The sequence below is a fragment of the Colius striatus genome, chromosome 4 (assembly GCF_028858725.1).
Source record: "Colius striatus isolate bColStr4 chromosome 4, bColStr4.1.hap1, whole genome shotgun sequence".
Lineage (NCBI taxonomy): Eukaryota > Metazoa > Chordata > Aves > Coliiformes > Coliidae > Colius > Colius striatus.
In genome coordinates this window covers 17,171,242-17,243,330 of record NC_084762.1, presented here as the reverse complement: position 1 = coordinate 17,243,330, position 72,089 = coordinate 17,171,242, and the positions used below count along the sequence as shown (strand labels likewise).

General features: G+C 40.6%; 1 protein-coding gene across 1 annotated transcript; it reads right to left on the bottom strand.

Moving 5' to 3' along the window:
• Positions 1 to 37,059: 37,059 nt before the first annotated feature.
• On the bottom strand, positions 37,060 to 61,212 carry MYLK4 (myosin light chain kinase family member 4). The gene is made up of 13 exons (XM_061994885.1): positions 60,589 to 61,212; positions 60,444 to 60,491; positions 49,317 to 49,383; positions 48,413 to 48,875; positions 47,544 to 47,563; positions 44,737 to 44,842; positions 43,906 to 43,999; positions 42,709 to 42,818; positions 41,464 to 41,605; positions 39,048 to 39,118; positions 38,177 to 38,305; positions 37,527 to 37,679; positions 37,060 to 37,165 (listed from the first exon to the last, which is right to left on the bottom strand). The coding sequence occupies exons 1-13, from the start codon at positions 61,210 to 61,212 to the stop codon at positions 37,060 to 37,062; spliced, it is 2,133 nt and encodes a 710-aa protein (XP_061850869.1).
• Between the last annotated feature and the right edge of the window lie 10,877 nt (positions 61,213 to 72,089).

Below are 72,089 nucleotides of genomic sequence, written 5' to 3'. Positions count from 1 at the left end.
TGGGGGGCACAGAGGCTCCTCCGAGCCCCCAGGGCCACCAAACAATTGCTGGTTTGTTGCTGGGACCGACTGCCCTGAGCCACTAGGCCCAGCTGGAACAACACTCCCGGCTCCCAGACTGGCCTGGGGAGCTCCTCCACCGGGTAACGCTGGGCAAACCCACAGGAAGCATGAATAATTGAAGGGGCTTAGAAAAAAAAATAGAATAAAAAAGCCTCACAACTCATTTTCTGCTCCACTGCTCATTTGATGCTTTCAGTGCTCGGGTATCCCCGAAAGACATTCACTCCCTGGGACCAAAGTCCCAGCACAAGAGCACAGACCACAAAGTGATTTTTAGGAATCTCTGCTACATAAGAACTTCTCCCTGCTCTGCTCAGCTCCTCATTTGATTTTTTTTAACATCACAACAGGGCAACTACAGTGCCCATGCTGCAAACAAGGGGTTAGCAAACAAGTGTCCCATGATGCAATACAGGCACCATCAGTTTGCCCCATCCTTCCTGAAATTCCATATAGCAGCTGCAAGAGCTCCCAGAGAAATGGCAGGGAAACCTGGAAAAGACATCTTTTATAATGATATTTTCTCATTTCTGCTTTTAAGGATTTGGTTTCTTTCAGTGTGTTCTGGACTCTGTCATCTGGCAAAAGCTGGCTTTATCTCCATCTAATTGTTTTCTCAATTAAGTCCTGAGAAAGAGATTGTCCCTCTTGGATTGCTAGGCTCATTTTAAGATGACAATTTAGTGGCTTAGTTTAGTGACATTAAAATTAAACTTTAACTTCAGTTTTTCCCCTTGTGCTGAGGCTTGTAATGAATACCTCCTGGGAGGAGTAAATATCTCTCCTGTGTTTCCTTAGTGGAGAAGACACTGAGGAGGAAGTAGGAAAGAGGTGAGTGGGGGAAAAAAAATGAATCTTTTAATATTTGCATCCTAATTCAAAGAATTTAAACTAGGCTACGAAAATACAGGTTAATCTTAATCAAGATCAAGAACTTCCTGCTGCCACCAGATCAAGTTGTGAGGAATAAAGTGTGAAGGTATCTTTTATCAGTTTTGGAAACACAGTACCCTGTGTCCCCTTTTAGCATTAAAACGAGTAGATCGAGATAGGAGTAGCACGTTCCCTTCTTTCCTCTCTTCACCTGTGAAGGTCATGCAGCTGCAAAGGGCTACGTGGAGAGGCAGATCTGCTTGTTTCTTACCAAACCAGTGGCCTCCAAATGCAGAGGAATAATATGTTATCTGACTTGGGCTAACCAGCTTTACCTCTCTCTTCGTTATTTCCTGTCTCCTGTTCCTTCCTCTTCCCAAACCCTTCCTCCACCCCTTTCCACTATCCTCAGCACTGCCAGCTCCCCAGAAAGCCTCTGCACAACAGCCAACAGAGAGGTCCTGATCCAACCATCCTCACCAGTGCAGAGGAATCTCATGAGTAACTGGTCATCCTTGCATAAATTCTGCTTCTCCAGACAGTCCTGGTCGGTGGTCATTTGAAACTAATAATTTCACTGGGATTTGTACAGTGTCCTGGAAGTTTCCAGTCTGATGCTGAGTGTCTAAATCTTGTGCTAATCTCTGCTCTGATTGATGGCTTTTGATACTTCTGAAAATCAGAGTTCTGGGGACAGGAAGAGGGGGAGGTAGGGGCACAGGTCTGGAAGACCAAGCAGAGAGCAGCAGAGCCATCCATCCACTGCTTTTTCACAGAAGGACTAGAGCTGTAAGGGGATTGATACTGTTACATGTTATTTTTCTGAATCCTATTCAGATCCCCTTTCTTGTGTTTTGCACAGGCAAATATGTTGTCTGCAACTGAGGTCAGTGTGAACTTTGTTTCACAGGGAGGTTAGGAACATTGCATGGGGCCTTTTGTTCCCATATTCATGTTTGTTTTTCAAAACATAGAGTGACAGTTTGTGAGCAAATGACAATACAGCTTTAGAAAAATCCAATGAAGGATTGAGGTGCCAAAAAATCTGTTAAAGAATGGCAATTACATTAAAAAAAAATAGCACCCGAGAGTTGAAACCAAGTAATGTGGTTTTACTAGTACTGCTGTCAAAGGACTGGAAAATACTCAAGTGGCAGCTATACTATAAAGCACAGCTATTGATCTCCAAATTTGTAAATTAGAAGACTTGAGTTTGCTGGGCAATGATTTTTGGTTTGGTTGGTAATGCAATTCAGAAAGGGTAGATGATAATGTTTTAAAACATTACTACTAACATCTGCCTTACAGAATTAGTCTTTGTAAGAAACTTTACCTTTTAAACATGTACCTCATCAAGTATCCATATATTTCTCTCTCTCCATCATATGCAAAAGTTCCTTTTCACACCTCATCTCTCCCATGTCACACATTGATGTAAAGAACAAGAGAGAAATGGCAAAGCAGGCTTTTTCTTGATGCTGAGAGTAAAATGTATTTGAAAATGTCTTGCTAGGGAATGTAATCATTTCTTTCATTTGAATGTCCTAATATTTTAGATATAAAGGCAGTGAAGTTACTCAAATTTAAACACAAACCTTATTTCACATTTGAGTACTAACTGAAATTATTATTGTTTTCTACAGAACTTTTACTCAAAAGTTGGATAATTCATAACAAAATCTTTCAATAGTTAATAGACTTTTTTTTACTAAGAAAAAAAATTAATCACCTCCAGAAAAACCTTTAGGATTACTTCTCCATAGTTCTATTTGTCGATCTTACTTGATCCTACTAAGGACCAGTTGTCCTTTATTTCTGTGTGTTTCTAGAAATCCTACATAAAAGCTGGACTTTGAAATTGAAAGTCTAATACTCTCAGCTAGTTTCAGACACTGATGCACAGGCTGAATCTGTTTTGTTTTGAGCGCTGCACAGAAAAAAGCAGGTAAAAAAATCCATCTCCAGTGTGACTCTTCAAAGGAGACCCCAAGATGATTTTGCCCCATAAGAACAGTAGTTGAGTCAGTATTCGTGGATTCAGAGGTGCAATGAGGCCTCTGAAATGCTTTTCAAATATTTTTACAAGAAATTGAGAGATTTTTGTCCTGGAGAATTCCATGTGCCTTGCAGAGGGCTCATAAATAAACAGCTTTCAGGATAAAGTTTCACACTTCAGCTAACTCAAGAAATGAGAATAAGCCACTCCAATGATTTCTAAGGGAAAGAGCTCCTTGCAGAGTCTCATAAAATACAGGTGTACTTCTGTCAAGCTTTGCCTCCATGTGACTGTCTCCTTTAGTGTGAATTAATTACCTGTATTCTTCCATCTCTTAAGTAGTCCTAGTCACACATGTGCCCTTGTTCTTATTTCTGAGTTTTCAGTGTTTGTTTGTTCCACCCACATTCCCCTCTGAAAGTGCTTCTCAAAACCCTCAACACTTCTTTTCTGTTTTTTACCAAGTTTGGGCTTTTGTTGTTTTTCTAGAGTTGTGTTTTTTAAAACATTTCCTGTTTCTGTCAGTTGTGAATTGGCAGCTCCATCAGAGTAGCAGAATATGCACGGATCACACATATATCTGTTCTCACTGGGCATCAGGAAGAATATATTGATCAGAAAGGTCTCTTCTGTTTAACTTATAGTTTTTAAGAAGCAGTTACAGGGAACACTACAGAAAATCCCTACTGCAAAAAAACCTGCTGATTGTCTTCTTGGCTTTCATTTTTTTCCAAGCTATTTGATCTGTCATGTTACAAGAGAAAAAAAAAAGGCTTTATGTCTCACCTTGCTGATAATTTAGGAAACCTCTGTGCCGTGCTTGACGGTCTCTTTCAGTGTACTGTGGCTCTCTGCTCAGGGATCTGAGCTACAACTTCTCAGTGACTTCTATCCACTTTATCAGATAATGAATCAGGTTGAAGTTCTGAGCACTGTGTTTTTCTTTGCTGCACACTGCTGCTTCCAGTGAGGTTTCTTGACAGCTTCTCAGCTCCTAATTCAGGCTACCCATGAAACACACAGAAGCGTGCTGTGGGGATCAACTGGCTGCTCTTTTCCCTCAAGATGAAAATTAGCCAAAAACATGAATATTTCTAACCAAAACCCAATGTTGCATCTAAGAATGAGAAAAGTCCACAGTGTGTTGTTTCATCTTGCTCTCTTCTCCTCTGCTGCTTCCAGTTGTGCCTCCTGGAATTTAAAATCTGTTCAAAGTGTGTTGCCCCATTCCTGTGCCTGTGTCATAGGATGATAACCACATATTGCAAGCATCTGCTCATTTCTTTACGTTAAGCTGTAAGTTGTTGATTCATACCTATGTTAGTGCAGATATAGCAGTCCTAATTAACATGTAACCATAAAGCTATTTGATTTTTCAGATCATTGGTAAAAACCCAATATTCCTTTCATCATTTTCACCTTGTCCTGCAAATAATGTTTTCCCACCTTACTGAGATACAAATTTAATTGTGAACCAAATATTTTATGCAAGGCACATAATTTCCTGGATCACCTTGCCAACTGAAATTTCATTTCGGTAACTTATACATTGAAATGCATTTATTATTAGAAGAAAACCTGAGCTGGCTTAGTCTGACAGTGTCAACTCTGTATTGCGAATCTCTTTCACATTTTGTGGATCAGCTTGTTTTGGAGTTGTTTTTTCCCCAGTCAAGATCTTTCACCAAAATCAGGAAACAGACCAAACACCAAGGATGTGGACCATGGCCACAGCTAGTACTTTAAGCTGTGGTTAAACCTTCCTGTAGGATTTTTCTCATTACCCCCTCCCCTATAATTTTTAGCACACGTGAACTAAAAGACAGACATTTGATGGAAAAAGAATGTCTCACATTGAAGAAGAAAATTGACAGAACCAGTGGTATCTCATAGAAACAGAGCAGGGATTCACAGGCATGACTCTGATGACAGAGAACTTCAAAAGAGAAATGGTGCTTTCAGTACCTTCACAGCTCACTTGTCTATTTTCCAAATGATGGTTGTACCCACAAACCATTTTACAGGAGGAATAGGGTTTCTTACAAACACGAGCCTACAGGAAAGTTTGGAAAAGCCGTCTGAACCTCTTTTTCTCCCTTAACCCACAACCAGGCCGCGGAGGAGGGAGGGAGGCTACCGCAGTGGTGGATGCCACCGTCCTTCCACCTAAGGTAGGGCAAAGGATGGCGGGTGCAGCGGTGGCCTCGACTGGCTGGCTGACCTCCCCCTGACTCAGGGCAGGCAGAAACAGAAAGATTTTGTGCTCCGGCTGAGCCGGGCCTTCCCGTGACCCGGGTGAAACCCTCCAGCCGCTTTCCCACAACGCCTCACTGAAGCCTGGCTGCAGCTCTCCGTTTATTTTTTCAGGTGAGTAGGGGCTGTATCAAGTACTGGTTTCTCAGTTGCTTTTAATTAGGCTTCTGGAAGCTGCTCTTTCATCTCGGGCGAAGCCTGCGTCACTTCGCTCCAGCTATTTTCGGTCCTAAAGCCGCGGGTTTGCTTTCATGCGGCTAATTGAAGGCACACGGGAAAGCAGAAAAGGGCTAATCCCAACAATTTGAGATATTTTATGGTTAGGGTAAAACCGCACGTTTTTTAGCTGCAGAGAACCACTTTCTAAATTCTAACCTCACAACCACTTCCCTGAGGGGAGAGGGGTGGCTCAAAACCATCTATAATGACACAAGACCCCCACAGGGTCCAGCACATTGTGTGGGAAAGTCCAGCAGGTGATGGAGACCTGGTGTGGTTTAATAACCTGTCTTTGTTAAACTCCTGCCCTTCGGAGAGCTCCTTCTTATCTCCCAGGTAAGCAGGTGAAGAAGGCCAGGGGAAGTCCAACAAATTGCTGACTAAATGTTCAAGGCACTGTGCAGGAACATTCAAGGCATGTGACTGCCATTAATATCAGCTGGACTCCTGTGATGGGAATTACTCTTGTGTGTTTGAAAACAAAGCAATAAAAGGCAATTCACCAGCCTACAGGAGACACACAGAGTTAGTCTCCAAGTTTTTTGCTGTAACACCTGTGCCATGTGTAGCCTTGGCCTTCATCACTCTGTCCTACTCCTATCTGCTGCATGACCACCTCTCCTTAGTGCTCAGAAGGGCAATGGTAGCTACTGCGAATCAGTGTTGCTGCATACGTTGCTGAGCATTGCTGCAGCTCCCAGGGACTCCTCTGCTGCCCAAGTGCTGTATGTAGCACACCTTATGAACAGTCATCATTAACAAGGTGTCTTACCATCTCTGTGTTTCTCAACACAGGAAGAAATCACTGTAATAACAGCTTTGGCCCTATGCTGATAGACATGTTTTAGAGGCAAATGGGTGAAGGCTTGTGCAAATTTACTTAAGATACATGTACCGGGTATGAATTTATATCTGTTGTGAACCCATCCTGCAGTCTGATACAACTGAAACACTTTCTCACACCAACAGCTGTTTGCAATCAAAGTCTGTCACCCTGTCATGTAGCCTCTCATTTTCTCAGTAGTGCCACTGAAGTTCATAAGGGCTTTTAACAAGTGTTTCTCTTAAAACATCACTGTCTGACACTCAATAGCTGGTATTTCTTATTGATCCTTGAGTCAGATAACCCATGGAAATACTCTTGTATTGATTTTTAAACACATATATATTAATATAAATATACACATATATGATGTATAAATATACATACCAGTTTGCAATCATCTGTTCCTGAACACATAGCAGTGTAGCAGTTAAATGCATAGCACAAGCAGTTAAAAGCAGAAAGCCCACCACCACAAAATGTGATGGTGCTATGAATTGCCAGAGAAGGCCCAAAAAGGTTGAAGTAACAGTCATTTTCTGCCCTGGCTGCTCCACAAGTCTTTGGTAGCTTTTCTCTTTCATGTTGTTAGATTCCTATGTTCTTCTCCTGGCTAGCCAGTGCAGTGCACAACACACCTGTGAGCACCAGTGACAAAGTGTAATGAACTGGAGAGATCAAGGATACCACTGGTATGCTGGGGTATGGGAAAGGCTCCAAGATTAGGCACGTTTTTTTTCCTCTGGCAGTTCAGAGACCTGAAGGAATTCAGGAAACAGCCACGTTTATTTTCATCTTGATTAATCTATCTAGATGAAGGGACAAAGTTTTGCTGCTGTTTAATTTGTCCTCACACACCCTACATACTTTGGGACAAACTTGTCATCTTCAGAACATGGGTGGAACCTCTTGGCTTATGGTGCTGTATGCCTGTACTTGGAGGGAAAACAGTTCTCTACTCAGCCATTGGCGATGGGAATATCCACAGAGCAATGGGTGTGTTCCAGGGTAACACAACTAGTACAACCCCAAAAGCTTGTAGCCCAAAGGATGCAAATGGGTGGATGGTGGAAGGATAGGAAGGTATAAGGAGGCAGAAGGATCAAGAGTAATAGTCAGCAGTAAACAGATAGGAAGATATAAGGAGGCAGAAGGATCAAGAGTAATAGTCAGCAGTAAACACTGTGTGCTACTTTTGGTCTTTTCTTTCTTCCTTTGAATAGCAAATTAACTAAAAAAATGCATGTCTGGGACAAAGCTCTATTTCAATTTTGGAACAAAAAATATTGTGCTTATAGAAAGATTTAAATTTTTTGAAGGAGTTTGTCCTGATAGTCTTATAAAGAATTAAGTTTTGGGAGAAGGCAAACCTTCATGTTTGAAGGCTGAAGTGACATCATGACTTTTCACTCTGAAATGACATTTTTCACTTTACAGGCAATCTACAGCTTCTAAAGCATTTTAAAAGGATTAAGTAATTTTAAACAGAAAATAAATAATTCCTGTCTTTTGCATTTCAAGAAAATCTGAAAAATTCTGCTTTGGTTTAAACTAAATGTTTTTTTCCTCTGATACATCTGCTCTTCGATGGAACTGAAAACCCACTATTCATCCAGTCCTTACTTAGGTAATTGCAGTTTGAAAATGAGAAAGGTTACATAAATTATGCTCAACAGTCCTTGTACTTAATATTTGGTGGCTATTTTCTTGTAGCTTCAAAGCATAAGTGGCTCTCAAAGAAGGATTTGAATGATGTGAAGGTATAGGACTAGCTTACAGTGGTTATGGGTTCATATTTTGCATATGGAGCCATTATTCCAACTAATAGATCACCACCAAGAGAAGCCTTTTAAAATATCTTTATGGCCTATATCCTGACAGGGAAGGAGTTGTAAAAAGGTCATAAACTGTGCCAAGAAGCATAAAAAGAAGTTGGTGTTCTGCATTACAAGAAATGCAAGATAAGGTACTTGCACGTTCCAGGCATGGTGGGTGGGTGGGCAAGGGGCCTAACAATATCCAGATGGGCCCCGGAGCAGAGACTGGAGTAGGCTCTGCAGAGCCGACCTTTTTCCTCTCTCATTTCTTATCCTTGTCACTACTGCCTTACCCCTGAGTGTCAGCCTTTGCCTCAAGCAATGGGTCTGCTCTTTAGACCTTGCTGGACTTGCAGTCTTGTGTCCCTGCAACCTCCCTACTTCAGTCTGAGGTTCTCCTTTGCTGTTCCTAACTAGCCAGGAGGCTGTACCCTCCAGGCCTTTGCTCCTCTGGCCATGCTATGCTATGAAAGATATCCCAAACCCTCTCCTCAGCTCCTGGCAGAGGAAGTGCCTGTTGTCTCAGGGGTTGCTTCAGTGACGACATAGGGGCAGAGGAAGCCAAAAGAGTGGATTCGTTCTGTGGGAATTTCTAGTTGCTGGTCTCATCTCCTGACAGTAGTGAGGTTAGAGTTTCAGTAACTCTGTCTAAATCCCGTGCCTGTGTCCTCTCGCAGTTTTTCCAGGGAGCCTTTACTGAAAACACTGTGGTGGCTGGTGGCTGAGTGGGGTTTGTCTGTTTTTGCACCACTACAGATTTCCAGATAGAGTACATTTATGCATATGCAGGATTTAGCCCTTATACATAATGCCTTGTGCATTTATGCTTTGAAATTTGCCCTCTTGCAAGCAGAATCGTAATTCTGAGTTTCTGAGCTGCCTAATATTTGGATGTTTTGAGAAAGCTTCAGTGCCCTTAAAATGATTTGGGTTTTTTTCCTGAAGGAATATGCTTTTTCCAGTCTTCTTAACTAAATATATCAAAGGAAACTGCAAAGGGACAGATCTCCGTTTGTGCTGTGACTATTTTGCCTTATGCTGACAGTTTAGATGGATCATATGCTGAATAAGTTGGATCCTGGGCTCTTTTGAGATATCGCAACTGCAGAGGAACATTAGTGTAAATAAGAAACAAGCTGTAACAACCAAACATTTGGGTATTAATTCAGTCTTTACTTTGGCAAAATTCTCCCATTGCCTTCAATGAGAATTTCCATACACGAGAACAGAGAAAATGTTATTTGGCCATTTTCATAACCTTTGTACATGCTTGTGAGCGCTTACACAGATGCTTAGTCACACTGGGCTGAATTTGGTGAGTAACCGCTCACCCATCTTGCTGTAGGTTGTTAGTCCTGGCTAAAACCCATGAAGACCTTTGACTCAGAAGGAATAACATGTCCATGCTCAGGACACTCAGGGCTTTCCTGTCGGATTCGAGCTTCTATAGATAGTGAGTGCAGAGCTCTGATTATAGCTATGCTTGCATAACTTCTGCAGCTGAGATTCACTGAACCCAAAGCAGCAGAGTCAGCATTATGCCATGATGTGCTGGTATATTACATCTTAATTCTCTGCTGCGGAGACTCACAAACCCACTGGCCCTAAATAATCACTCCCTTTCAGTCTCTTCCCTTGCATGACTCCTTGCCAGGCTCCAGTAGAGATGACTTAGCCAGCACAGAGCTCTGCAGGAGAGCGTCAGTCTCAATACCTTCATTTGTTTCTGACAGACCTCAGCCAACATGCCCCTTTTTCTCCAGGAAAGAGAAAAACATGTTTTACCATTTCTTGCTCAGCTCCCTGCTATGCCATCTTATGAGCTCTTTGTCTGACCTATATATTATATAGGTATCATACTTATGTAATGCCTCTGCTGAAGCCAGGGGCAGATAAAACTAATTCAGGTATTAAGGTTTGTTATGGTGTGGGATCTTCTGGATCCTCTCCTTCCATTTGCAGTAGAGATGGCTAGAAATCTTCCTCACTCCAGTAAAGGTGGGCACAGTAGCCATTAACATCGTTTCTCCAAACACACAGCATGCACCAAGGGAGCAAGTAGGGGACAGTAGATGAGGGTGGGCTCATTTTGGATACTGCTGGAACTGTAGCTGGCACTGAAGATTTTTCTTTGCATGTTACAGCCCCTGGTGAAGCCCTGGCACTCAGTCTATGAAGGCTCTATCTGAAGAAAACACACTGGCCTCAATTTCAAACAGCTCCGAGGCTTAAATAATCGCAGAGTGCCTAAAGCCCTTGCTGAGATACTTCCTAATTCTGGAGGTGTGTGAAGTCCTCGCCACATATGTTTACAACACTATCATCTTCTAGAAACCTAAACTTCAGGATTTTAGACAGTCTCAGCATTGTTTACCTCTCTCATTTACCATTCAGGGTTGCAGAGCAAGTTCTCCACACATGGGTTTTGCCACGATCAACAAAAAACTTGTCTCTTGCCCATTTCACTTGTGAAGTTGATCTTGAACACTCCAACTGGATTGGTGCCTAAGGGAAACACGGTCAGGGAAGGTTGTCCCCTCTCACTGACTTCCCCCAAAGGCTGAAAGGTTAAAGCGCTCACTGAGGATCTGGGAAACCCTGGTTCAGATCTTTCCTCTGCCTGCAGTAATTTGAACCTGCATAAATAGCCAGTGTGCCAGAGAAAGTGAGGGATAATGTCACAGGCCACACACAAAGCCTCCCCTTGGGATGAATGACACAGATCTTCATATTCCCACAAAAGCGCCCTGACCTCTAGACCTCACCATCTCCAGTCTGGTGAAGAGTTATTACCAACACAGTAAAACAACTTCAGCGGCGGGATAGGCTGGGCTTGGAATTCTATATAGACCCTGGTCATGGCTCACATGCACTTCACTGGAAGTAGATATGCCTTCAGATTCTCTCAAACAGAAGCAAAAATTAAGTAAGATAAGATCTGATACACTCCAGAATACTTTTCAATGATCCCATCTGTGCCTCAAGGCCATGGCTGAGAGACGCATCACAACTTCTAACATCAAGGACAGCCATAAAAGCTCTGTAACAAATACCCTAGCACCTTACAGACAAAGGCTCTTACCAACCAACAATCAAGCAAGTACTACCATCCCTCCCAGCTGTAAGACAGGCCTGACAGGAGATTATGATCAGTTGCCAATCTCAAACTGATGCACATGCTTTTCTGAAAGTGCATTAAATGTAAAAGTCACTGTCCCTGTGGGCAAGGAAATCTTTTTGAGGATTCTTTGGGTGTTGTGGGTTAGAGAGGCAAAACCAATTTCTGTAATGACCTCTCACAGGAGAGGAATGATGAAGCAAGAAAGTGAAGCCACAGACATTTCTGATCCTCCTCAAATTTTCCTTTTTTTGTCTGTGTGATGCTAGTCACCATTACCACAGTCTAAGTCTGCTGGGCATGCCTACGAACAGGTCCTCACATAGGCTTATGTGTCCCATCAAGATACATCCAGTCATATCCATTTTGTATCTGACCCAGCACCTCCTAGTAAGAGTCAATATAAATACAGCTATAATCCTGCTTGGTTATGAGTAAAAACCCTGGAGTTCAAGGGTTTTTTTACATTAATGAAGTGTATTTACATGTTATACACAAAGCCTTTTAAAAGTATACTCTTTTTGCAAATAGGTGTTTTCCTGCTGACCAGTGTGTTACAAGGAAAGCCAATGCACAAGTGATACCAAAAGGAACAATCTGATATTCATTTTTGGACCATAGTAGGTGATAGATTTAGACCTCCTTAAAATTCAGACTGTTGAGGTTTTTTTGAACAATGCCATTTCACAGATTAATGCAAAATGACAACCAAACTCCCACAGGAGAAATGCTAACCAGGGGTGAACTTCATCAAACTGAAATCTAAAGGCTCTGGTTTTACATGTAATGTTGCTCCTAAGAGCTTTTGTGTTCACTGCCTCTGGTAAGCTAGGTAGGTCACAGCAAACAGGGAAGATTCATGGCTTTCTCTAGCTAATCAATCACTAGCTGCAAGTTTTAACCTCAGAATGTTGGTTTGTTTGGGGTTTTTTTGATAATTTAACCATGGTATCTTCAGAGCAAGAAGACTGTGTCAGCAAGCTTCTGTCTTACCCCTCATCTGCATACCCAACCTTCCAAAGAACTGACCTTTAGGGAAGACTCCCTGGAACATCTCCCCAGAGACTGCAATCTGTGAAAAAAGGGATCAAGCAAACATTGACAGCAACCTTCAGGATCAATCTGTTGAGTCACAAGATGTTGTTGTATCAGTGACTACATTTGCACTCTGCAGATGAAAGTACACTAGTTTGCTGCAAGACGTGGGAGGGGAGAAAGGAATCAGGTCTTTCTCCCTGCCTTCATACATGCAGACGATTCTTGAAAAGGGTGCCCATGTCAAACACAGATGTAAACCAGCACCCTAATATAGTGTTGCCGAGGCAATACAGTCAGAGCCCTGGGAAGCTAGACTGTGGATGAGCATGAGTATGTCAGAGTGCTTGGACTTGGAGAGTTAATCTAATGTCTCATCAATAATTTTTGACAACTTTCTATTCCTGATATTATTTCTGAGACATTGTGTACCTCTGGAAGAAGGACTATGGTCTCTTCTAGTTCTTACATCACCAAGAGAATTTCTAAGCTCCAGAGCTTAGATCAAACTAGTTGCTCCTTCAGTTCTATCTGAAACTGGAGGACATGACAGAAAACAGAGTGCAGAATTTGATTTTCATAATCTTTATCATCAATAATGTCTTGGAAGCCATTGAGAGCTTGGTTTGATTTTTTTAGATCCAATGGTGAAACTAGAACAACTTAGCTTTCTATTTGTTAGTCAATACATTTAATGCACATTTATTTCCATTTCCAGAGTACAAAGGCATGTCTTACTTTTCAGAGTATAATTGAGTTGTTCAGACTCTTAGGATCCTGCCTTTTCTTTTACTGTCACCCCAATCTATTAAGTAATAGTTTTCAGGCAGAGAGTGTGCCATAAAATACAGCATTCTGTTCTGCTAAATACTTTGGTGATTATCTCAAGCAACATTGGCTTCAGCTTTTGGTTATAGACCGCTCTCTATTGCTTCTGTGTTGTAGAAACATAATGTAGAAACCCAGCTCCCTTGATAAATAATTTTCTGCATGTTTTTTTTTTCCCCCTTGCATTTTAACCTTTTGTTACAGTTAGTAGAAATGACTGAGGAAGGAGCATTTCTTAAGAGCTTATGTGATATATTGGGAAAATAAGCTTTCACACTGTGCCAAGACTGGAAGGTAAGGAGAGAAAGGGCATGTTTTGGGCAAGCTCCTTTGGCAGGATGGAGATATTTTGTGGTAAACTGTCATTCTAATCCGAGATATTTTAAACCAGAACACTACAGCTGCTGTCAAAGAGAAAAGCTACTCATTTCTGCTGATCTTGCAGCTTCGGATAACGTGTGTATTTGCTGCTGCCAGTAAAACAAGGGGTTCTTCCAGAGGGCAATGCTGGTCTAGAGGGCAAAGTTATATATAATATTTTCTGGTATACCATGATATGTTAGTCCTAAGGGAACTCAAGCATCCAGGAAAGATTGAAGTTAGCAATATGGGTGGAAGCTTTGCAGCCCACAGACATTTCTAAATCCAAACGACATCCTGAGGAAGTGAGTCTGGAAAGGGACTTTCTCATTCTGTGTTCTTTCCCAGCTATTAACAGAGTTATGTGCTTCACAGCACCATTCATGCACCACTCATGCAATCACTTATCAGAGATGAAGGCTCTTTATTAAAGAATTGAGCCTTTAGATTAGTGCATGGCATGCCACTGATAGTCCCTCTCCAAACATAATGTATGGCAGCCATAAATGCTGAAATTAGGCGTGACAGATTGAGACTTTGCAGTCTAACCATCTGCCAGATGGGTTTGGGTTTTGCGTAGCCATCCACAATGAAAAGGGTATCCTTGGACCTTCAAATGTTTTAGCTACAGTTGGGACAGTTACTTCTTTAAAGAAGTCGTCTATTTGCAAGAGGTACTGTTAATATCTGGGCAATCATAATGAGATATGTGAATGTAAAAGGAAGATGGTTTTTGTGGTATCATGTGCATGCACTTTATGCATTTTTTGTTAAAAATTTGACCCAAGCCTGTGTTATTAGCCATTGGGCAGTCCAAAATACATGATGATAAGCTTGTTGAAGTAATAAGATTTCCTTCATTTGACACTTAGGTGAAAATTTCTTTGGGATCCTCTCTCTTTGGACCACTCCAGTCTGTCCAAAGGACAATGTCTCTGTTCCAGATATCCTAAAAGCAAAGCTGTTTATAGTTTCTGTGCATTAGTGTCACATCTCTCTTCCCACCAGGGAGACAAATGAATAGCTGAAGGAAACAAAATGAGGGAAAAGGCAAAAAAATAGCAGTTGCAGCAGAAAGAGTGATGTAACACATACTGGTTTTTAAAAACGCTTTGTCAGAAATGGCTTTTATAGCAACAGAGTTCAAGCCTTCAATGGACTGGACTGCTGACGAGGTCACTGCTTTAGAATCTGACAGCTGTTCTGTCATGGGCAGCCTTGTAGTGAAGAGGTACCAGTACCAGCACCTTACAGACACATAGGCATGCCCACGCACATACTCACTCACCCTGCAACACAGTTGGCATTACCTGGTGCTATGGGAACACCATGGCTAGCATGGGTTTTACCTGGAAGTCTTGGGACTATTTCATTTGACTGCTTCTTGAATTTATGGCACCCTTATGGCACAGAATTAGTCCTATTTTACAGAGTAAGAAGTTCATAGACAGTAAGCCTCATGAATTAGGGACAGGTTAGAAGGAAAGGGCTAGGTTAATAGGGACAGATATGGAAAGGTGCTCAGGCAACTGCAGAGGAGCTGATTTATTTTTGGAGCCTGGATAACATCTAATTGTCATAATTCATTGTTGATAGACTCATCAAAAAGACTAAGGACTCAGAAATGTGGAAAAAAAACTGTTCTGATATTTTAGAGATCACCAAAGCTGAGTGGAAGCCCCTTGGAAAGGCAGATGTTTATATTGCTAGATGTGCTTTATTAAGATTTTTTTTCAGTACTTATGTTTTTCACAACTGGGATGTGTCTTCAAAGAAAGGACCACCAACTATCTGCAAATTACTTGGTGGCCTGTACAAGAAAAAAAACATCATATTTCAGGACCTGTTACAGGAATGGTAAAGATTTTTTTGGATATTGCAAAGAGAAATACAGATTTGGAACAGTGTCTTGTCCTTATAGTGTCTTGTCCGTACAGATCCTCTATGACACACTGCTCACTTGACTGCTACAGACTCCTGAGCATTTACCGTGTAACTTTTCCAAGGCTATCTGGTGTGTTTACATTCCTCTAGTTGCATTAGTATTCCCTCTATTGTGATCTTTCTCCATCTTTTTGTTATGCTATAGTAACATCTGCTGGTGGAAAAGTCTCTACTACAGCAAATGACCCTCAAATGCCAAAAAATCACTAAACAACTTCTAGAGTCAGTTTAGCAAGCTGATTTTTAAAAAATACTTCTAGGAAACACTTTTAGGTGGTGTAGATTTCAAATAAAAAATTAGTTCAGATCACACAAATAAACAAGGAGGGAGGAAGGTCAGTATGTTCCAGCAGAGAAACAGAATTTATCTCCCCAACCTCAAAGTTACAATAACATCCAGGGTTCCAGAGATTTTCTGATCAAATATTAAATCTCTGCTTCCCGCAAAGCAGTGTTGGCAAATGTTTGTATTTTGTACAGGAAAAAGGCCAGAGAGCTGAGAGAGTGACATGGTAGTGCTGGAGCTAGGCAGCAAGGAGAGAAAATTCATTTGTATTGGGACACCTGATTTTCTCCTTTGTACGAATGTGCTGTTCTAGAAGGGGATGCTCACAGAAACCAGTTTGTGGATATTGGTGCATCAGCATGAAATCCTCTTTTCTTACATCTAAAATTCAGAAGGCTGTCCCACTTAAGGCATGAAGGGCTATATTCAGGTCAGGCACCTGTGGGCAAGCCAAACACCTGGATACACTGAACTACATAAAGAAGGAGGGAGCATGAGACTTCCTTTGCCACTGTGTGACTTGTAAAGGTTTTTGCATAATGCCCAGAAATCACTTCTCCTCCGTATGTCTTTGATCCTAAGCATACTCATTTGCTTGGTGTAAAGACATAGGAAGGAGAAGTGATTTCTGGGCATTATGCAGACATCTTTATGAGGCATAGGCTGGCTGGGCTGAAGACTTGTCTCTCCCATTTGTCTTTGCTCAGGATTCTCTAGCAGCAACATTGATATGACATCAAAAGGCTCCTTCATACGTCAGTATCTGTCACTCCCAACACTATAAGAGTTATTTCTTCTCTTCCCCTCCAGATTAGACCTGCTATGCCTCTCATGCAACCTGAAGACCCCAGTGGAATATTTCATTCCCTGCAAGGTTTCAGTGAGATGGAAACAAAATAAAACAAAACAAAACAACAAAAAAACCACCAGTTTTCTGTTTTTCAGAAATGACAAAGGAAATGGCTTTCATACATGGCCAGGAGCTCAGATTGTAAAGGCTGATTTGGTGTTCTCTCCCAGTCACAGGTGTGGGTGGTTTTAGTTCAGGTGTGGATAGTTTTTAGACAGAGAAGTGAGGTGGAGGGAACTTGACAAACTCGGGGTTTTCTTTGCTTCAAGCATTTCTTGTCAGGACTTGCTGAGCAAAGAAAAAAACAAAAACCAAATTAAAAGAGCAAAAGCAGGAAAGGGCCATTTGGCTTATCTTGTTCACTTCCTGAAATCCAAACAAACTTTCAAAAAAATCTGTATCACACCCTATCCATTCACCCTGTTTCCCTGCACTGAGGATGGGAGAGTCTAGACAAATCTGAGCTTTGGGAAACCTTTGGAGCTTTTTCTGAAAATAAGTTCCAAATATTTTGTTAAAGGCTTCAAACACGTTGGAAAACACTAGCTGGGGGTTGAGGGAGTTTTTTTGGTTTTATTTATTTGTTTTCACTCTGAGCACCATTGCCAAGAGTGAGACGGGCTGGGAGGTCTGAGCCAGCAAGCAATTATTCACACGCGGCAGTCTCAGTGATTTCCTTGGTCTGCAGGGACTCAGTATCACCAAAAATCAAGAGCCAATCCCAGCTGGAGGTGGCAAACCCCCTAGCCCTTCTACACCAGGTGCCTTGGGAGAGCTGCTGCCCTTACACTTTTCACTCCAGGTGCAGGAGCATCGTTTTCCAGGGTTTGCCCACCTGGCCTTCCTCCAGCTGTATGCCTCGTGGTTCCTCATTCAGCTGCATGGCTCTTCATTTTGACAGGAGGTTTCTAGCCCCTGGAGTGAGAAGAAACACTCCCTCCTCAGCTCCTGTGCCTGGTTTGCACCACCTGGAAGCCAGGTCTGCAGGCACATGCCGGTACTTCATTTCAAATCTGGGCTTTGCTCTCTTGTTAACTCAAGGTGTACTTTAACTAGTGACTGGCAGTTTCTACATTTGTAAAAATTTGGTTCTTCTTTAAAAGTCAGATTAAACAAGCAAACCAAAAGATAAAAAAAGGAAGAAGAGTAGCCTCAGAGGTATACACTGCAATACTGGAGAGGGGAATATCCTCAGAGTACATGCCCACCGCCTTTCCCTGCTCACTCCTCTGGCCTTCTGCTATGGTTGCCTGCTAATAAATATATCCCCTTCTTCTTGAATCCCACTCTTTGCAAATATTCTGTTCTTTCTCACATCCTGATGGAAGAAATGCTCCAGAAATGAATCCGTCTTGATGGACATCCTGGAAAACATATGGCTGCTAACTTTATGCCATAAAACAGAAGCAACCAGGGCAATCTCTTTGGTCCATGGAGATTTAATTGACAATTCACTGAGCTAAGTGATGAAATCTGGAAGCCTTCATTATATGTTTGACTTCTTAATATCTTCAGCCTTTCTTGTAACAACTAGGGAATGGGCCTATTCAATCCTAGTTGGTTTAACTGCTACTCAATCTATTTGCTTAAATGCAACAAAAACATATATATGAGGATTTCAGAACACTATTACTGCTTGTGTCATCTTTTCGGTTTTATTTTAAACAGTCTGAAAATCCTGGTGTTATAGAATATTTTCACCATTCTCTGTAAGGCAATTAACAACCTTAGAAAAGCTGTGAGGAAAAGAACATGGGAAAATGCTTCTTAGAGACAACTAAGGTTTTGAGGGAAAACGTCACCAGAAAGGTAATGTGAGGGAAGTTTTGACCATCTTCCAGTTTAATACGAAAATCAACAATCATAATGCCACATCATGAGATCCTGAAGTAGCCCAACTCCTTCTTTCATGTTATTTAGTGAAGGCTGGATGACTTTGGGAAAATGTTAGCTCACATGTTCCTCTGGAACATAAGCTGGGCTTTGCAAAAGTGTGGGAAATGTGTGTAAACGTTTTTCTCACACTTCAGCATATCTTACACTTAGAAGTGGAAGAAGAGAGAGTGAAACCAGAGGACATGGATAGGTTTTAGTAGATCTGCACTTCTCAGATGTGCAAAAACAAGATAACCTGGGGAACTTATAAGGAATCTCCTTCTCTAATTAAAGAAGAACCAATTTCTGGTTTGGCGGAGCAAAGCAATAAGTTTGGCTAATCACCTGAAAATCTGTATGAAACTGTTAATAAATTAAGCCTAAGGAGCAGCCAAAAATCACATCTTGCTGCTAAAATCCATATTTGATTGAAAAATCCTGTGGCTTGAAAGAGAAATGAATGTTGTGCCAGTTTTATGTTGTTCTTTGGATCGGCACTTAATTGTCTCTTCAGGAAAGGCTCTTCTGTGATCTGCTCCCTGCCGGGGCAGAGTGGAGGGGGGAGCACAGACCTCTCCATCCATCCCCCAACTCCTCACCTGGCTCACACCCCATCACTTTTTTCACTGCCAACCTACAGAGTCTGAGTGGACCATGCTTCATTTCATAAAAAGGAAGACACATCCAAGGCTCTTAGCCAGCTTTTAGGGATTAATGGGCATAAATAGTCCTGGGAATGCCTGGAACTCAATTGATTCCTAAGAAGCAATAAAAGAAATAAAAATAAAAGCCCTAACCCATCTTGTCAGTTACAGCAGTATCACAGAACTTACTTGAAACTTCAAATGTGAAACTTAAATGTGTGATCCTTATGTTTAAAAAGAGAGTCTTTTGCTGAGTGAAGAATATAGCAGATGTTTTTCACAGGTTACATCTTGCATTATACTCTTGACGGGAAGAGAGATACAACTATAAAACAGAGAAGTCCAATACAAACTATGGTCTCCAAAAATCTGGATCCCCAAATATTGCACCCTGGGCCTTCCTGCTTTCCTGGCCAACAGTCCCTTCAGATAGATTAGCTTCTGAATGTTCTTCATCTGGCAACATTAATCCTGTCAGGTAACCCTCACTGAATACCACAGAGACAGGGGTGCTTTCTGATAGTTAAAAAAACAAGTGAGAGGGAAATGGGGAAGAGACAAAACCAGGTTTGGAAAGTTGGCAGAGGCAATTTGTGCTGTTCTGTAGACTACCACTTTTCACCTCTGAGCCAGTCCTGTTGCCCAAATATGACAAACCAGAAAAGGTCAGGCTGGCAGAGCCTTAATGCTGTTAAGGGATAAAGGGAGAGACTGGTGTTATGTTTTGCTGGTTTGTTTTTTGGATGATGGGTGGGTTTGTCCCTTGTAGACTGAGATCCAGTGATCCATCCATCTCTAGATGTTGACACTTTAACCAGATACAAATCCCCCTACCTAGCTTTCTGTCTTTTCCATTTTCAGTTCAGATTTCCCTTGTGGACTTGCAATTCACTCTCAGATCATTAATATCCTTTGCTGGCAAACCCCTCTCGCTGTACAGAGCAAGAGCGCTTGCCACCGACTGATCTTCCTTCACCTCTTACTTCCAATAAGGAATGTAACCTCAGTCGCTTTTGGACATTTCCAGCTCCTATTTTTCTACCCCTATCATTTGTTGTTGCATGATGGCCACTTTACCTCAGTTATCAAGGCTCTTTATTTCTGCTCCCTCATTGCTGATGTTTGCCTGTAACCTCACTTTTCTAGAGGGTTGGCAGACAGGAGGCAAAATGGACTCAGGCAGCTGAGCACGGGCTTTTTCTGTCCAGGATGTGGCATAAGCCAAGAAAGTTTCCCCTCCTTCTGAAGAAATAAGGACGGGGAGGGGGAAAGAAAAAAAAAAAGCAGCAGCAATCAAGTCTCAAGACCAATTTAAGCAGAATGAATGGGTCTTTGTTCTCTAGGGCAGGGTTTGCATTTATATTTGCTGTGTTAGCCACGGTCATGATTTAATTGCACATCTTAATGACTTTTGGTGTTTCCCTTAAAGACCCAGAAGCTGGAATCAAGGGAGTCCAAAAGGCCCTTTGCAGTCATTCAGAGCAAAAGGTAAACTTCTACTTTTGCTACAAAGAGGAAGCAAACTCTCCCCAAAAGGCTCCAAAATCCAAAGGAAAATAAAAGGAAATTGACATTCGTTGGTTTTAAGAAGTCTCAGGATCTTTAAGTCACTCTCAGGATTCTGGAAGGCATGATGTTTTTGATGCTCAAAACTGACAATGCTGTCTTTATGTCAAGTGTGTCACCATGTTCAAGTTTGCTCAAGAAACAAAGAGTAAGGACTCCCTCCTTCTGCTTCATCAGCCATTTCAGCTTGTTTCTTATTCTCTCAGTTCAAGTGGTGGCAGAGAGGATACTGCTCATTTCACCTTCTCTGCCTTTTGAGATTGCTCATCCCTCATGCTTTTGCTAGTTAGATGTTCCTGACATCTCATCATTTCCAAGAAAGCCAGTGTCAGCACACACTGTACAGTGTGGAGCTTCCTTGTTGTTTAAATGGGAACACATGAGCACAGAGTTGGGGTTTACAGGAAAATGAGGCCAATAGCTGATACCTCACTGTGCTGGGGTGAGATCCTGCTCTGCAAACTGGCCCAACCTAAAGCCCTGATTCTGTCTAACAAAGTCTCCAGTAATAGTGCCATACCTTCAGTTGTGATGACCACAGCAGGAAGTAGAGTGCGAGTGGGATAATCTGTGTGCTCCACCGTCTCTGCATGCTCTCTGGTTTTGCCTATTTGTAACAAATTACTCTCTGCAGCCTTTTGCCCCCCTTCATCCATTTTATCCTCTAATGGAGTCATTGCTGACTGACTGAGCTGCTGGGGTTCACATTTAATTTTTTCAAGGGATTGATGCAGGCAGTATGAGTTGCAGATGGGATAAGTACCAGACTCTCCAGATGAAGCTCCTCTATAGAATTTGCTGAGTAGTCCACCAGCCAAGCTGACAGCAGACACAAGGACCTTCATCCCACCCTGGGCTCTTCTCTCTGCCAGAGCTGCTGCCATGAGTGTTTATTAGCTGCCCTATGTTAGCATGAGCTGCATTACCAAGCAAGTTGGAAAGGCTGGGGGCGACTCACATGAGCAGTGAAGCAACACACCTGGGTGACAGGGAATTGTGGATGCACGGATGGGTGGTGGAGAACAGCTGGGCATGAAGCTTGTTTAGACAGGACTTGAGAGCAGATGTGTGACCAAGCCTGGAATAGGAGTCGATTGCAGTCATGTCACTGCTCTCCTTGCTGCCTTTAGATTCCTTCTATGCTTTGGATTATAAACTGTGCAGGCAAGGGGCTCTCTCTTAGCAATGGGTTGCAACAGCAGATGAATTTGGTCTCAGTTTTTTAGGGCTTCCTTTAAAATATTCTATTAAACCATCCAGAGTGGTTTTTTTCCTCACTGGCAAATATGACATTGCTGGAGTTCCTCACTCCTACACCCATCACCGTCATGTGCATACAGTGAGCCAGATTTCTGACTTTTCTTGAGGGTGGATTATTTCTACCTTCCTCCCATACTACCTGGGGATATCGTTCTTCCCTTGACTCTCATAAACAAAGACTTTCCCTGATTTATGCCATATTTCCAAAAGAAGTCTCCTCTGTTGATCCTACTGGGTTTTTTTGAATCTGAAAGCTTTCACTGAAAGAATATTTAGCTCCAGCCATTGGTGGCTTTGGACTGACCTGAGACGTTGCTGTCATGTGGGCTCTTCACTTGGTACACAGAGAGAAGGCAAGACCACTCAATACAAACTGATGTTATTTCTGGAGTCCAGTGACTGCCACCCATGCATCAACATTGTTAACCAGACGCCAAAGGAGTGTAAGGACTGCTCATGAACTAGGAACTGCTGTCCTGGCCATCATGAAAGCCAGGCACTGGGAACTTGCAAGACATAGCTGAAATTTATCGACCTAATGACCAATAAGGATAATCACAGAATCATAGAATGGTAGGGTTAGGATCAAGAGTGTGGAAGAAGGAGTGAACAGGAAGAACCTCATGCTCGATTTATACCTGATGCTGAGGTGACAGCTACTGGCATGTTGTGTTGTATTACAGTACTTACATGTCTTTCTGTGGTGAAAGACAAGAGCAACCCTGCTCATCCTAAAGAGAAGGTAGAGATGGAGCTTGGACATTGAGTCTAGAAGTACTTAGGTGAGGGGGCATTTGCTAGTAGGGACCTGTTCAGTCTGGCAAGTACAAAGCAAGAGACAATGTCTAGAAGGTGAACAAAAACCAGACAGGAAATAAATGGGTTTTTTAATAAATGTGTTACAGTTCATAAAGAAATTAACTGAGATGTTATAACATCTAACGTACTGAAAATCAGACGAGGCCATCACAGAGATCTTCTCTGACCATATAATTTCTGTTTCTTTTTAATGAATAATCATTCAGCTTCCATACAAATGGAGAAAGAGATAATATATGGAACTTAAGATTTCTATGATTGCTCTTTCTCTCAGGACAGCAACAGGACATTTATGGATAGAGCAAAGACAGAATAGGTGTTTTAGTACAAGAAGGACCAATCCTAGTAGTTACCTAATACTCTTAGACCCCATTTAAGATGGTAGAGGAGTACTCGTCATCTCACTGGATGTGTTTCACTTCTTACAGTCTCTTTCTGAACACACAAATCATACAGTGTGGAGATTATTATTTGTAACAGAAGTGTGCAAGTTTCTTCATGCTTTTCTACTTGTGTTAGCTGATTTACATGTGAATCCTAAATCACATCTATTTTCTATTCATGTTCTGCAGAGGACCTAAAGTTGTGCTACTGCCAAAGGGAGGGTACTGTAAAAAAGCAGTAAGTAAAAACCACTCCCAGCTCCACCATTGGTTTCCCCACATTTGTCTTGGCCATTGCATAAGCTCTCTGAACCTTTTGTGATACCACACCTCAGGCACTTCCCTATGTCATTCTACTTGGTTGCTAAGAACAGGCTTGGGGCAGGGGAGGGGTTAAAAGCTGTATTTAGTGCTGTCTGTGCCTGAAAATAAGTAGTCTTGTGTCAGAGATATTTGGAAAGTCACCTGTCTCCACGTGCACAGGCTGGCAAGGTGGTCCCTAACTGGGGTTTGGGAGTGATACAGCACCACGTACCCCAGCCGGAGCTGGCAGGTCTGCAGGTAACTTGGCTTTCCAAAGCAGCCCCTCAACAGAGAGATGGAACTATTTTATTAAATCAGAAACAACAATGCTGACCTCTCGTGGCCATACTACCAGTTTGCAGCAAGGAATCACGAGTGGCTTCTTGGGGTATCAGCTGTACACATCTGCCAGCCTCAACTCAGAACCAGAAGGACTGAAGGTGTCCGGCCCTGCGAAGGAGACACAGAGGCAACTGGCAGCTCACTCGTACTCTGTCTCTTTATAGAATCATAGAATTATAGAATAATTTCAGTTTGAAAAGACCTTGAAGATCGTCAAGTCCAACCACTAACCTCACACTGCCAAGCCCACCACTAAACTGAGATACTCCTCATAATTAAGACATCACCTTCACATTGCTATCAGCTCCATGCTACTAGTTAATTTTGGCCCCAGGTCAGGAAGGTGCCCATGGTCAGGACCCAGCTTGTCGCTATTGCACAGAAATCAATCTGGCTGCCCATATTTCCCTGCTTGCTGAACAGTGGCCTGTCGAGGAGGAGGAAGATCATTAGGAAGCATAGAGCATGGCCAAGTGCTGCTGAAGCCAAATCTACAGTTGCAATGCAACAACAATAACAAAAAATAATTGAGGCAACAGGTTATAGCAAGATAAAATTCTACCATGAGTTGAGATAAAATAAATCACTTACAAATTTCTTGTTCATTTATATGTGGCAGTGCCACCTAAACAACAGACTGCAGCTTTTTGTGATGTATCACATTTTTTATTTGCTTCTGAACTTTACTTTCTTTTCTGCCTACTAATGCCTGTGGATCTAAGTCTGACATTTCAGGCCCTTTGAATACTTCTTAGATGGCATTTTCACCAGGAAAAAAAAAAAAAGAAACAACAAAAGACCTCCTACAATTAGAAAGCTCCTTCCAGTTCTTGAAACATGGGCATCTGCACAGATTAAGAAGAGAATAGATGAAAGCTCCTGACAATGGGGATTTCTTAAGTTTGCCCAAGCGATCCATAACAAAAAATAAAGCTAAAAGTGAAGAAACTTACCAAATGTCGGTGCTAGTTAAATAGCTCCTTTCAGCATCCTAGTGGTTTGGCTTCCTCAAGTGTTACCCATGAAGTGACCTTTGTTGGTGAGGGATCAGACACTCACTTCAAACTGCCTGATAAAGCAGTACCAAGTGACTGGCAACACGTCACTGCAGCAGGTATGCTCAGTTTCCACCTCAAGGCCACCACATTTTAACAAGGCAAGACCCCCTCATCGGTCTCTAAATCCTCTCCGACCCCTGGGACCACGCTGTCTGAAATAGGTTTGATGCATTCAAAGTCCAGAGTAGGGGTGCTTGGTGCCTTCTCTTTGAAAGTACTCACATTTCTGGAGGACACAGGTCACCTCAAAGGTCACTTGCCATGACCTGTTTCCAGTGATCAGATGTCACACCTATGTGTCTTATGGAGATAGCCAAAGCTAAGAGTTTATGAAACAGTTTCTGGTCACCTAAAGCAAAAGAGGGCATGCATTTAAATTAGCCTGTGAGGAGTTGACAGCTCTAGAGAAGCACAACTTTCACCTTCTCTTCCTCTTCCTCATATCTGATATGGTCACAGCCCCCTGTCCATGACAGATAAGAGTTTGTTGTGCCCTGGAGAGAGCTTTGTATCTGATTTGTTGGTGGCAGTGAAGATGTTCATTGAGCACCCACTGGTGATGGGTGCAAGCTGGAACCATGAGAGTAGCGTACAGGGCCAGCTAAGTACAGAAACAGCCCTGCTGGGGGTGGTGGCCCTGCTGCTGCACCCAGAAGAGCCTGAAAGCCACGACTCATGGAGCAAACTGCCTCCCTCTGCAGTTAGCCCCATCACCAGTGGTGGAGGCAGACCTCCACGCGCTGCATTCCCTGCCAAGGCTTTCATTGATTTAGGACCTGGTCCAAAGAGGGTGAAGGTGCTCCTCGCTTTCTGCAAGCTTTATAGCAGATCCTGCAATGCCATAGCCTGGAGCTTGGTCCTGTCCCTTGGCCAGGCACCCTCACTTCACACCACAGACACCTGGATGTGAGGGTCCTCTCCTCACACCCATACACACCACCAGCCTGTGCTCCTGGTACGAGATGGCTTAGCTCCTGGGTGAATACCTGCTGTATGCAACACGTGAGTCACCCCTGATGAAGTGATATATTTTTTTGTTTCCTCTCCTTTTTTCTTTGGGTGAGAAAGCTTCAAGAGAAGAATTTGGAAATCTCCAGTCCCCTTCCAAAAGCTTTCATTAAAACAGCCCATAAAAGCAGTCTCTGGAAACTTTAGGAGGCATTTAAGAAAAAAAAAAAAAAAAAGAAAATTAAAATTCAGCTTTATTGAACAAATGGGCAGCACTGAAAATATTCAGAAAACTAGAATTAATTTGAAAATAATTAAAAATAAGAGGAGCTTAGTGTATGTTTCCAAGTTCTGGGTAATATTAAAGTAACATTAAAAAATTGCAAAGGAAATTTACTGTGAGCAGGTGTTTGAAATAATTGGGGAGAAAAAGGGTTGACTATTAATTAATGAAGAATTATGAATGTCCCTTGTTGGATTTTTTTCCTGCAGTCAACATATTTTTAACCACACGAACTGAGCGAACACATTTTAAAAGTGTGGAGTTGCTTTACAGAGACATACATGGAGCTGGGTGTTATTTTATCCCCATTTATTTTATTTTTGCCAGTGGCATGCATTTAGCAGGAGCTGTTGAGAGGACCGAGGTACTATGGAAAAGTCTTCCTCATCAGCTATAAAGCACAAACCCTAATATTTTCAGGACAAAAACTCCTACGTCAGGGTCAAAGGCACTGAAAACTTAAATGCAGCAACTGGCTTAAAGAAAGGCCAATGAAGACAAAAAGTGTAAGGCCTGGTCATGTACAGGAACTCCTTCTGGGGTTTCAACTTGAAAGATTTTTTCAGACTCCTTCTGAACCCTTCAGGGCCTTGTGTAAACACATCCTGGAGGCTGAGCACAGGCTTAAGATGTGGCTACGGTATCACCATGTTCCCAGCACCGCTAGCCCCGTTAGGGACCCCTTCCGAAGAGGGGAGAATATGGAAACAAAGCCTTCCTGTGAAGGCTACACAGCCTGCTGATTTCACAGAACCACAGAATCATCAGGGTTGGAAGGGACCTCTAAAGATCATCCAGTCCAACTCCCTGCTAAAGCAGGTTCGCTCAGATCAGGTCACACCGGAAAGTGTCCGGGTCGGTTTGGAAACCTCCAGAGAAGGAGACTCCACACCCTCCCTGGGCAGCCTGTGCCAGGGCTCCTTCACCTGAACAACAAAGAAGTTTCTCCTCATGTTCAAGTGGAACTTCCTGTGTTCCATTTTGTGTCTGTTACCCCTTGTCCTGTCACTGGGCACTACAGAAAAAAGATTGGCCCCATCCTCTTAGCATCAGCCATTTAGGTATTTATAAGCATTGATAAAGTTCCCCTTCAGTCTTCTCTAGGATGAATAGTCCCAGTTCCCGCAGCCTTTCCTGGTAGGAGAGATGCTCCAGACCCCTGATCATCTAGGTAGCTCTCCACTGGATTCCCTCCAGCAGTTCCCTCTCTCTCTGATTCGGAGGAAAAATTTCTTGCCTACTTGTATAGAAAGGATGTCACAAAGAGGTTTTGTCTGGGCTAACCAGCATGGAGCTGCTGAAATGATTGATGGTCTCAGGGCTGTTTTAAGCAGGTGTAAAGGGGCTGCATGAAGCTACATGTCCTGTGTTCTGATGCTGTAAAATTGTTATCTGGTCTCTTGGCTTCCTCCAGCCCCCAAGCTCTGCCAGCTTGACTTTGCTTCGTGCTGGGCAGGATTTCTGACTCCCTGGGGAATGAGTGCAACTCCTTGGTTGCTTTAACTTAGGGCTTCATCCAGGAGGGTGTCTTGTACACTTAGATATCACACCTGCAAAGCTCAGGCTCATCAAATACAGGCTGATATTAAAAGGGAGACTTCCAGGGTAAGAAACCAAAGTTGCTCCTCAAGCACGGTGAACGTCTCAAGTGCTTCAACCAGAGGTGTAGACAAACCATGAAGAAACAGTATTACTTACTGAATACAGACCAATGTCAATCAGAGGTTACTTTCTGCTTTCTCACCCTATAATCTTTTTATCAGCTTTTGCTCTTGCTCTCCATTTTTTTTTCTGCTAGCCACACCAATCTAAGGCTGATTTAACTCTGCAGGAAGCATTCTGATTTCAGGTTTCTTTACTAGTCAGTGAACTCCTAGATGGGGTAATGTTAAAGCATATTCCCCAGATAGTGATACTGAACAACTAGCCAAAAGTCAAAGTGTGACAATTTAGGGAGAAAAGAGCGATACTGCATTCCTTGAGCACCAGAAATTTCAGTAATCTCTTTTTTCTCCCCTAGTGATCTGGTCTAAGGACTTAAGCAAGACTGCAGCCAAGAGCATTTCAAGTCCTAGTTATTTGCAGAGAGACCTGTATATTTGTTCCAGTGGAAAGTACTCTTCTCTTCATATACCTAGAAACAGCAGCTGGGGAGAAAGCAATGTTTCTTCGTGTTACTTAATGGTATAAACAACAGGCACATTCAACACAGTAAACAAAAACCCTGGAGTAAACAAAATCAGCATTTATTCCTCAGTCATCTCTTTACAAGGTTGCTTCCTGCTTTTCACAAAAGAACACATACCAGAGATCCGTGAGTTCATCTCCAAAGCCAGATATGCAATCCAAAGTGACACAGTACATGGAAATCCACGCTCTTCGCATCTCAGTTCTCACACACCTGTTATCTAAGTTTAAGTTGCTATGGGGTACACAAACATTAGTTTTCCACACCCAAAACACGACCACTAACTCTACAGGCATTGCTAAACAGTGTATTTACAAAGCCCTATCTCTACCTCTAGCCTCCATCTAAGAGTTGAAACAGGTAGTTAGTTGTCTAGCTACCAAGCCTTCATGGAAGGTGAAAGTCTAACGTCCCTAAATGGATTCATGCAGTGTTTAGTTTTATTCACACGAGGCACAAGAATAATCTTTATCAGTGACGACAGAAGTGGTATGCAAAGGTGCAGCATCCTCCTGGAAGGAGTCTGGAGCATTGCTGCTGATTTGTTCATCACTGCTGTGGGTTTAATACTAAGCAAAACTTCCATCGTTGTCACATATTAAGAGTCCACGAGCTATGAATGGCCCTACTCACTAGTAAGGCCAGGGGAAGGGGAAGGGATATTTTTGGTTCCCCATCAGCAGAGAAGAGCTGCCCAATTTCTCTCACAGCTCCTGCTGGTGGGGGCCGTTTTGCTAAAAGAGGCTGTCAGGGATTTGTAATGTCAGCATTACATCAAAGATGTAACCAAAGAAGATTTTTTTTGGCAGGGGAGATGGGGCGAGGTATGTGTGTAAACTGGCCTCTTGTGCTGCTCACATCACAAAAAGTGGACCAAGCACTTCCCTTATTGAATTCTGTGGAGCTGTGCTGTTACTCCTGATTGGAATCAAGTTATAGGAGAATTTATCTTACACTTTAACTTTATTCAGCTTCTGACATTAGAAGGAATATGAAAAAGAAATTAAGAAGGAGCTTCTGTTGTAACCTCCAGAGTGGATTATCACAAATTGCCAGCTGCCTAAGCCGTGAGGCTGCTCAGGGGAGTGACTGGCTGCAGGTGCTCACAAACATGGATACAATAGTATGGGCATGTTTCTGCAGTAAAAGCTTTTACCCATTTCATAGTCTCCAGGATATTCAACATGCAAAAAGAGTTGGAGAGCCACTAGAGTTCCACCTTGAGACAAACAGATTTGTTTCAAATCCTGATGCTAATGTTAGACTGCTCTAGTATAGCTTTGGGCAAAACTCTCAGCTTTTCTCTATCTGAATCTCTCTGTTGCATCTCCAGAAATGAGAACAAAGCACCCTAATTCTCACAAGTGACAGATGATAGCTGTCTTTCAGTAAAGTCGTGCTTTTCTGAGTACAGTTACATTCGAGACTCTGGGAAGATATGTCAGTTACAGAGGGCCTTTAATTTGCAGCGACTTCTGCAGGGGACAATACATTCAGCCCCCATGTTAACAATACAGCCAAAGCCGCCTTTCCTCTGCCTTTTTGCAGCCCAGCAGGGAGTCTGTATGCACCCCTGGGGGACAAATCATCACCTAGTATAAATCACTATGTTTCCATGATATGGCCTTTCATTTTCATGTGTCAAGAAGAATATTAATGGTATACACAGACCAAATACTGTATCTTGACACACTACCCCTTCCACCACAACCAATGTTTCTGTCTTGCTCTTGTAGTACCTGTGGCCATCTCTGACTGCCTGTGGGTATTTTAGCTAAATGGAGTAACAACAGCTAGCAAGGTGCCTTTCACACCCAAGCCTGCTCTTAAGCACAGCAGTTCACAGTTTCCAAAGGCAATCTCTTCAACCAATACACAACAAAAATGATAAGAAGCAAACTCACATAGATGCAGATGACTTATTAGAATCTAGTTGACTTATTATTGCTTAGCAGAAAATAAATAATGATGTGTCAAGATAATAAGTTAATAAAGCAATCTCTAGCTATTAGTTATTACAGAACATATTTCAGGAAAATAGAACCAAAACCAACACATACACAAAAAAACCTGGCATGCTGCTCAAAGTGCAATGAGACAGAATTAGAAAGCCATCATAAAAAAAAAGCTTTGTCAAGTTATTATCTAACTAAAAGTGTAAGAGCCAGAAATGATACAAACAAACATTTCCAGAGGCATTTATCTCAGGCACATCACTATACATGTGATAATTACACAGCAGTGTATTTTTTTTTTTAGCCTTGGGGATGATCTTGGAAATGTGGCTCCCTTCTGACTGGGTGCAGCAGAGCTAGAGTATATGAGGCAATACCAAGAAGTAAGCTTAGCATTTGTGGGCCTTTGCTGCAAATCTGGAGGCCCATACTTGTCCTTAACCCTGGGTACCAAATGGCCCCTTCAGTCACCATACAGACTCATTCCCCCTCCAACTGTTCCTACCTCAACCTCATCCCCCACTACAGGACGAAACAGTGGAGCAGTTTACAGATAATGCTCAAGAGTGTGACCATCATCATTCATCTTAGTAAGAATGGAAAGTAAGTCCCTTGAGTATATTAGCAGACTGACCTGTTGCAAAAGGAAGGGCCCAGTGAGCTGCCCTCTCCTCAATCCATGCCTTGTGGAAGGGCCTAACCTCTCAAAATGTGTGAAATATGTCAAGCTCTTCCACTTTCCCTAGTTATGAGCAAGCACTGCACGGATGAGCTCTGTGGATGTGTATAACAGAGGCCACAGTCTCCTCTGGCTCCTGGGGGATTTGTGGCTGACTCAGCACAACACAGTCTAAGTCAGAGTTTGATCTTTTAAGCTCCTAATTACTACTCAGATGTATACACTCACAAACAATAAATCCTCTTAATTTAACTGAGCGAGGAAACAGATAAGACTGCAGTCACACTATTACTTTAGTATGGTTAATAAGATTCAAAAGGACATGCAATTTATTCATACTCATGTAAAATCTACCACGGGAAAAACAAAACTCCCAACTCAACTCTATGGTATTGGCACTAAAGTGCATCTTGAAATCTTGTCATTCCAAAGTGGTCTGATGAATTTTAGTCTGATCATTGAGTTGTTCACTGTACAAAAAGCTACAATATCTTGAAGGCAGTCAGAACAGAAGTGAAAACTCCAGACTAAACAGAAAGGTAGCTTTTCTATTTCTTTTGCACAGGAAAACAGGAATTGTGGCTAAAAATAAGCAGCCTCGTCTCTATCTAAGAGTCATATGCCCATTTTCTCGCTTTGAGATTGCTTAGACTTTTCCCAAAGAAACTTCAATTTCTGCTAGTCAAAGCTTACTTTAGTTAAGACTACAGATAAGGATTTGAAGGTGGCAGTGGTCTGCATGGTGAATCATCATGTAATAGTAGTAATAGGTCTCACCTATTTGCAATATCTAGTACAACACACCAGTATTTCTCAGATTTCCCAGCTGTAAGAAATCCTATTCATTTACAGGAGTAGTCTTAAGAGATCTACTACAATGGCTTTAAAAAATTGGATCAAACTAGCCATAGAGAATGGCATGGCCATGATCTCCCATTAACGGGCCCCTTTTGTTTCATTATGAATGCTATCCAGAAAGGAGAAAGGTATCAAAAACAAGTCATTGGGTAGTGATGAATAATACTGTCTTATCTTTATGTTGTTCCCCTTAAAAAAAAAAAACATATAAATCCTAATACATATGAAATGCAGAGATAAATATATAGAGATAGCTATGTTAGTTTGTAATTTGATCAGGACTGGCTTGATCAAAGAAAACCTAAAGGCACCACAATAGCCTTATTGTCAGCATCACTGAATAAAACAGTCGCTTTAGGTTGCAAATATGTAGTTCTGAACCCAAGCAGTTAGAAAGCCATATACAGAAAGGAATAAGCCTCATTAGTTTAACCTCACAGCCTAGGCAACTAAAACCTAGATACTCAAACAGCCTCAGGTAAAGTATTATTCTGTTCTGACTCCCAGCTTGGGTTTTGGGGCTTTTTTATCTAGTTAGGAATCAGAAAGATTTGGGAGCAAGATAAGAACAGAAAGCTTTAGAGGATTTTCATCTGGACCTGTACATGGAGGTTATTATGAGCAGAAGACTGACTCTTCTCTTTGCCAGTGGTCTTAATCGGTCCTATTAGCATTAAATAAATTAGCTGGTATGCAATTACTCTCTGTTAAAATAAATCCGAATTATACTTGCACATTGGAGAACAGAGTCTGCAGGGGTACAAGTGAATAGTGCCTTGTTCTCTTTCTTGTTTAATTAATCCAAGTGTATTTAAAGCAAACAGTAATTCATCAGGCTAAAAAATCCTAAAATGTATCATATCATGGTTGCAGCAAATTAACCTTCGTGCAAGGAAAACCTCATTTCTCACTTCCACTGGTGTTACATTAACATGGCTTTAACTTTGGTTGAGCTAATCCTTAGCTCATTTTAGTGTGACAGGAAAAACAAACTTCAAACCTTCTACACAAGGCAGTTTGAAATTGGCTGCTATTTTTTTTTCTTTTAAATTATTTGACTCCAGTGTCAAATCAACCTTGGCTACAGATACAGCAACAGACTGCCTTCTGGGCTGAGATGAGAAATGGTCAATTTAACTTGATAATTTGAACCTTAAGGAGCCTTTGATAAGTAAATGAGGATGTAAGAAAAGAGAGAGACAAGTTTGTTATGATTCCAAGCTAATGTAGCGCTTGCAGAGCTGGAGAACACAGTGCTCCAGAAGAAACACCTTCCTGCAATCTGAAGAAATACTTTCCTTCTTTGAACAGCTGAATAAAGAAGCAGCAGCTCAGCAATGCTGGTACTTGTCCTGCAGCTAAAGTGCTGTTGGTCCGTTTAGTAGAAGTCTCGGTCATGGCAGGCGGGTAAAGCACCAAGACTGCTGATATTTTCAAATCTCTTAGCAGCAGTAACCACACAGCAGCTTTTCTGCAAAATAAACAAAACAAGAATCCAGTTAATTCAGCAGTATACTATTTTTTATTTGGTTAAGCATTCTAGGACAACCACACGGTGGGTTTCTTTGTGCCTGAGGAAAAGGCGGCAGCACTGAAGCTTCTTGCTTACAAAGGGTTCTTGCAGCCACCTTATTTGTGAGATGTTTTATACAATATTAAAAAAAGACAAGGCCTCTTTGTTAAGTGGGAAAAAAATGGTCCTGGAGGTCTCTCTTGAACTGTACCTACTCTGCTTTTTTGCCTCTCTTGTCATACAGATCACAGCATGAAAAGGCACGCTGCAAACCTCTCCATTTATTTGCTTTCCCACTGCAAGCATTTATAATGCCAGCTCTAAATCAACTGGCGCTTGAGTGTATTATTTTGGGTTAAATGTGGTAACCACACCACTTGCCTGATAAAAATAGCTAAAGGGATTCTTTCAAAACAAAGCGCTGCAATGACTTTAGATCCACTCATTAAGTAAACTCAAATAAACTCCAAAAAGAAAAACACACGCAGAGGAAATAACACTGCAAAAGCCAAACCCAGGTTTTCCTGCAAGTTAGATCATGGGTAAGTTACTATGTTACAAAGCTATAAAAAGTTTATTTAAAAATAATGTTGACTGCTGTTGGACAGTCAATTTATCTCAAAGCTGATTTTGGTTGTTAACAGAAAATTTTGTAATACAGTGCTTCCTGCATTAGAGGGGGAGAATTTTCACCATGTGGTTGCTGTGCAGTTAGTGTCTTGAAGTTAGAAATAAAGGTAAACCTACCAGTCCTGTAACAGGTCAGGAAACCCTGTTTAGAAAACTACTACAGAGCAGCACATAGGTGAGTGGACCGAAGCTTCAAGTAACCAGTCCCAGCAGCAGTGAGGTAGGGATGAAGGCTGAGGATCACTGAGAGGGATTCATTCCCAGTGGATTCCCACTAGATTACCAGCAGCTGATGCTCAGACGTTACCATATCAGTAAGTTACATGGCTTGAGAGGACAAGTAGGATTCAATAATGGTACCTTAGTCCCCCCCTGACCTCTGGTGTACCATGGAAAGGCAGCTTCAAGTCCCTGAGATAGCTCATTTAAAGATCATTAACTTCTCTGTTACTACACCACACTATGTAAAATCTGTTCTAATTTTACTTCATCAAAACAGGACAGAAATTTCAGTCCCTCACAATACTCTCTTTTTTACATGTTTCTGGACAAAATCTCTTGCAAACAAAACCCAGTACATCACTTTCCTTACCAAGTTGATGATGGATGATGGCAGCATTTAAAAGTTGCTTGTGGTGAAAAGTGGACTATTTTTATTTTGGCATCTTGGTTGTTACTCATGACTCATGACTAAAAGGAAGTGGGTTTACAGTGTGTGTGTGTGTTCTCAGCCTCACTCACATCTTGACCCTCCACAGAGTTTTGCCCAGAGATGCCCCCAAAAGCTTCGAGTGGTTCCCACGGTCCTTCAGCAGAGGCACCAGCTTCTGTGGTAGCTGGTAAAAGTGGTTGTGGGAATTGGTGCACTGGTTTATGGAGATACTGTACTGCCTGAGGTAGCCTGATTTCAAATTGGTTGAGTGTGTATGCTTTGGTCAAAGACCAGAGACAGAACATGAGAGCAGACTTGAATCTCCCTGATCCCCAGGACAGGCAACTGAGACAGCCTGAGAACCACTAATAAAGTGTTTGTTAATGAAAAGGTAAAGACAGGGATCCAGGGGAAAAAAAAAAAACAAACCACAAAAAGGACAGAGATGCTCTGTCAAAATTGTTTGGGTTGCTACAGGCTCAAAGGACAGATAAAAGCCCTGTCAGAATGGGGTCCTCAAGCGTGGAGCAGTTTCTTTTAGGGGACACCTTGCCTTCATTTTGCTACAGTTAGTGGAGTTGCCCTGAGGGTCTGGCCCGTGCCTCTGCTAAAAAGTAATTACTTTTCATATTTCTACCCTTTTTAAAACATACTCTTAACCACAGCATGAAAACCTGAAAGCTTTCAACACTGAAAAATTATTGGGTGAAATCCTGCCTCTTGAGAGTCAGTGGGAGCATAACCATTCCCTCTAAAATGGCCAGGGTTTGCAGCACATATGGCTTCATGTCTATAAATTTTTTTGCACATTGCTGTGACTTGGTAAAAGCCCGTTTACATTTTAAATGCTTTCCAGGCAACAGCAGGGATGGTGGTGGTGCATACAGTTTGGTACACTCTGGACTATGCAAGTTTTTTGGCCGCCCACTGATCCCTTCTTCGGGGTCTGTAGTATTTACACCTGAAGAAACACTTGGGACCTGAAACAAACCTTGTGTTTGGCAGCTCCTTCAGAGACATTATTGAGCCGGGGGTGCTTGAGACACACAGTCACCTTTAGTCTCCTTCTAGGGGAAAAAAGAAACAAAAAATAAAGAGAAAGAAAGATGCCATTATTGGAGTATCAATTGAAGACCAACCATACCTTACCTCTAGTTAAGGTAATGGCAGAACACTGCAACATCAGCATGCTTAGTGAAGCTGTTTTGCAAAGCACAAGAAGTATGAACAAAAAATGCCAGGGGAGGAGTTACAAAGGACTGCATGTGTTGTAAGGTTTCTATTAGGATAGAGTTTCCCCAGAAGAAAATTGGTGATAGGAAGCAGCACAGCAGGTAATAGCCTGTGGTCTTGCAGCATTTGGAAAAGACAGCCCCAGGTTGCAGGGATCAGAGCTTCACTGAAGCCCAACAAAAGGAGTCAAACTGTATCCTATGAAACCCTCTGAAGGGCTACTCAACTCTGACAAGCTCTCTCATTTTTACTGTGTACACACACTTATAAATCTTCCAATAATCTCGTGGGCATTCCTGTTCTGGGAAATTATAATGAAAACTAAATTTCAATGAAAATTATGATAATTTATTTGATTGTGATTATTTCCCATCTTACACTACATTCTTACTCTGTATTACAGGGACACCTCACAACGACAGAGCTGTCAGGACATGACTCTGTCCATCCTGCCCAGAACCCACACCGCCTCATCAGCACAATGACTACTGCTTTATTATCATGACCACAATCTTTTGTCTTATTTTATTGAGACTATTTTGTTAATTAATCATATGGTCTCTTAATTCTTAATTGCAGCTGTAATTCAAAAAACACCTTGAAATATACTTCCTAGGCAATATAGCAGTCATTTTGTTTAATATAGATGAGTTTTGCCTGCAGAGGAGGAAGTGAACGTTGCACTTCAAATGCTATAAAATTTCCAGAACCTGCTCAAAACTATCCCCTCATGAACCACTGAACCACAGTCTGGATTCAGAATCAGTCAAGAGAAAGCTCATCAATAGTGGGAATTTCCCAAACTCCCTAAGTACTTAGCAGAGGAATAATCAAAATGATTTTAAATCTTTTCAATTCTCCATCTCAGACCAACTGAATCATTTGTGTGAACAAACAACTGCTTCTTTTTTTGTTGGTCAGTAAGCTGGCTACCCTTGAAGGGCAAGAAAGTGCTGAAGTACAAAGATATGTACTGGGTGAGGTTCCAAGCTCTGCTGGGAAAGGCATCCTTGGAAAGAGACAGGATGAAATCTAACAGTACTCATGAAGGACTTCAGGAGAACCTGAAAGGGTTTTCAATGCAGGAAGCAGAATCATACCCAGCTGGAAAAATCTTTTCATATGGTAATTCAGTGCTCATTTTGTAAACAGTCTCATTTTGCTAAAAAGTTAATCCACTCAGCAACACACAGAAATTGCTTGAATCTTATATTTCTTCCTAGATGTGCAAGAACTGATGAGCAAGAGTCAGCATGCAAATTATAACAGATTAAATAAAAAGCAAGGGGGGGGACAGACATGGCTCACAGTGGCAAGAAATGCAGCGCCAAGAAAGACTCAAAAATAGTTAAGAAAAGTGTCAAAGCAAAAAGTGATGCAGCAACACAAGAAGGCAGCAGCAGATCTACAATGCACAATAATATTTAAATTTAGGGACCTGGAGTCTGCAGTGGAGCTTGTGGTCTGATAACCATGGGTGTTTTAAGGCAGCAGTTGCACTTATTCTCCAGCTAAAGGAAAACCAGAATGCTATTAAGTGTTTTTTTCCCAGAATCTTGCTACTCAACAACTATCTGCTACAGGTCACACGTTTTGCCATCGTGCAGTGCTGTCATTTCAGGACGTTATGCCAGATGGCAGCTAATCTATGAAGTAAGTCAGTTTTGCTTGGCAACAAAAATGCATTTGGGTAACTTCAGAGCATTTCATGTACCCAGTGAACAGCATCAACGAAGTAACATGGCAATATTCTATGTGGACATAAAAAAACCTTATATAAGTCATGACAGTTCTGCAGTGGAGCAGCACGAGTGACACAACTGTGACATGATGACATAGAACATATATTTCAAAGATACAGGGATTATATACCATTTTTCCTTGATGAGCAGCTTTGAGATGAAATCTTTGGCCTGATCAGAAACACCTCGAAATTCTTCATCTTCAAAATCCCAGCTACAGGCCAGGATATTGTTGAGGGTCTCGTTGTCATCATCACCCAAAAAAGGAGACAATCCACTGAGGCTAAAGTAAAAAGAAATACATTCAACCTTTCCTGTATATTATCTCCAATGTGCCACCTATGATTCTTCTATCACCCTTGGCCTATGTTGCAACTGGTTATTGTCTAAGAAAGTCTCCAGACTGTTCCTATTCTCTCTTCCACATATATGTTTAAATAATTCTCCTTCTTCCCCAACAAAATAAACATTAATGTCTTTCATTTTAGGTCATATTTTCTAGACCACTGAACACTCTTACACATACCCGCTGGGAACTTACCAACCAGTCTACAAAAGTGATGCTCAAACACTCATGAGACACATCCAATGAAACAAAGAAGAAAAGTTTGTAGTGATTGGAAAAGAGGAGAGATTGCCGATTACAGAATTTGGAAAGAAGCCTACATTTTCAATTTTGGGTACAGACTTTGTTAATCTTCCAGCAAAACAACAACTTTAGATAACTGACACAGTTTAACTTAGAAACAACTTACAAAGCAGATACTGAATCCTACTTACAGCATATAAGCAATGACTCCTACACTCCACATGTCTGTAGGAAAGGAGACGAACTCATAACTCACAACTTCAGGAGCAAGAAATTCTGGAGTTCCAAAATTAACTCGAAGTTTTTCTCTGGGTTTATATCTAGGAAATGGAAACATTAACAGAGGACATCAATTACAGCTCTAACTAAAGTTGCATCCTAAATTCTCTAGCACTTAGAGGGATTTCAGAAGCATACAGGAAATTCAGTAGGAAAACAAGGACAGACAGAGCTACAAAGTAAAAATAAATATACCCATATATAGAATGAAAAATGCTCGCAAGCTATATATCATACTTTAGGGCAAAACCCAACTGCTATAGAAAGTAAGAAATGCAGAGTTCAAGGACTCCTCAGAGCAGCTGTTACCATCCTTTTGGGACTTCTCCATATCATAGGCATGGAATTTTTAACCAGTAAATCCTTCACTGAGGTTATGGTACCTTATTAAACTAGAAAATGATACAGCATGGGATATATTGTAACAGCCCTTGATGTCTCTTACACTCTTTTTTGAAGAATCTCATAACATTGGAGACAAGAGACCAGACAAGACACATCACTGGTTTTGTCCACTTCAGCTTTCCAAGATACTTATCTACATGCTTAGACAGAATCAGCCCTTCTCAACCTTCTAACTGAAAAAAAGGCTTGAGAACCAATGCTTTTTCTTCAGCTGCAAACATTCCTTATGAAAAACTATCCCTGGTTAAAAGAGACACATCAAATTTGTCCTAAGAACAGTAGGAGACCATTATGTATTAAATATGTCATTGCAGAGATGTAATACTTCTTTTCTTGTTTCCTAATTCATTTCTGATTAGCAAGAACACAGGCACGTACCTTCTTGCCAATCCAAAATCAATAATTTTTATTTGATTTGCCGCTCGGTTCACGCACAGGATATTCTCAGGCTGCCAAAAGAAACCCAGAAAACCACTTTAATGAGAAACAAGTCTGAAAAAATAGGTTTTTAGGGGAAAAAAAAACCCAACCTAAAACCACAGCAAACATCTCATAAGCATCTTTTGCTTTCCTCTTTGTTCAGACTTCTCTGCATGGGTACCCCCCACCCCATCACACAGCAGTTGTGCCTTGCAACTGCTTTTTCTTCTCCTTGGCTTTCCAAGTTGACATAAGGCAGCAGTTCAGATAAAGAACCCATTAGGGGGCCAGGGTCAGAGAATGCACACCAAAGAGAGGCTTCAGGATACTGGCACTGCAATTTTACAGACCTTAATAAGCTGACTTAAAAAAAAAAGAACAAACCTAATTTGTTGGAGTTTAAGTTTATCTTACAGCTTTAAGTTTCTGAGTTCATGAATGTTCTGGCAGTAACTGTCTGATTGAATACTAATATATTAAGCTGGACACAACAACTTAATGCTTTTCTCAGATATTTTAGCAAAAGGTAGGATTCACAGGTTAAATCTCTCTGGATTTTCATAGGGCCAAATGATATTCTTCACTTCCCTGGCAGGAATCCACTAACTTCCTAGAATTACTCCTAATTCATACAGAAGGGACTGAGAAATTTGGTCAACTGTCTTCAAAATACTAAAATACAGTCTCATATTCACTGCCAGCAGCTTTATGGCTACTCCATCTTGTTGCTCATTGAGTCCTCTTTGAAATAAAACAGCCCTCAGCACTTAAAACATTAGTTAACCTTTGTCACCATTACTAATTCATTTTACATATAAGACTTTTAAATGCCATAGACTCTTAAACACCATAGACTTTTAAACACCATATGTCCATACTTCCTGAGGTCCTGGATGTTTACAGTTGGGATGATTTTCTTTCAGTTTCCAGCTTTCTTCCCTAAATTCATTTGTTACTGACAGCAATCTATGAACAAGCAAAACAGAAGGGAGAAGCCATAGCTGGCAAGCATGCGAAAAGAGGTCTCTGGGAAGAATTTCTTGGATTGCACACGTATCTTCTTGTCAGCAGTTTGACCTCATATTAAAACTGCTGTCTCCAATAATACAATTACTGTGTCCCAAAGAACTGTGCAAGCTCCTGCTTGACAGGTTTCTAGGTAACTGGATGTTTATAAAGAAAGAGTTAGGTGAGTCTGGTCATTGATTAGCAACTGAGGCAGGTCCCAACAAGCATCTGCACATTTACTTAACCACTGCAATAATATATATTAACTGTGATTACAAGCCAAAACCAGCAGCGGTAATAAAAATCTCACCAAAGGGAAAACTGTCTTGTGCACTTTTTGTCTCTTTTTGCTTTGTTGCAGAGCTCAGAGATCACTAGGACGCTTTATAGCCAGTCATAAAATTAGACATCATCCCATTTTATTCCTGCACTGAATAGATGTATGAAACAAGTTTACTGTTCAATAAAAAATTGGGTAAAGGGAGAAAGAGTCAGCTTAAATGTATGGTTTAATGAAAAATACCTTTACAACAAATGTTTTTTAAAGGGTGATAGTTAACCAATAGCAGTCAACCAGAGTGAGAATGTGCAATTGGTGGATTTCTTTTTAAAAAGAAGTGAGGGGATGTTTTTTGTGTGTATATATAGTTGAATAGTTCAGATAACTAACAAGTACATGGCTGAGAATCTGCCACCCTTCTCTGGGTTTTCAGCTGCACTAGCAGCTACTGCCTGACCCAACAGAGATGTGCTGTATTTGTTACATCAGCTACCAACTATTTCCATTTCTTTCATTAGAGCAAGTAGATTTTAACATGTATCCCCTTAAGCTGGATATGTACCGATGCCTTTTCATGACCACAACACTGTAGTGTGGTCCTCAGAAAGGTACATGGTTTCCACTGATCCTGAATGACCCTTGAATTTAGTTTCACTCACTCATGCCTTGTTTTCTCCACATTAAAAAATGGGGGAAATTGCTACCCTACAACTGATGTGAAAAATAAAGATCTCATGCAGTTGAATTAAATACTATTTGCACGACATCTTGAGATTCAAAGAGCAAAACTGAAAACAGAAAAATACCTTCAGTCAGCTGCTGACTTGCTTTAAAATCAGTCTGTGGAAAATTCAAGTGCTTGATGAGGCTTGATTACATATGACCACAATTCTCATATATTTTACTTACCCCTGTAGTAATTTAACATCTCAGCGTGGTTAAAGTAAATACACATTGGTCTAAGGAAAGCAGAATAAGAGCCTTTGTTGTTTCTACCATGGGAATCTGCAAAGCTATATGGCCTACCATCAAGAATAAGAATTTCCACAACTGTCATTGCACAAAAGAGACATCTCAATTTTCTACCTTGAGATCCAAATGAAGAATGTACATCTGGTGCATGTACTGAATTCCCTCGCAGATTTGTTTCAGGAACAAGATAGTATCCATCTCCGTCAAACTGCAGTTTTCATCAATAATTCGGTCAAATAACTCTCCTCCTTCCACACTGATGAGAGAAAGACAATAAAGCGGTGACCAAGTCTCAATCCAATTCCACGCAGTTAGGGTAATACAGAATTTCTGTTATTGACTATTTAAATCATTCATAGTCAAGTTCAGTAAGATGGGGCTACAATATGAGCTTGTAGTCTGATCTGAACTTTCCAGCAGCTGGTCCAGTCGCACATCCATCAATAAGGATGAAAGTCTTATTTGAAATGTGAACCTTAAGCTATTGTGAGTTATCACTTTGTACCAGTGAAATTACTGAAGTCCCATGGAAAACCAAGACAACATGCTAGAGAATCTGCATTTAAATCCATGGTCTCCTCCCTCAGACTTTCAGAAAGATATGATCTAAAATTTCAATTTGAAACTACCTAAAGTCAACAAAAATTACTTCTAATTTCTCATCACATTTCAGAATGTCTCCAGCTTACCTGTTCAAAACTACCCAGACATTTATCTTGCACGATATGTTAATCACGTAGACCAAATTCAGAGGACCATCTGAGAATGTTCAGAATAGCCAAACACACATAATTTTGAACCTTCTGACACATCTTCCAATATTTTAGTTATGCCCTTTTTGGCTTCCTATGACAACATCTGCTTAACTTGACTTTAGGCAGCTATTTTGTGCTTAATTAGTATGATAACCCAGCATAAAAAAAAACAGGTTTATCCATTCAGGCATCCAGCATAAGGATTAGGCACAATACCTACACCTGGCTCCTCTTTGGTGTAAGATGTCTTCTGGTTTGCCTCACAGAAATGGACATATTCTGAGAGGTCTATTTCTTAGATGACACAAATTAAAATTTGAAATGAAAGAGAAAATAAATAACACAGCTCTATCTTCAAATGTAGCATTGGCTTTACAGCACCAGGAATGTGTCACATTACTGGAGAAAAAAATGCATAAATAGCTGTGTGGGAAAACTTTTAAATTCCTCTTTTTGGTTTTTTTTTTTTGTTGTACCTGAGAACATCTTTTATCATGTTCTTTCCAACAGTAAGAAGCTCTAATTTCAGGAGAAAGTAAGAAAGAAATGGGCAATTCTAGCAAAAGTGGTAAAGACACAAAGGGAAAGAAAAGAACGCACTTACTATTCCATGACTAGTACAATATCATTTTTTGATTCAAAGGCATCATATAACTGGATGAGGTTCACATGATTCAGTTGGTTCATGACACTGATTTCATTCTTTACTTCATCCTGTAAAGAGTCACAAGGAATTTTACAGAAGCCTTTTTCTCTAAGAAAGCTACATGAAACAGGGCATTCTTTGAACCAAACATCTATATTATCTTTATGTTCTCACTTGTGACAATCAAACACAGGGTTTTCTGTTGATTGCTTCTGCAGGGGTAGATATCCAGGCCATAGGAGCTACTAGACTGAACTCAGAGCTTGACTAGGGGTGTTGTTTCAGTAATAATAAGTTTTTGGGGGAAAAGGAAGGAGAGGGCTCACGTGGACAACTGATGGGTTCACAAGGATGTAAAGAATAGGATTATTGTTACAAAAAACCCAATTGTTACAAAATCAATCTTTGTAAGAAAAACTCTGGACAGTCCTCAAATCTCCATTTGGAGTCAGCGGAGAGAGACTGGTACCTCCATTCAGCCCAACTATGTCACACATGCAGTTTAGGATGGACTGAATCATTCACTGCTGGTGCCAATCTCTCTCCACAGACTGTAAGGAGATTCTTGGTGATCAGCTTGGCCACAGATATACCTTAGCACGCCCAGTCATCTGAGAAAAATCCCACCCTCGAATGCCATTAATGACATTGCTGGCACTCAAAGGATGCTATGCATGTCTTTCCCACAAAAGCAAGCCCCAGATAGCCATGAGGTTTGCAAAACTATTCTCATATGTATTTGTGTTGATGTTCAGGAGTCCAGATCATGCTTGTTATTAGCATCCCTCACAGTGACATCAAGTCAATGTAGCAAAGGCTACAGTGTGGGAATATGCTATGTCACAGGCCTGAGAAATGGTTTTGCTGTTAAAGAAAACACTGACAGAATTAACAGCAGTAAGTAAAAAAATAAAATAAAAAAAAAGCCAAAGAAACACAAAGAGCTGAAAAGAAAGCTGGGAAAAAAGAGAGAAAACACAAAAAGAGGACTTTGATGAGTTACTAGTTCTGAAGGAGAAAGGAAATAGATCTAGAGCCAATGGTAATCTAGCAGGACCTATGAGTGTGGTGGCTTGTGAGCCACTTGGCCATGGTCTCCTGTGTAGCTGAAGAACACTCTGTGATCCATTGAGACTAATATCACACTCTACCAACCTTCTGTTTAGGACTTTTCGCTTTTATAATTTTAGCTGCTAGCTTGAGACCTGTTGCTTTCTCTTCACATTTGTACACTTGACCAAATCGCCCTCTAGGGAAAAAAAAAAGGGGAAAAAAAGTCATCCAGTGGTACTCATGCCAACTCTGAATATAAACTAGGTTATGAACAAGAGAAAGTACCCTCTTCCTACCAGGTTCCATTTCAATTACTCTATTTGTGCTATTTTGTTGTGCAGATTAGACTTACTACTGCTCATTTAGGCACATTGAAATCACATAAGGCTCTAGCTGATATTAACCCACTTGTATGACTCACTGTACTCACCTAATAACATGCAATGACTAATCCCAGGCAAGTCAACATACTGTAAGGATACCAATTCATTTATGCACACAGTCTGCCCCTCTCCATCTCATCATTCTCCTCCAAGGGAGGGCTGTGATTTCATGATGAAACAATGTTTTACCCAAGACTACACTGTCAAAAAGAAATGACAAAGGCTACAACATGTCTCTGCATCCTGCTGGCTGCAATGTGAGGTAAAGTATTACAGTATCCTAGGAACCCCATCATAAAGCCTGAGGGCAGCTGGCTGACCTGGAACAATACCAAGTACAAGCCAAGTCTGCTGGTGCCAAATCCTTAGCTAAAATTCACTCACATGGTAAAATCAGCCTCCTGTTTTCATCCCTCTCTAAACCACTGTTAGAGCTTAGACTTTCATGACTTTGCCTCTCGTAAAGCACATTGCTTCTATCCACCTCCTGAGGTGTTTTGCTGAAAATTCGTCCCCAGCTTTCTATGTTAATAGAGTTCACCTGACTTACCCTCCTAGGATTTCATTCTCGCTGACATTATAATAACTGCTGATCCCCACCCTTTTGGCTGAGACAATCCGGTGATCAAATGGTGCTGGTGGAGTAGGTTTATCATCTAAAAAAGACGAAACAGACAGATAAGAGTAGTCACATGCAGTGTTTGACTATCTTGTATTTTAGTCCCTCTTTTTCCCAGATGAGCTCATGTAAGAACAGAATACACCTACTGTAAGCTTTATAAATAGGTCTTTCTCTGTTATTTAAGAAAGGTTTCATTCCAGGAGCTCTGGCTCAAAAAACAGGGTGTCGCTTGGGAGCTACAGTACTAAGACAAGGACTCTTATTAAGTTAGTATCTTCTGTACAACAGTAGCAAGGGGTAAAATAAAGGCTGCTAGACTAAACCAATGTAGCTTCCTGTCCACAGAGGGCCTCAGCAATTTGTTTGGAAGGAATTAATCTTTTTCTCTGATTTTTTTTTCCTTGGGAACTGTTAATAGGTGAGTATGTATTGTACCTCTCCACTAGAGCAGGAAGAGAGATTGAGCTCTCTAAGCCTAAAGAGGCTACTTCACAGCTTTTGCGGTTCACAGTGAGAATCCTCTTCTCTACTGATTGACACAACCTGTCATTCTCCACAGTGTGCTCATCACCTTTAAAGATCACATGTGGACATGAGGGAGTTTCACCCTGGCAGGCAGCACCTGGAATTTCCAGTATGTCTCAGGACCCTGTGTGGTAGGACACATCACGTGCTGCTCTGGAGAATCTCTGTCCTTAAAAAAAGATGGCAGATAAAAGGTAAAGAGTGGCATACAGAAGGGATGGCTTCCCAACATCACACTGCAGCAGCTATGGAGTTTCGGCAGTAATGCAGGACTCCAGTATTGTTGTCCAGACCTTCACATGCTGGACTATTTTGTGGTCCTGATGTCAAAATCGCTGCTGGAGACCAGCCCTGTATGCCTAATTTCTCTTTGGATTTTTTGAAGGGTGTTGTGACTTCAGTTTCATACCCACGTTGTTTTTCATTTGATTGATATTCCCGAGAGTGACCTTTGGCTGACCAAGGTGACAAATACTTCTTCAACTGGTTGGGAGGGCTAGAGCCCCAGCATTTCAACATGAGCTCTCTGGTTTGGAATGCCGGCTCTCTTTTGTGTCAGGCTTGTTGAGCAATTTTAAAACCGTTCATTACTCCAGTGAAAATGATTAAAAGCACAAACAGAAAAAAACCATGACAGCATGTAGCTGGCAGGAACACTTTGGTCATTAATGCAGCAGTAGATTGTCCTTATTCACAGTGAATGTCCATTTTTCCAGGACACCAGCTGTGTACCTAGATTTTTTTTTGACAGTGTTAATAACTTACATGGTCGGGAAATTAGTTCATGGTCAAGAAATTGTGAAAAGCTGGGGCTTCTGGAAGTTTGCCACCTACTTGGGATTCTGCAGAGTTTGGATTGCACGTCCTTAAGTATGGTCCTTTGCATGTCACCCAGACCCACAAAATTCCAAGAAAACCTCTGCCCTAAAGGCAAAACTTTAACCACACAAACTCCAAGGGTTTCAGCATGTAAGTAACAGAAGAAAATGTCTTTCTGAAAGCTCAGCTCCCAAATGTTACAAACTTTGGGGGAAAAAAATGTTCTTTCAATGAGGCCAGAGTGCTACTTCATGCCTAAGTTTTAGCCTTCAAAAATTTCCCTGCATCACAGAGGGGAATTTTTCCCTATTCAAGAATGAACTCCCATTACAGACAAAAGATGCTCCAAGAGAGATACTCTAACCTTAACATCATCCCTAACAATTTGCCAGAGCTCAGGACAGGTGATGCAGTCTGAAGTTCTAGTACACCATCTCCTGTTTCCTGATACAAAAGCCAAGCTCAAACACTTAGTAAATGTTTCTTTCCTACTCTTTCTCCATTCCCAAGGCAAAGAAATTAATTCTAAGTCCTGTGCATGCAAACACATACACATATTCACACACATCTTCAAACCCTTCAGGCCATCCTCTTGTTGACATACAGGGCACTGAAGTTTTCAAGTTGAAGTTTATTAGAAATCTCTGCTTCACCCCAGTAAGCACTGCTTCAGAACACTTGAATGCTTGAGTACCATTTCTCTAACTGTCCAACAGCATCTCACAAGCTTTCCCATAAAAGTCTGTATTTTACAGGCTGCAGTTGTTCTCACTTCAGATTGCAATGGTAAGACTATGAGCAAGCTGGCTTTGGAGGCTACATCCAGAGCATAGCAGAATCTGTGTGAACACATGTTCTCAGCACTTCCACAGGTCAAGCAATTTTGTCACACATGATATAATTTCTCCCACTATTCTACACTTCATCTCTGTTGTTAAAATAAGAGGGAAAGAGGATAGTATTAGTGGAGTAGTTGTGGCAGAAACAAATCAGTTGTGACTAACTTCTGCCAGAACTGGAGCCTCTAAGATGTAAGCAAACAGAACTGAGTTATTTCCCATTAGTTTAGGATGTGGCCCATGAACAACTACTTCCCATCAGAGCCACCATATGCACCTTTTTCACTTACTAACTACAAACAGCCAATCATTCTCTTCTGTGGTTGTCTCTCTTTGATCATCACTGTCATACCAGTGGAATCAAATGTTTTGCCTTTAGGAATATAGGAATACTTCCTGTAATGGGGGGGTGGGGGAGTGATTTCTGTATCTCTAGCCTTTTCTCTTTATTATCATCTTTGATTAGGCCTTCACTATTCACTCGATGTTCACTGCTACCACTATGCTTAAATTGATGGGTCTGCTCAGTGACCGAACTATAATTTCCTGTACCTTTTTCGCAGCCGTTACACCTGCAAGGACAAAACAGGGCATTAGAGCAGGGTACACTTAAAGGACAGCAAATTTAGAAATATAAGTGAAAAATGTCTGCACATGTATTGCATTCAAATAACATTAGGTTATTTTGCTTCACGGTGTAAAATAAACTGTTTTAATATTCACTTTGAGAAATAAAAATGACCCCTAAATTAATCACAACAGCAAAATGTTTCTCCATTACCGAAATCCTCACCTGACTTCTTCTAAGTTTATCATTTGGCTATCAATCATACCTTTAAAGCAATGGGAAAACATTGGGATTTCACTCTGTTCATATAGGTTCCTGAGAGCTTAAACTGGTTTATCCCTTAAGGGCTACAGATCAATGCAGCAAAGAAAGAATCACAGGGAACAAATTTGTCAGTTTTAATGTCTGGAAAAAAAATTCACAGTTTTACGTTACTGCTTAAGTTACTACATTTCATAGTAACTTAATTCCCAATTGCTATACAGCATCATCTAACCTTACTTTGTTCATAGTTTGTATGATGCTGCAGTATATAAACATAACAATGGGAGAATTCCCGTTTAAAGATGAAAAACAGCCTAACATAGTTCATGTTCCTAACCTATTTCCCAAGCAAACAACTGAAGCACATTTGCTAGTACCAAGGACGGTAGATCATTTACCTGTGTTTTTTAAGGGTATCTTTTTAGCTTACAGTTCAGATCAGAGAGAAAACCTCATTTTACACTTTTGCATTGGGCTGGATTTTCACCCATATTTATATTAACCACTCACTTTGACTTCAAATGTGAACTACATCTTTTTCTAATGCATAGGTCCCATAAGAATATGCTGCCCAATATTCAGACCTTACCTTCCCTCTGCTACCTCTTGATCATGGCTTTGTCCTGCCTCATCTTCATTTTGGGAAGGAGATGGTGGTTCCTCAACTTCTTTTTCACTCTTATCAGCATTTTCCTTCCCTGCATTCTCCTTATCTTCTTGTCTTTCATCTCCAGATACTTGCTGTTCCTCCTCCCTCTCCCCATCTCCTGGGGACTCACTCTCTATCTCCTGCCCAGTTATCCTTTGACAAGCTTCATCAACAGCATCTTCTTCTTGCTTCTTTTCTGTAGTGAAGGATTGCTGAACAGAGCTTCTCCTGTATTTGTTACAGCTTTCAAAAACCAAACTTTCTCCTTTCTCCTCTGGCCCTTCGGTTTGAACATTATGAGGATCCACTTGAAGGAGAACAGAGCTTTCCCTCTCAGCATTTTCCTTGTTGAGCTTATCAACTTCCTCCTGAGAGCAAGACTGGCTCTTCTGGATGGCCCCATCTGTAAGTAAAGAGATTACTAAGGAATCTATCAGCAATTATCTGATATTCAGTAACAATATTAGAGTTGTGCACTTAGCATAACTTCTGTTGCACTTTAAACCAGGCACTTGCTTTCCTTTTCCACTTTCAAGGTCAGTCTAAATGTCTCCTAAGCAAGAGAAGACAGCTTCTTTAAAACAGGGATATCATGAGTCACAAACAGCATGGGAACACATTTTTGTCACTCAAATGTATTGTCAGCCAAGTCAAGGTGAATAAACCCCTGTTTTGTCACCATGTGCACAGGCACGTGAAAAGTAGGTTGATATTGCTTGGATGATTCTCACTCATGCTGAAGAGCACACGTGCCTTCACTGGAGCTGCTCAGGAGAAATATGACTATTTCTGTATAGTTGTACCCTTAGGAACTAGAAACTGATCAGAAAGAGAGTATTCTAACCTGTTGAATCTGGTGGCTTCTTCTCTTTTGTCCCCGTCTCATTCAAATGTGACTTTTCTTTGATGACCTGTGGAGAAGGCAATTGATGTGTTAGCATCTACAGTGTTCATGTTGTATTGTTCCTCATGCAATTGCAGACTGATTTTTTTTGTCAAATTCAAGTATTCTGTGTTCTAACATGCTTCTCCTATAAATGATGGTCCTTATTTTAATCACAATCAAGCTGATCAGATTGGTACCAGTGTAAAGCAAGAGAAACAATCTTGGTTGCAATCAACACCGCTGTTGGCATACACACTGCCCAGAAAATATCAGGGTTGAGCCTCAGGGACTAAAAGAAAAAAAACACCCAGAAATGAGCTGCAGCCCTGCAGTAGCTTTTGTTGTTAAAAACTGGGTTAGTTAAATCAAAGGTAGGAATATTCAAAATTCTAGTAAAATGTTCAGTATCAACATTTTTAATGATCCAATTATTTATTACAGGCTGACCAGAACAGTTACCAGGAATCTGAGCATCTAAACCATAGTGTCAGCTTTTTAATGTTCTTTTATCTACGTTTTACAATGCTGCAGTGACATCTAGAGGTGCTTCATACCAGGCCAGCTCCTCATAAAAACCGCTATTGCTGTTACCTTTATAGCTATTTACTGGTATTTCTATGCTGTTTGCTCCGTGTGTTTTTCTATCAAACACTCCTAGACTTGCAGTAGTACAATGGTACACAGTAAACCATGGTGCCTGCTGTTCCTTGGCGCTCCTTTTCCACCTGCCTTACTCCTCTCACAGTACCATGAAATTGGCATTATCATTATCAGTCATGGACTTATAGGATGTGAAAAATGCAGATACCCACAAATACTTTCCAGAGAGGCCACTTTTGGTCTAATCAGTTCTACTACTAAACATTTGTTCAGGTAGAACCTCTACATTTTGGATGCTTTTTTGTTTGTTTGTTTTCATTTCATCAGGCTACACAGAAAATAGGCATGAAATTAAATCAATGTATATCCAGTATCAACAGAGTTCAAGAGAAAGGAAATTCCACAAGAAGCAAAAAGAGTTGGGAAAAACTCGATGTAACTGCATGAAAGATTTTCAGCAGGACTTGTTCAGAAAATCTTCATCTGCAAGGCAGATCATAAGAGCTGAGAATGACAACTATGTGGGATGCAGTTGATCCCAGGAAGTTTCCAGCTGCAAAATGAAAAAGGCCTCGATACAACCAGCTAAGTACCCTGGAAATATAAATTAAAGCCTTGTTCACACAGAACTTAATATAAATATGAATGTCATGATTCTAGATGGATCACAGGGAATCAACCAATGTTCATCTGGTTTTTTTAAGGGTGAAAAGCACTAAGAGAAGTAGGGAAAAGCCTCAGACTTATTCACTCTGCAATGTGACTGCAATTAGTTATGCACTCAGATTCCTGTAAGTATGTCAACCTCACTGTACCACTGAGGACATCAGCTCTGATCAAATACAGTCAGCTGAGCAAATAACCAGAGAAACGGCCTCCAAGCTCTTTGATGCATGAGGCCAGATTTCACTTCTGCTTTCAGAATTAACTGCAGGCACACTGTGCTTCCTACCTAAATACTGCTCCAGTTTGTAGGTGTGAAATACAGAAGCCAGCTTTTGAAAATCTGTCTAGTGGAACACCGGATGATGCTGAATATCTGAAACTGACAGGGCATTACATAAATTACTACAGTGCTTATTCAAGCCTCATTTCTGATCTCTTACATATTAACAGCAGATAAAGAGCTCATACTGATTTAAATGAGAAAACAAACAATCAAACAAACCAACCCAATGAAATAAAACAAAAAAAATTCCTCAAATAAATGAAATATTTACTGGTATCCTTCAGAATCAATAAATGTAGCTATTTGCAATAAATACAGAGTCAATAGAACTAGAAATACTGATGTAATATTGCACTATTTGTGGACACATCAGCAGCCCATAGATAAACATCCCAGTTTTCTCCATCTTTTGCTGTTTGTAGCAACATGTGACTTCAACTTGTTAAATCTTGACCTGGCAATAAAACCATGAGTTCATTATTTCTTCCCTGTGAAGAGTGGAATTCTTCCATGCTCTCTGCAGCTGACATAAATCAGTGTCCCTTCCAGCAGGAGGTACAAGGACCCTGTAGTTGTCAGGGAAACCCTGTGATGTTCGACCTCAGGCAGCTGGGCCAGCTGCTCTGCAAGCCCACAGGTTGTGAGTACTCAAGGCTACCATGCTCTTCTGAAAATCTCATCCAAAAGGTATAGTAGTTTGTTAAGGACACCCATCCCACTTGATTATTCTTGATAACACTCCTCTTCCTTCAGTCTGTTAGCAATGCTTTCATAAGGGTCTTTTTCATTTAATCCCTAATGAGATGATGTATTATTCTTTGGTGACGTGACTTTTTTCCAGTTACTATCTTCTAAAATTATAGGAAACAATATTTCTTAGTGGAAATTACATCTCCATCATATTTTTCCTCCTTCTTTAATGACCTGAGTATATACAATAAGGTAAATGGCACCACAGTCATTTTCCCTGAAGTTTTCATTTTAATTCCACAAAAGGCTAAATGTGAAAGCTTGCATTCGGACCCTGCAAAACATACCACAGCAAAAAGGTGTCTGCATCTACATAGGCTGGTATTGTGTCTTCAAAACTACATTTTTCCAGACTTAAACATATTTTTTCACACATAGTATTGTTAGGTCCTAAGTAATAAAGGCAGAATAAAAGCACACATGATGATAACAGAATAATGCAAGATATTCCAGAGGTTAAAACTTCAGTATAGACCAATGGAAAAAAAAAAAAAACAAACACTTTCAGAAATTATTTACATTGACTTTAGAAATCTGCAAAAATTAAGCAATAAGCAATTACATGTATGAATAGAATATATTTTAACAGAAATTTCAAATGCAGTGAGAAATTAATGGGGTTTTTTAGCAGAAATCTGACTCTTTTTTAATGAGTTCTACTTAGTTAAATTCCTTCTCTATACTGTTGCAGTCCTACCCTTGGAATGTTTTCCTAGCTTTCAAATTCTTTTTATTCACCTAATAAAACTCTGATTCTTTTTTTTTCATACTGTAAGATTATTTTTAATGAATGGCCTCATGAAGCAGCCCCAACCTTTTAAGTTAGAGATTCTTTATCACCCCATCACATTTCATTGGATGTCAAGGCACTATTCTCAACTTCAATTAGCCAATACCAGAACACAAAACTTTGTATATGCCTAAACCACATTTCTTACTTGGTGTCTCTTTTTCATGTTCTTAAGATACTTTGCAGAGCTTTATTATGGCGATGCAGCCTGGTTTTGTGTAAGATCTGATCACCATCCATTTCTAAACATGGTTAAGCTACTTTGATAACTGAGCACAGTACTGTGGATACCGCCAGCGTCTCCACATCAGTAAAGAGTATGCATCACATATGAGAGACTGTGGGGCTAAAGCATGTGTGGTGATACCTTTTGTGCCATCCCTGAAAGCTGAAATTCATCTCCTCCTACCCTTTTGTGTTCCTCTTCAATATATACCCTTTATTCTCCTCAGCAATGTAAAATATTCTGTCATTGTATTTCTGATACAAACTTATAAATGATATAAATCTTACATACGGGAGTTCTGCAATTACTAGCAGGTGGTACATCTTTATCTCTTTAATACCTTTAATATCTGTTCTGTTTAACATCTTATCAATGATCTGGATGAAGGGATCAAGTGCACCCTCAGTAAGTCCGCAGGTACAAATCTGCGCAGGTGCATGGACCTGCTTGAGGGCAGGAATGCTCTTCAGAGGGACCTGGACAGGCTGGAGCAATGGACTTGAGGGCAGTTGTATGAGGTTTAACAAGTCCAAGTGCTGGGTCCTGCACTTGGGCCACAACAACCCCAGGCAATGATACAGACTGAGGGATGAGTGGCTGGAAATCTGTCTCGTGGAAAAGCACCTGTGGGTGTTGGTCAACAGTTGGCTGAATGGGAGCCAGCAGTGTGCCCAGGTGGCCAACGGTACCCTTTTCCAAAGACTGGGCTTCCCAAGGGCTGGCTTAGGAGTAAAGACTAAAGCAAAGAAGGCATTCAGTAGCTACAACTTCTCTGCATCTTCTCTCACCAGGGCACTCTCCATTCAGCAGCAAGTTCACATTCTCCCTGTCTTCCTCTCGCTGTGGATGTACTTGAAGAAGCCTTTCTTGTTCTCCTTTACATCCCTTGCAAGATTTAACTCCAAGAGGTCTTTAGCCTTCCTTGTTTCATGACCCTCCATGCTCTGACAACATTCCTATACTCTTTCCAAGCAACCAGTCTCTGTTTCCACATTCCACAGGCTTCTTTCTTCCATTCACTTGTTCCAGAAGCTCCTTGTTCATCCATGCAGGCCTCTTACCTCCTTTACCTGATTTTTTACTTGAGGTGACACACTGATCTTGGGCTTGCAGGAACTGTGCTTGCCAACTTCCCACCTGCTGCACTGCAGAAGCAGTGGCTGTCCTGTTTCAAATGGATGCTTTCTCCTGACAGGTCATTCTTCTCAAAACAGGGACTCTTACACAAAAGAACAGTAAAGTCTTTCATGTTGACAGAGTCCATGTCCTCAAGTATGCCATCTGCTATGGTGAAGACACAGCATACTGTACTAACAGTAACAGGTTGCTTTAAAATATCTGTACTTTTCCCTTGAGGTCTAGTCACTGTCATTTAACAGTCAGCATCAGGCATAAAAAGAGCTTTAGAGGTAGATGCTTTTTAACTCCAAACGACTGGTATAATTTTAATGTCTGTAATAATGATCAAAAAGTCCGAGGCTACCGGTCCACCTCCAAACATGAGAAAAAGTTCTTTCACTGTGAGGGTGATGAAGCATTGGCTGCCCAGGGAAGTCGTGGAGTCTCCTTTCTTGGAGGTCTTCAAGACCCACCTGGATGCGTTCCTATGCGACCTGATTTAGGTGGACCTGCTTGAGCAGGGGGATTGAACTAGATGATCTCTAAAGGTCCCTTCCAACCCCTACCATTCTATGATTTTGTGATTCATCATTACGTGGCTTTTCACCGCATCTGGGAAATCAAATCAACCTGTTACTATCACTTTTGGGTTTCTCCTCTGAACAAATCAGAAGCAATGTCAGACAAACACAACCACTGGAGGCTCTGGCTGCTTGTCTTACCAACATATTGGACAGCCTCACATCTAATTCTTCTCTATGCTGCTCAATGTCGTCACATGTGTGATGACTGGCAGAGTCCCACGTGCTTCACAGGTGTATGTGTGCCTCGTATGCACCTGTGCCATAACCCCAACATTTTCTAGGTGCTATTTCCTGCACTTTCTCCATTACCATGAAACAGCTCATCCTCTACAGTGGGATCCATTAGTATCACAGAGTGAGAAAGGAGATAAAACATGCAGCTTGAAAGCCAAATCAGGGGCAGAACTTTTTAAATGTGGGTATAAGCCACTCATCTGTCAAACGACCAAGGCAGTCTTTTGCTACAGTAACAGTTAAGTAGCCTCATTAAGAGAGTATTTCTCAGCTTTACTAACTTGCCTGAGCTAAGCATGCAATGATATGAATGGCAAATATCTTCAAACCTCTTGAACCATCCCTCCTAAGCTGTTTTGAGGAAATAACACTGTTGGGAGATTTCCAAAGGGTTACAAACTTCAGAAATGATCCCCTGCAGCTTTGATGACTCGCTTTGAATCGGATTCCAGAAATACAGGTTTCCTAATAACGAACTTCATTTAAGAAGAAAGGGGTTTGGATGGAGGGGTAAGACCTGGTATCTACTTCCCCTTTATAGATAGACCTTCTCCTGCGACACTTCACCATGCAGACAGCACCCAGTGAATGGACATGTAGTGAGATATATCCCGGACTCTGCTGGGGCTGCCCAGGCAGCCATCATCACTCCTCCTCAGGGGTTCATGTGTGTAAAAAACCCAGGTGCTGCCCAGATGGCACCAAATTATTGTATTCCATAACAGCTATCTTTGTCATCAAATGTTAGCATGGTAGAAACCCTGCATTTAGTTGCAATGGCACTCTCCTACCAGGGAAGACATTCGAGCATGGTACCGTTACTACTGGCAGTTGTATCTGACTCCTGATAGGGGCTGAGAGGAGTCCTCACCTGAAAACTCAGGATAGCTGATGACAAAAGGTGGATTTTAGATGATTGCAGTGGGCAAAGACCTCTTGCCTAAGCAAATACCTCCTACCACTGTCTCACCTCTATGAGGAACCTTCTGCTTTACAAGGAGGCTCTCTGATCACCTGCCTTGTCTTGTTCTCCTGCTCTTACTAGTTCTCTCTTCATCTTAATCAAGATGTCTCCCTAGTTTTGTTAAGGGATTGAAATGGATTGGTGTAACATACAGGCATTTGTGTCATGACCATAAGCTGTGCAAGGTGGTATGCAGGTATTCACAAATCAGCTGTTCCTGCTTTGATTCCACACATCCCTCAGAGTCGTAGAGAGAACAGAACCATGGTAACAGTGCCAAGGGCAGGATGCAACCCAGGGAACATTGTAGAGCAGACAGTGAGCTCAGAGGCTAAATGAAATCAAAATTAAAACACATTCTGAATTCTTGAAGGGCATGAAAAACCTCCTATAGCTGTTAGTAAGGGAGAAAGCGAGGCAAATCAAGATGAAAATGTTGTCTGGAGAAAATATACCAGTTTTATAGACAAAGTCAGAGAGAGAATTATAACTCTAATAAATTATACCTCACTCAAAAACTGCAATACCTCTACCAAGAAAATATTTAGGTAAAAGCATCAGTCCTGAGGGCAAGAAGAGCATTCCCAAGTCTAACAGCAGCTGAAGGCACTGACTGTGTGCATTACCCAAGCAGCAGACAGCCCATCTGCTGAGATTCTGTAGAAAGACTCTACCCTCAAAACCATGGAGGACGGCATCTTGTAGACAGATGAAAAAAGAAAATGAAACAATTCCTGCCTATTTGGCTGGAATATGAAAAATACACAGAACACAGCCAATCCAAAGAGAATTTTGATAACGCATACGGGACTTGTTAGTATTTGTAGGCAAAATGAAGGAATCAGAAACACAGTTATAGACCAAGGCTGAATGGATCTTAAAACACATGTGGCAAACAGCATTTTCATTGCAGACTCCTACTAAAGCAAGCAGTGAGTTGCTATTTCAGCTGATACCTGTGTGGGAAGGACAGAAGGTTCAAACAGAAAACTGCTGAGGTGTTTTTAGTGTGGGAAACAGCTTCAAACTGCTAATAGTTATTAGTCCTATAGCAAAGCCTGTAGAAATGGCAAGAGACCTAAATTACAGCAACGCGCAGGCAACTGCAGAAAGTTCAACACCACTTTACAATGGCAACAAAAGGGACTTTCTGCCCCTCCAGGTGTGTATTTGCAGGTTAATAGTATAGAATCTCTGAACTGTTTAATTTGGAGGAAATAAGTGAAGTATTATTTTACCTCCTTTCTTTGTAAATGGAAGAAATAGGGCTGGAAATGGAGTCAGAGAGTCACTTCACAACAGGATTATCACGGACTACTTAAAAAAGTGAAATTGAGGAAAACCTCAAGACTTTTAAAGACTCTTACTGTAGAACTGCTGATTTCCCTGGGTGGTAGTAGTGAGAAAATAACTTAAACCGACAAGTAATACATGCTACTCCTCTCAGCCATGTGGCGATAGGGTCATGCTGCACTCAGTGGAAAACGGCTGGGAGACATTTGGCAGCACTGACAAAGCACGAAGTGTCTGCTGGCTATACAATATTATAACTCCAACCCAAACCAGAAATAAACTAACCCCCTGTGCGAGGCAGTGGAGGTATTTCAGGATGGCAGTAAAAGGCAGGAAAGCAGAAATTTTGCTTGAGAGGACAGCGATCCCTGCATTTTACAAGAGCACAAAAAGTCTCTGTAGAGCCTGTGATCTGGAAACTGTTCCAGCTGCTGCTGAAGCCAGAAGAGAGATTATACACCCCAGCTGCTTGGCACCCCTTCTTTACCTCTCTCTAATTCCCTCTCTTCCCTCTCTATTGTTCTGCCTTTTTCACTGTTCTCTACTTAATCCGGTTCTGTAAAATGAGCCAGTTAGGAAAAACTAAAAAACAATCCCATAAAAGCAAAAAGTAGCACTTCTCAAGGAAGGATGGGAAGGCAGGTGATTAAGCAGTATGGAAACACAATCCACTCCCTATCCAGATTGATCCATGGTTACTTATTCCACCACCTACTAGTAATTAAGAATGATTGGGTTATTTTGCAGAACCAGGCTGGAGACAGCCAGGTATTTGTCAGACAGCCCAGCTGTTAGAACTAAGAGGTGACATTTGCTTGTAGCTGAGGCAAGGTGGATGACAAATAGGCATATCATCCAAAACACCACCTCGCCAACTCCAGCAGTGCACTGAAGTGGACGCTGTCCTTGCAAATTAACTGTAGTGAACAGATTACCTTGTTCATAGCCATAAGGAAGCAGAATAGGACTGTGTATGTCTAAAGTGACTGAAAGGTTGCTCAGTGTTGCCATAGGGAGTCCCCTTAGGATAAAAGAGATGCTGATCTTGCTGCCTGGTCGCCTGCACTTCAAGGTTGTTACCAGGTGGGGACTAGAGACTCTGATAAGGATTGTGTTAACAGAAACAAGGATTGATTTCTGCATAATCAGGTACGTTTGTTCACCAGGTATCGGTGGTACATTTCAGGTATAAAACACTGCAAGGGTGAGATCCCCCATTTCTCTATTCCTTTGCTTTTCATTTTGCTTTTGCCAAAACAATTTAAAATCTCATTTGTAAATCCACTTTGAGTATGTGGCAGGCAGAGGGACAAGCAACAACTTCATTGTGTTTTAGTAACTTCCTCAGAGATGCTGTTCCTTCCCCTTCACACAGAGAAGAGTCTGTCTGCCCTGAATGTGGGTAAATATTGGCTCCTATTAAGCTGACAGCCAAGCTCAGCAGTCTCTGCTGAAGGATATCATGTCATGCTCCATTATTTTTAATGCAGGGCTGAATTGAAGTCTGTTTTTACTTAAATCTAAGATGACTAAGTGTTTACTAAAGCCAGCTGTTGTTCACAGGATCACTTGATAATTTTATGATGGTCCTTTACTAATAAATCAAACTCACAGAGAAGAAGGTAATGACAAGCTAACATATGTATGCTAGCTCATAAAACAAACAAATTATTAACAATGTAATAATATCATCAGCATGATTCCAGACGTGCTCTTGCCGCCTTTCCTAAGCTCTCATGCTAGACAAGCTCCTACCAAGTCCACTATGAGAGTCTGCCTAAACAGAAATGAATTGGTGAAATGAAATGGAGCTGCTGTTGGAAAAAGACACCATTCACCTCTCTCCTCTTTGAGTCATTAGTAGACTGCCTCTGTTTTCATCACACTCAAGCCTCCTACCCTCACCTTCCAGGCCTTTTGTAGCCTTGAACTCTCCACTGGGCACCTATGTCTTTGCAAGCCTGGCTCCCTCTGGCCTGTCAGGAGCACAAACTCCTTCTTTGACCTGTCTCTTCAACTATACCCACTGGCTCCCACAAACCCACCTGCAAAGCCTGCACCATCCTCTCCTTATCCTGCCTTTTCTAGCACAGAGAGCCTTGAACCTGCTGGGGCATGGAGGAGCTGCCAGTTCACTAACATACCAGGCCTGATCAAGTTTATATTTATAAATAGTTCAAGTGAATGTGTAATTTCACCAAGACAGGTATTGCTCCACCACAAACTGCAGTAATTGCAGCATTAGAGATGACCTCTGGATCTCACTACGATGAAGCTTTTCCAACAGATGTTTTCATTGATGCTTTGAAAAGAAAAAGAAGCTCTAAACTCAGATGCTCAAAATAAGCAATCTTCTCTCATTAAAGTAATGGTACATGACAAAAAAACCTTCTCTTTTGTTGAAATTCCTTTATGGAAACCAGTCCAACCTGATGTTCAAAAAGGGCCTGTAAAAACCACTTTTGTTGTTGGTTTCCCTTGGCAGGGCAGCATCTTTTTCCTTCAGTTAATGATGCTCTGGAAACAAGGCTGCACATTTTATAACCTTACATAGTGACAGATCAGCCAGTTCAGCTGACTGAGCTTTACAAGATGCTACTCTGTTGCTACTCAGCACTGACTGCTATTTTTATAGTTTCCAGCAATGGCTCAAATCCTTCTTGTCTACCAGAGAAGTAGGGCTACCTAAAAGTAGCTAAGCTGAAAAGTATCTGGTTTGCTGACCAAATCAGTTTGAGTAATATTGGGTGCTTCTTTTTTTTCAAGGAGCATTTCCAACAACACCTTCACATGACGTTTTTCCTGCTCAAAACTTCAGGGAAAAAAACTTCCAGAATTTCTCAAAGGAATCAAAAGAGTAAAGTGTGATTTTTTTGGGAGAAAAAAATAAAATTAAAGCAAAGCAGAAAAAAAAATATGTGACCTTTCTGGTCCACTGTAGGTTAATTAAATATCAACATACTCTGTCAGAATAAATTCTTTAATTTTCTACTGGACTTCTTTACCAAAACATAAAAAAAAGAATAGTCAAGAACCTGTCATAATCAATGGAGGCTTTCAAAAGATTTTTGTGGTCTTTTAATATGACCTATAAAGAACACAACAAAATTCCCACTAAGGTGACACAGGCAATTTTCTCCCGAGGAAGTTTACACAAGCCACAGCTCCAGTTACGGTAACCCAACCTCAGATCCCAGTTTAGAAGTCTCCTCCATCCAACGCCCCCCCCCCACAATGTCAGCAGAAATACCAGACTGGAACAGCACACTTAAGATGTTCTTTGAAATAAAGGACATACGTATGTACATGCTCTGACCCAAGAAGGATATTTACCAGTTTCACTAAGCTCTAGATCTTACTGCATATAACATGACTGCTGCAACTGGATTTTCCCAGATGATTATCAATCTAGAGGAGATCATAGTAAAGTGTATGGCCAGGACCCAGGCCTCATGAAGTCTGTGTCAATCTTTGTCACCTAAGTTAGTGACTCCACCCAGTCACGTTTTGCAACTATAAAGACATATTTATTTTTTTAAAAATGAAGGTATTTATAACTTAGTTGACTTCCTATACCTTTTCCATTGAAACTTGCTCATTTTCTGAGCATACTGGTTCTTCTCTCTTAAACAATAATGAAACAAAAAAGTTAAGCATATAGCAAAATATATCCATAGCTTGCAATAATTCCTGACAAGATGAAACACAAACCTGGGCTCACCTTTTCACTCTTCTTCTTGAGTAGGGCATCAGCTGTTGCCTCCGAGAAAATTTGCATTCTATAATGACGTCCAGTTCCTTTTGTGTAGTCACCTGCCTTGCAAAGTTTACGTTTTTGAACATGGTGTTTTACACTTGAATTATGAATGATTAGCGTTTTAATCTTCTCAACCAGAGGCCCTACAAGCTTCTGTAGTCCAGAAACACTTTGTTCCAGTCCGTCTAGTCTTTTAACCTGCCGCTCTGCATTCCTGTTTATAACAGAAAGAGATTTTTCCATTTTAAGGCAAAGCCTCTTCATTTTATTACTTCTCAGATTTTTGTTTCTTTCCATCCTTGATCCAGGTTCAGATGTTTCTGCCTTTACAATCTCAATGTCTTTTTCAATGCAATAGATTTCTTGGGAAACACTGTTAAGCTTCATAAGGACATCGTCTTGCAGAGTCAACAGATGATCTATTTTCTGTTCAAGAGAGGCAAACTTCATATCCATGATGTTAAGACTTTCAGATGTGTTGACATCACTGCTTTCATCATGAAGAATTGAGGGGTGTTCCATTCCATTATCAGGCCCTTGGTTTTGCAAAGCATTTGGATCAAAGATTTTGGCCAAGTTGTTGACCATAGACGTAGAAGAGATCTGCCTGCTGGATGTGGTCATTTTGCTGGTTTGGGTAGGGGAAGGAAATGCTCTGATGATCAGCTGCTTGAGGACAATATCAGTTGCAAAAGCTTCCCATCCAGACTGCTCAGATTTACAGCCAAGTTTGACAACTCCAGCTCAACTAATTTATAAACTACTCTCATATACTTGACTAAAACAGAGGAAAGAGACACCGAAATTGTTTAGGAAGAAAAATGCCTTTGAGACAGTTTTTTTACATATATATCTGTTTCTAAATGAAGTGAAGATAGAGATGTGCATCCTAAATGCACTCGGTTCAGTGACATCAGCCCTAGTAGGGACTGAACTATTTGCACTCCAAAGGAATTTGACAGCAAAAAGGCTACACGATACATGAGAAGTCTCTAAGGGTAGAGACACTTTGGCAGTGGTGTTATTGCTTTTCAAAAGCCTAGTGTGTAACATGATCCCTGCTCTGAAGAGGATAAGAGTCCTTACAGGGACCTTAAACGTGGCTGCTTGAAATTGCTATGACTTTTCGTTTTCAAATGACAACTTCTATTGCTTGAAAAGCTTGTTATGTCAGGTAGGAAGTCCAATACAGTCATTAAAAACCAAATACATTACAGAAAGTAAAAGAAGGAGACACTGAATGCAGACATTTGGAAAAAAAATTGGAGTCCTTTGCTCTATATTTCAGCTACGACATAGGCAGCACTTCAAGCACAAGCAATATTCTTCATAGCCAATATCTTAATTTACTTCTTTATTTATTGATACTGTACTAATTTGCCACAAATAAAGAGGCTCTATATTTTACTGTGATCTGGTCATTGAAATTCCAAAATACAGAGTTTGATACAGAGATTCAACTCTTTGCTTTGTTTGTCTGCTAGTAAATGTCTCAAAAGCAGTGTTTCGTATTTGTAACTCAGTTTGTTTAGGCTTTGCTTTTGCAAAGGGCCTTAACTTCTTTGAGAAAGACAAAATGGGAAGACAATCATGACTGTGAACAGGATTGTCCTAGGTGTAGGTCTGAATTGATGAACATTTTTTTTCATGTTGTTTAGAAAAATAAAAGCAGAATTAAAAAGAAAGAATGAAATCAGAATGTCTCATCTCAAGTCAACTATATTCCACATGATCAAGAAGCAAATCAGTATGGATCACATTGATGGAGAAAGGCTGCCTCCAAAATACAAAGCAAAAGCTACCTCGGACAGGTGACTGAATAGACTGACCACACAGGTCAGTCTGCACTTGGGCCACACCTCTGTGGAAATCAATGGGCAAAGTCAGCCATCTGGTTGCAACACAGACAGACTGATGCACTACTCAAAGGATCGAGAACTTCTTCTGTGATCCTGGTGAAATATTTCTTTTCCTGCCTCTGTTTCTCTGTGTTTTAAATGGAGAGCATGAGGGATAATTAAGCAAAGTGCATAGCTAGTTCTGAATATCTAACACATTACCTAGCCTTTCAAAACTGAATCTGTTCACTAAATGAAGAATATGAAAGGTTTTCCTCTTTATTTTTAGGTGTGAAAGATGTCATTCAGAGTCAATCATAGTTGAAGTTTTCAACAGTTTCCAAAGGCATCTATCCCACAGTCATTTACGAATCGATATGTAGTCAGTGCTGATAAGCTAATGCGGGAGCCTGTTCTTCGGTTACCACAGGTTAATAAAGGAAAAGTTCCTAGGTACATTTGTCACCTTCTGAGAGCAGGGTGTTACTGTGAGTGAAGGGTGAACTGTGTACATGCACAACCTGAAAACATGGGTTGAAATCTCTTCTTTACATAACCAACATTACCAAGAGGTGACCCCCACATGTTATTGTGCAAAGCATATTCACTGAGCGGCTCAAGAAGGTTACATGATCTTAAAATAGGAAACAGGATAGGATTAAACAAAACAAAAAAAAGATAGGGAGTTTAGGGATCCCTATTTCATGGAAAGAATAATACAAAGGACAGCAGCTAATAAAAAAAGAAAAGGAAAGAATACTGAAGCAAAGAATATCAGGTCATCTCCAGCAGAGAGCAGTTATGTTTGAACCCCTTTGCCTTCTTCTGTTCATCTCTGTTAGAAACATAAACTAAACCCTCCTGATAGTTTCGCATCTGCTGAAGTCCCCGTTAGACACAAACTTCCAGAAGAGGTGTTTGTGTATCTGTAAAATGGTCAGGTTTGAAGAATCATTTATCTTGGATGAAACATCCCTGCAAGAGTTCATGGTGAGCTTTACCTTGTCCCCCTAATCCTCTGCACAAAAAAAAAAGGTTAAAAGTTTATTAGACCTTGCCACCCATCCAGCTGGGCCTCCTGCTCTGGGGGATTTCATATGCAAAGCCTGTCAGCCACAAGGATCCCCTCCAAAAGGAATATCATTTTGTAAAAGCAAGGAAATGCTTAAAAAAAAAAAGACATACAGATACTAATGGTAAAATCATGTCTAATATTACTGTGCACAGCCACATATGTTAAACATTTAAATCTCTCCTAACAGTTGCTCAGGGAAACGTTATGTGAAATACCTCAAACCAATACTATAAACACTAATAAAAAATTTAAACTCTGTGAGGTAAGATCCTATTATCAAGTATCATCTATAAAGTCCCATTGATTTAATATTATGCCACAACATATAAAAATGCCAGACACTTTTAAAATGTAGAAAGAAACTATAAAAATGCTTCATTAAAAACTCATCAGGATGTATCAGTAGTTCTGTCTGAAGTAAACTCAAAGAGAGAACTGCTGTGTAGTGGCTAGAAAAGAGGAATAAATGAAAGAAAGCTAACATCAGCTTGCTTTCTGGCCTCAGAAAGCTCTTGCCAGTAACTTCTTCATATCTGGGATCCTGTCATCCCTGCCTCTTGCTCTGTAAACTAGAAATAATCTTACATACTCAGATACTTTTCAAGAGTTCACTGAGAATTAATTACTGAAGGAAAAGTCTTCTGTAAAAAATAGCACTATTTAAAGTATTTCAACATTTCTTTCTTTGTGTGCTAGATTATTACCACAGCTACTTTATGAAATTATATCACGTTATATGTAAATAATTCTAATAACTAAATACTCAAATGTGCTTTTCCTAGTCATTGCAAAAATCGCTTAGCAACTGTACCTATCATTAACACACAAAACAAGCCTGTGTAACAGCTTTCTTATTTTCATCTCACAAATTTTTGTGTTGACTGGTCATTGTATTTGCCTCGCACCATAACTGCTGAAAAGTATGATGGAAATTAAGAATATATACTGCAGCAATGGTTATCCATCATGAATTAAAAGCAAAGAAACACAACTGCCAAAAATATCGTAGAAACAAAGCAATTCCACTAGTTTTGAAGATGACACAATTCCTCATACGCTTAACATTGCCTAGTACTACTGTTCAGAATATTAACGTCATGCCACCGCCCCATGGCAGGGTCAATATCAACCCAAAGGCTGACACCAAGCCCTGGGAGACTTTGCACACATGTGTAACAAACACCTGCACTATATAACATAATGCCAGTCCAGTGTGAAAATGGATGATATTTAACAATCTGCCAAAAGAGTTTTATTTCTTCCATACAATCGCTGCTTTTTTGTGTTGAATCCTTTAAGCAGCTTTTATATTAAAAAAATTATTCCATATTTCTTTTTCATTTCAAGTTCAGTTGAAGAAGTCCTTAAAGCTGCAGGGATAATCTTCAAAGTATAAAGGCAGCTAAAATTTGGAAGAAATAGCAGTGAAGCAGCAACAGATAAGATGCTGCTACTGTGACTTTTTTAACATGTCTGTAGACATGCTACAATGAGTCTGTAAGAGATGTGATAACACTCTGTACTCCGTATAGACATAAATAAAAGGACTATAGGTGAAGACTGGACAGGCTTGAGAAGTAAAGTTTTCCTTTTGCTTTCTCTCTTGCACTCAAATTGCTGTCAATGTTGCTTTCTCTGTGCACACACACATATGGAAAGCTGGCTAGCATTAGGAAATTATCACAGACAAGTCTGTTTGCTACCCCAGCTCTGTTAGCTGTCTGCTAACAGTGAGTCATCAGTTCAGAGATGCCCAGACTTTTGGCATGTTCTGACCCAAAGCCTGTGAAGCACAAGAGGACCTCAAGTTCCACAGTATTTGAATTTGAGCCTCACACTGACACACATCTTTAAAAAAATAATCATAGTCCAAAACATCCAAACAGACTCTAATCAGTAAAAACGGGTAATGCTTTTTAAAATTTCACATGACACCTTATCACTGCAAAGACAGCCTGCTTTTTGTTTAAAAATGTTGTTCGCTTCATTTTCACCAACTCTTGGTCTTCTGACGGTACTGCTGAGATGCTAAGTACCCTGCCTTACCTTATCTTCTTCTACTGGACCCATGTTAAAAGGAGTTTTCCTCCCCCTCCCCACATTATTAGGATGAGTCTTTTCAATTTAGTTCAATTCTTTATATTTCCTAACAATTAAAATTCCAAACAAAGTACCTCATAAATTTATGGCTGCTTATAGCAAGCTTTATAAACAAGAGCACAAGTAGAAACATTTGTGTCATAGTCTTACCCCAACTTTCTTGGGCTGTAAGCTGTGTACCAGGATATGTCACATTTTGTGACTGCTAATACTGAACCTTACCTGGAGAACACAGTACCACTTTCATCAATCTTAAGCCAGTCTAGACATGATATCTCCAAATCTCCTATGTCCAAACCAACCTCCCTCAATCACTCAGAGGTGCATTAGATGCACTTATTCTTAAAAACATCTGGTGCTTGAGCTGCCACAAATTCCAGAAGCAACCTGGCACAGTACTGACAATTTTCTCTGTCACAGGGTTTTCCTAAAGCATGATCCAAATTTCCCTCATTGCAGTTGAAGTCGATTTCTTCTTGTGCTACCCATGAATAACAAGAACAGTTTATTCTCTTCTTTGCAGATACCTTTTATATATTTGAAGTTTATTACTGTAGCTCCCTCTCAGTAGTCTCTCAAGTATATAGTTCTATTGCACACAAAAATACACAACTTTGTTAAGTGATCAATATTGAGAAAAAAAAAGGGAACATGTTTCTTGAATAATTTTCTGAAGAAGCTGCTTTCTTATATGAAAAGAAATTGAAGATATTCTATGTGTGTCTGTGGATATATCATAAATCTCTTTGTGAAAATGGTACAAGTCAGGATGCCCTGCTGTATCTCCCAGAAAATAATGTTAAGATTTGGCTCTCCTTTGAATATATTGATTTCTATTAAAGAACAATGCTCAAGTTCCTAAAGCAAAATCTTAGGACAGATAAAAGAAAAAAACAACAAATCATAAATATACAGAAAAATTACCTACTCCTTTATATGTTAATGACTTAAATTAAGACTTTGTAAGATTATCCTTATCTTTCACTCTCTCCCTTTTCTCCTGACTTTTAATTTTTATTCCTTTCAGTGTCTATTATCATGCCTTATGTATCCCTGTCCTATATATCTGGAACTTCTATGCTCTTCTTCCTTCCTTGAAAACTAATTCTTTCCAGCAATCCTGACAACCTTCTTGTCTTCAGCATTTATCCTATGGTTGATTTGTGCTCAACCATTTAAAACTCATTCATAAATTAAGAAAGGGCAGAAAATGTATGTTAGCCTACTTATATGAAGTTCTAGTTCAAATTCATCATTCTAATGCTGTGTCTTTCAAAAATAAGAAAAAAACCAAACACCTTTCACTTAAACTCTGACCAAGAGAGATGCAGACTTTGTCCTCAGATTGGCCACAGAGATGCACTTTTTGTAGCTGGACTGGCCATAGGTCCTAGCCGAGAAGTTCCAATACTATCTTTTACATCTAAATCATTAGTTATGTTTCACAGATAAATCATGGCTTTGCATTTTCCCCCATTGTGATAGTGGTCGTAAACTGTAGACATCCTCAGCAAAGAAGGCTGCTTGCTTTAATTATTTGCAAATAAGCTACTTTGAAGAAGACCTTTATATCATTTACAGAATATTTCTGTAGAAACCACAGTAATATTAAAATCTCAAGAAGCCTCAAAGAGGAAACAACTTTAAACTTCAAGGAACAGGAAAGCCACTATCTAAAATATTTAAGGATTGGTATATGCTAGTCACAAAGCAGAGAAAATACAGTTCACCGTAGTGCACAAGTGAGAGCTAAAGAATGTCTGCTCTTTCTCCAGTACATAACAGCAGCTGCCTGAGAAACAATATAAGCATACAGCTGCCCAGCTCTGAAACAGATTAGAAAGCAAGCATGAAAGCTATGAACCAGATTCAGAAAGTCATGCTGTTTACTGAAAATTCACAGATGTCCATGATGGTAAAACAGGAAAACCATTCTCTTCCTCCTCCTCCTCCTCCTCTCCTCCCTTCCACCTTTCCCCAACCAAAAATGATACATAAATGTGGATCAGGGAATTTATCCAAAACTATACATTTCTACAAGCAGCAGTCATGTCGGACTCTTTCACCGCAGGGGCCGAAATAACTGTATGCTTAAGATTAAGTGACATTCTGTGTCATAAGTGATATACCTTTATGGCTCCCCTGTGTCTGACTGAAACGCTAGTCTGGAACTCTGCTTAAGGTCAGGGAAGGAAACAGCTTCATACAGGGCAGGAGCATACAGCAAGAAAAGTCTGGCTCTGAACCTCGTGAGGTAGGACTAGGGAATTTACTGCTCCACAGGGCTCTCTGCATACAACTACTCTACGACCTGTTAATTAATTATGAATTCTGACTTCCTTTACTGTAATGACCCTGGTAAATAAGTATCCTGGATATACCCTAGTGATAAATCATGAGAGCAAGTCCTCGAAACAAACTACAGAGACATTCCAGTTACAGTTCAGTGATGAATCTGCACATGTCATGTACTGGCCTTTTAAGTATATTACCACTTTCAAATCTTCAGCCTTTCTGTGAGTGTTCACACAACCACTTTTTGCAGAAAATAACATGTTAATTGAGCTGTAATTTTCTGTAGAAAATATCTAGATCTTTGAAGATGAAAATGATAATGGGAGACATTATTCTCATTCTGGGAGTGATATTCCTCACGCTTTGGTGCTCTGCAGGTCTCTCTCATGTGGGAAAACATTTGCACTGGAGAGGTAATTCTCTGCAATTTGCACAGTGTAGCGTTTATGCAGGTCAAGCACACCTCACGCACACATGGCATCCCACAGCACATACAAAAGCCACCATAATCAGCATCTCTCTGCTGAACAGCTGAAGCTGGAGTTCAAAGCACTTGACCATCAAAATGCAGGATGTTCTTTCACAGAGAGTTGGTCTCCATTATCATCATTTCTGCTGTCAAGATATCATATCAAGAGTCTCACCTCTGCTTAGCTGTCCTCAATTTACTATACTAAAACCAAAACAAACCTTAAAACCCAGAGTTTCTTAAGGCTGAAAAATACTGTGTGATAGATTACCCATTAATAGCCTAAACCTCTATTTCCAGGAAGCTTGTTTAAAGGAAAATTCCTGTCTTTCTGAGGCTAAAGCAGAGGTGTCTTAACTCTGAAACAGGGCAATGAAAGAAGTACTGTCTCCAGGTGCAGCAGGAGCTGTACCTCATTTCATCTGCTGGGTAGACTGGTTAAAATCTTTGGTTACAGTCCAAAACTTTCTGGCAGCTAGCATCCTGTATTAAAATTTATAAACCACGAAAGACCTTTTCTTACAAAAAAGTTAATTCAGGATGGATAGGCTGAAAAGACTTGAAAGGGACAGTCATCAGAAGTGGTTATATGGAAAATTGGATGTAAGTAACACCTTTCGTTCCATCAGAACATACTAAAAATACAGTAAATGTCATTTCAGTGAGAAAGGGAAACTGTATTGATTAAAAGACCTTTAAAAGAACTGTGAAGAAGAGCTCCAAAGCTGTCTAGCCTGTTGGGAGGTAATAGTTTTACAAAGGATGTCTTATCTTCTCCAGAGGAAACATACTGATATCTCAGCTTCCTTCATGCTGCAAAACTTACCTACTGTTCAGCCCATGATATCAGAGCCCTGGTCATGAAAAGTAGACATTTTCTGTGCTGGCTCCCCACTCAACAGGCAACATCAATAGGAAGTGCAGACGAGATTTCATATGTGCCTCAGGCTCTGTGATAGCTAGCTTTATGAAACTGACATTTAAAAAGCAAAGGCAATTATCTTCAGATTTATTATGAGTTAGCCTATTTTCTCTGCTGTAAAAATACTGCAAGGATAGCAACACACAGGCTAGTAAAGATCCTAGCATGCCAACAAGTGGAATGTAGTACTCTTCTGCTGAATTACTACTGGATTAATGTTCTCTTATGGTGGTTTGTTTCTTTATGCCTTCTACTGTGAGACCAGCTATGGGAGTCCAGAAGTAGGAAAGAGGGTCTGGGGATATTTACTTGTTTGGGTTTTTTTTAAATGCCTGTAAACACTCTTCACAACTACTATTAGCCTGTTTCTGCATCATATACTCACTAAGAAATGATTTTATCGTGCTCCACTGCTAAGGCACTGCACCAAAGCTAGGAATCCACTCATTTTGTAGGTGAGCCAGGGCATTGGTTATTTATTCAGGCAGGCTCTGCTGAAGCAAACATTTTTTTACCAGTGTGACTGCAACCAGAGTTGGAATTTAACTAAGTAAATCAGGATGAAAACTGCATGCAGAAAATACCTTGACCCATCTCTTCTTGAAAGTCAAAAAAAGTTAAACAGATGGCACATTCATATTCGGCATGAATGTCAGAATCCAGGACTCTGTAGAAGAAGGGAAAGCATCAGGAGATGCATATACTGGAGAGCAATGATTTTTAGGGAAGGAGTAATTTGACCTGATTTTATTTGAATGGTCTACTAATCCTGGAGAATATTTGTTGATATTTCAATAGATTGTAACTTGTGCATGGCAATTTGCCATAACATACCTTTATGCTTTAGGGATGAAGATTTCAAAGGAAGGAGGTTATATAAAATTTAACTTCTGAGCTATATTAAAAAGCCCTAAAACCCAGGAAGTATTAAGTTTTTTCTCTCTCATTTGTTTTCTTTTTGCTTTCTATCAACACAAATAGCCCACTCTCCTCAGTTTCTTGAGACAGAATGAATAAAGGGGAGGTAAATAAAGATGACAGAAATCTTCTTCCCTTTCTTCCTGTCCTGACCTGGGTGCACATGCTAGTACCATTTGCACTGGTCTCAGCAACAGAAATGCCTTTGAGCTATGTCTTGTTTTGTAGCTATTTTCTCCCCTCTAGAGTGTTCATTCCTAGATGAAACATGGCAAGTTCTCAGCCTTATGGCTGAACTTTGAAAGCCATCACAATCACCACCTATTTTTGTCTCCTTTAACCCCCACGTATTCCAACTAAATGATCATTACAGATGCTCAGCCACGTGGCTGTAAAAATTAGCCACATTCAGTGCCCAACCAAAGACATTCAGTAAATCAACAATGTGAATAGTCATTACAAAGATCCTGTGTGCTACTTCTTCAGTTTTCAAGTACCTGATGAGATCTAAAAGGTGATACTGGTAGGACATAAATATAGCAAAGAAGCTGAGATTCACCAAATACCCTCCACAATAAACCCTTTTAAATGTTAATCTGTCAAGCCTTAATAGTTAAACTTGAAACTTCCAAAACATGTCTTAGTGTTGTGAGAAGTTTCAGATTAAATGATTTCCAAGGGAAAAAAAAAAAGAAAACAACTTTAAAAGACATTTTATGTGTGCTAAAAGTATTGTTATCTCCACAGAAGCTGTGGAGAGGATTCTTGCTGACAATTACCTGCCTTTGCTAACCCAAAAACCCTAGAACTCACAAACTTCTAAGGCTCTTATGCCAGAGATTTCATAGATTCTTTTAGTAGCTACATGCAAGCTGCATGGAGTTTGCTTTCCTGGATGCCATCGAGTCAAAGGAGGACTTTCTTTTCAGATGCAAGGAGTCTGGGCAGGATATACCTTGCAGATGCTTCTCTCGCCTTCAAGAACCTGCAGCAGCAGTGGCAGATGTACCACTGCACACGAGCATCTTTTATCCTGTGCCTTGATTTCTCTCTATGATACCCTTCAGGTAGAATAAGTAAAGAACCTGTTTAAATGGAGTGGAGTCAGTAATGCAAGAAAGCATCACTCAGTGGGAAGAAACAAGAATTGCAAGAATTGAGTTGTTGTGAATAGTCTCCTATTTATCATTCAGGAAGGTCCCCCAAAAAAGTAGTATGTGACCAGATGTTAGGGCAGTTCATAAGAACTGGGCCAGAAACTCTTGAGGCTGCATATTTGCCATTTTTCAACTTCTTAGTGCTTTTCTCAGGAAGCAGTATTCCTTAAGGCATGCCAGGAGTAAAATAACAGCTGCATTTACTCAGTAAAGATGAGCTAAGTTTTTTATTTCATAGAAATGCTGCAGTGAAACTGCTTTCAGAGGTCAGTTTGGGCATCTAATGAGCACAATGACCCAAAAGACACACAGCTGCATTACAGTGCCTCTAACTGAAACACCATTCCCCTAACTTAATGTGCCGGCTAAGTAAAATCATGTAAGATTTAAAGTGTTTGGCCTTTAGGCCAACTAGCTAAACAAAAAGAGCACTTCCTCTGACCAGCCATAGCTTTTCCCAGACAGAAGTTTCTTTTCATAGAAGTTTTATCAACATGCAATGCTGGATAAGTTGGCATTTTGAATAAACAATAAACTACAGCAATGTTACAGAAGTTGGCTAAATAAAATTGAGTCTGGAATTACTTACTGAATAATATTCCCTTGCTGAAGCAGTGTGTTTCAGTCTGTAAATGCTGAGGAATTGCCTTTTTTTTTTCCTCTTAGGAAAAAATATTTTATTAGTGCTATG

Coding starts and splice junctions, on each gene's coding strand:
- MYLK4 (XM_061994885.1), bottom strand. CDS start 61,212: ATGGTCAACAACTTGGCCAAAATCTTTGATCCAAATGCTTTGCAAAAC. Junction 48,876..49,316: donor GAAGCCACCAGATTCAACAG/GTTAGAATACTC, acceptor CTTTACTTACAG/ATGGGGCCATCCAGAAGAGC. Junction 37,166..37,526: donor CTGCTCATCAAGGAAAAATG/GTATATAATCCC, acceptor GTTTTCCTTTAG/CTGGAGAATAAGTGCAACTG.